We start from the raw sequence: 72,089 nt of genomic DNA on the forward strand, positions 1-72,089 counted from the left end.
GCATCTTTGATGTCCAGTGGCACCATGAAAGCTTGGGGAGTGAATGGCCCTGGAGGCGGGTAGCCACAGGCTACCAGGCTTAGCTTGGGACTGAAAGGACTGTTTCTGAACTGAAGTGGATGATGTAGATTTAGAAGAAGCTTGTTTCCTAGGGCCTGTCTTGCTTTTAGAAGGTGGAGGCATGACAGGCTTCCTAATAAAGTCAGTCTTAGTTGGATAGTTCCTTTGGAACTTGGGAACCAGGATATGCTTCAGGTCCTGTAGCTCCTTACCTTTCTCCTGTAAAGATTTAAATAGTTCTGTAGCCGAGCTACCAAATAAAGTTTTATTATCCAGGGAGCATCTGTGCGTTTGACCTTGAAGTCATCAGGTGAGGGTTGTAACCTGAGCCAAGAATATCTCCTTAAAACTGACCCAGAGGCCATTGCCCTAGAAGAGACATCTGCAGCATTAGAACTGCACTTGATGAAATGCATTGTAACCTGGGCAGAAGAGTTGAGAATGGCAGCCAGTTTTGCCTTGGTAGGAGAATCTGGAAGCTCAGAAAGGAGTTTCCCTGCATCAGCAAGGAGACCCAGAGAGTATTTGGCCATGTGAGTCTGGTAATTAATTGTTCCAAAGGCCAGGGTAGTTGAGATGTAGACCTTTTTCCCCAGTCTCTCTATAACCTTGCTTTTGTTATCAGAGGGCACTAAGGAAGACAAAGGCAATAACATGAAGGCCTTGTCAGCTGAGATAGAAATGTTAGCTGGCTCTGCAGATGGAGATTTAAACAGGAACTTGGCATCCTCAGGTACCTTGTAGGACCTGTCTGGGCAATTGGGAGCAGGGGGTTGAGAATCTGGGCACTTGGAAGCAGTAGTAAATGCATCCAGGAAGGCTGACAGAACTTGGGGAATAGCAGATGCTGATGGAGAATCCATCTGCAAGAGGTCATAATACCTCTTTTGAATATCTGAAATTTGGCAGCAGTCCCATTTGAAAAATTCTTTCATTTTTTTAAATAGAGTCTCCAAAGGAAGTATCCTCTTCAGGGGAATCTGTACCATTAGATTCCTTTTCTGGGGGGGGGGGCATACCCCAGGGGGGAAACTATCTGGGTGGAATAGGCCAATGACGCCTCTTCAGAGGATTCCTTCTCATCTGAAGAGGAGTCTGCAGCTGTCCACTTGAATGCATTGGTGGGAGAAAAGGACTGCAAAGGGACAGAGGAAGGTGAAAATTGGTGCAGGGCCATGAAGGCATTAAAAAGGCTTTGGGAGAAAGACTGCCAATCAGAGGTGTGCTCTGGTGGAGCAGGAGCAACATGATCAGTCTTCATTTTTTTTCTTTCTGGGGGTTTCAATGTGATGGAATGTGAAAGGGCCTGATGTCAGCCTACATTTGACCAAGTCTGCAAGCAAAAAAAAAAAACTGTTCCTCTTTATACTTCATTTATGTTTGCCGTATTTATTACTTGCTTGTTGGTAGCCTCATTAAATTGATGACAGTATTCTACTGAATCACTGCTTTATTTGTGATGTCTGTTACTGTTGTGATTTTGAGCTACTGTTTCAAAGCAGTCTACTGATTAACTATATTTCATTGCTATCTACTGCAATTCATTACTATTTAACTGCATTTTACTGCATTTCATTGCTGTTTAACTGTATTTTTTCATACTGTGAGTTCTATTCTTTGAAATATAAGTGATTAATCTGTGCTTCATTGTGAGTTTTTTTTTACTGAGTTCTTAACCTTAAAATTGAATAGCATTGTCTAGATACAGGTCTGCTGCATTCAAAGCTTCAGTTGCATGGATTTTAACCCTTTTTGAGATAATCCAGCTACAGGTTTTCCCTTAGTAGCGCTTGTGTTATCATCTAGTAGTACTACTCTTACACCTTCCTCCCTTTACCCTCTTAGCTCTTTCACTTTTTGACAAATATGGATGGACAGTTTCCTACATTTTCTCCTGTCAGTCTGGTCTATATGGGCATCCTGAGACAGTGTAGCAACTGCCTCATGTACACGGATAACCCTCTACTACTACCACCTAGAAACACAATTTGTGAGAGATGCAATTACATCAAGCACCTAGTGTCATTGCTCTCTCTCCCCACAAACCAATATATCTGGCACTGAGAAGATTGGCAACATGAACATCACACCTCAAGCACCACCCACACCTACACAACACACTCCCATATATGCGGAGGTCCTCAACAAAAGCATACCCAAACAAAAGAGACCTCCGAGGCATAAACCCACACAAACTGCACTGCCCACCACACCACACACTACACATAGTCCACACACCTATGTCTCACAGCCACTAAGGCCTAAACATAAACCCAATATATTAGTCATAGGAGACTCCATTATGAGACACACAGATGTGCCCCTCACCAGGCTGGATAAGTAGAAAGTCACGGTGTGTTGTTTGTCAGGTGTCAGAATCCACCATATCACCAATGCACTCAAGTCTTTCAACAGGTACTGTTATGACTCTGTCCTAGTCCATGTTGGAGTGAATGACTTGAGATGTACCTCCCTGGTCTACATGAAGAGAGACATGATCGAGCTCACTGAGTATGTGCCCCAGGCAGGTATGTTCCTAGCCTTAAGCAGCATTCTACCATTACCCAGAATGATGCCTCAGTACAAACAAAAAATGATTGACTTTAACAATTGGCTTAGTTTCTGGTGTCATTCCAAGGGGATCTAGTACCTGACAGCCTGGGATGACATGATTGACACGCCTCGATGCTTTGCCAGAGATGGCTTGCATTTGTTTCCCTTGGGCTTCAGGCTCTTGGCAAAGGCTCTTGCCTCCCCCATAATGCCTTTTTAGGCAATGCAATGAAGTCAAAAAACTACTAACATGGAAATGTCATCAAAATGTTAATTAAAGGTCATGCTGCGAAACTCTAGGAGTCTAAACATAAAACTGCACTAATTCATAGGTTCATAGATAGGTACTAGGCTATCGACCCAAGGGCCTATGCAAGCCTAGCCAACAAGGTTCCCTGGCTTACGCCACCCAAGAAAGTTATTTTCCCGTGCCACTGCAAGCATTCTTAACCCTGGAAGAAGCTGACATTTGTGCAGTCCCAGAAATTTGGTTCAAAGCTATGGAGAACATCCCAGCCATACCAGGTTACTCATGCTATCATTCATTTAGACTCCAAACCATGGGCAGCAAAACAAAAGGAGATGGAGTTGCAATATATATAAAAGACATACACACCTCTAGGCTGGTCAGGCAGTATGATGGCACAGGAAATACTCCAGGAGCAGTTAACAATTGACAAGGCCTTTATTCAAATCATAGCTAGCTACAGGCCTCCAACTTTGACTCAAGATGCCCACTCAACCTACCTGACTTCTTTGAATATATCAAGATTCAACCCTTTACCCCGATCCTGGGCAACTTTAACAAGTCAACCATATATTGAAGAAATACTCATGCCAAAACACAAATGCCCAGAGATTCCTTGATTTCATCAATGCAAATGCCTTGGACCAATTGGTTGACACCTCCACAAAAACTTGGACTTCGTATTAACCAACGTGAGTAACCACTGCAGCATCCCTACAATGTCATTATCCCTGGTAAGATCCAACCACAAACCAGTCATCTTTGAAATAAACATCTCCCCCGACCCCCCCTAGCTAGGGTAAAAAACTTCTCCAAAGCTGATTACAACCTCCTTAGTGAAGGTATAAACAGCTTCACAGCCCCCTCCCCCTCCACATGAACTGGCACATATGTTCAAACCTACACCAAAGTAATATATTAGCATTTATATAGCTGCATGGATTCAGGAATAACAGACAGGATGAAATCCTCCTCCTCAAGGAAGAGTAAACCTGTCTGGTGGACATCTACAATAAATAAACTCTATAATAAAATGAAAAAAATGCTGTCCAGGACCAAGAAGGAGCAGGCGTCTAATTGGAAGCAATCTTTCCTTAGCCTGAACAAGCAAATAAGAGCACTAGTGAAATCCTCCAAAGCAAACTTCGAGTCCAAACTGGCCACATCTACTAAAGGCAATCATAAGGATTTCTCCACATATGTCCACAATCTCAAAGGAAACACACAGATCTGCTCAGAACTGGTTGTCAAGGACACTGAATACACAAACCCTGTAGATATAGCCAACCTGCTGGCAGACAGGTTTAGTGAAAAAGTCACTCCTCTGCCCCCTCATCAGTAAAACAGGACATCCCCAGTACCTGCCCCCTCCCGTTTCTCTAGGGAGCAAGTCATCACTGCCCTCTCAAAGGCAAAAAATGCACCCTCCATGGGACCTGATAATATACCAGACTGCATCCTACATGAACTCAAGCAGGAACTTGGAGCACCATTAGGCACCCTACTCAACCAAAGCCTGAGTGCTTGCTTTGTCCCAGCAGAGTGGAGGACAGCTACTGTCATCTCTTTGCACAAAGGTGGAGCATCCACAGATCCAGGAAATTATTGACACATCAGCCTAACTAGCCTGATCTGCAAGGCCATCAAGCGGATTATCATGGACCTTAATAACAAGGACACTGGCAACCTCCAAACACTTGATCCCACACAGTTTGGTTTTGTCAAGGGGAGGTCATGCCTGTTAAATTTGTTCGACTTCTTTGAGACAGTCACCAAGGCCATAGATGAGGGGAAGATGGTGTACACTGCCTACCTTGACCTGGCCAAGGCCTTCAATACTATTCCTCATTCAGGTATAATAAATAAACTCTCTCAAGTAGGCATCAATCCATATGTTAACAGATGGGTAGCAAACTGGCTGACTGATAGAACCCGCCTAGTCAAAATAGGGGAAGCCACCTCAAGTAGTAGACCCGTAACAAGCGATGTATCCCAGGGATCGGTCTTGGGGCCTCTGCTGTTTGGGATATACTTTTCAGAGGTGCAGGCCAAATCTATTGGGCTAAGGCTGACCACATTTGCAGATGACTGCAAGCTGGATGCTGTCATCAATTCCCCTAGCGATGTGGACATCGTCCAAGAGGGTCTCACCCAAACAAATGACTGGCGCCAGAAACATAGCCTCAAACTAAATGCCAAAAACTGCATCATCATCCCTTTTGGGAACAATGAAGTCCCCACAAATTATCACAGTGATAATAAGGCACTAAGCACACAATCAGTCGTGAAGGACTTGGGCACCCAGGTTGATAGAAAACTGACTTTTGACCACCATATTGCCTCCATTGCATGGGAAGCTTTCTACATAGCCCACCTCATTAGTAGGGGTATCTCATCCAGGGACAAGGTGTCATAACATCCCTGTATTCTTACCTTATAAGACCCATTATTGAGTACAGTACTCTTTTTGGCATGTACCTCACAAAGCACATGCAGCAGCTGGAGAGGCCACAGAGGTTCCTCACCTGGAGAATCCAGGGCCTCAAACATCTACCCTACTCAGATAGGCAAAATGCCCTATCCCTCTACTCAGTCTCTTACAGATTCCTCAGAGGTGACCTCTGTCTGGCATACAAAGCAATCTCAGACCCCACCCTGATGGGACTGCTGCATATCCACAAGTCAAGCTCCACTCAAGTAACCTGCATGCGCTACCTCAACCCGGCCTGGGACATCAATAGGACTTGTTGGTGGGACAGATTTGTGTCCCAGAGACTCCCCCTTTTGTGGAATAGGCTTCCTCTCCACGTAAAGCAGAGTACCTCATTAAACTTTTTTAAGCGCAACATGGATAACTGAATGGGGAACAGAAAATACACCCCTGGTATTCCACCTGTGTCCCTGCTTGACAGTGGCATAGGGTGCTGACTTGTTGGGACATGGGCTAAATTCTTGGTTATGCTTGTAAGGGCCTCAGGGCCAATAGCCTAGTAACTTCCTATGATCCTATGATCCTCTGCACAGTGATTTGAGTGATGCCCCGAGGACCTTTGGAAATAACAAGCGATGGTTCCCCCTTTCACCCGAGTCAGATGCCTGCACTTCCCTCTTGGACATGCTGGTAGCCTCTGAAGGGACATCCACCGACTCCAGAATGACCTCTGGGCTTATATTGGCCTTGGGAGGGATGCCTGAGAAAGAGGGCACAGCTGGTAGATTAGGCCAAGATTTCTCGGCCTTCTTAGTTTATGGCTCGCCCGAAGGACCCGACGTCACCTCCATCTCCCATGCCAGGTGCTTAAGTCACTGGTTCTCAAGAACAATTTAAGCAAAATAGAAAATGCATCAAACAAGCCTGTATACAAACTCCATTTATTGCAGTAAAAACACACCAAGATTAAGTGCTTTCATCTTTCACATAGAAAACATCATCAGACTAAAGCACACTGATTTGAGAACCATCTTTATACCAGTGCATGTTACATAATACATACAACTGAGCTAATGATATGGTAAAAAAAAATCACATGAACAATATTAATGCAAATATTCAAACTGACTTATCTTGCTACAACTAGAAAACTATTATATCTTAACTACCTTTGGCATATGTCTAAAAAAACAGGCACAGATATGCATATAAAAATGTTAAAATACTTAAAGTTTCATATATTTTTCTTTCAGGGCTGGAAGAATAGTCAAGGAGCTGCTAGTCTGAGTTGCCACACCAGCTCTTTTTTGCTTAATAAATTCTTCCAGTCACCCCCCACACACACACACAAATCTATGTCCACTGTATCCAGAATACCAAATTTAAAAACCTATAAAATTCTGCTTTTCAACTACTTCTCCATTTTCCTAACATAAACAACCAAACCAAAAAAAACTCCTCCAGAGGAAGCCTTAATAGGCAAAAATAGTAAAATGAAAAAAGGCTTCCACCACAACGAAAAGTTCACTGAGAAATTCTGTTAAAATATAGGCTTTAATAAAATGAAGAAATAAAAAGCACAAATTGTGCTGTTCAAGTTGCAGGTCAAACAGGATAAGTGCTTTCAGTTAAAAAAACTTCTTCAGATCCTAGTGTGTAGACCTGACTTACTGCTGTTAAATAAAGATCCTTAATTGCTCAACCAATCACATACAGCAATCAGATGCCCGCCTTCCTTAAACCTCCATTTCATTTCTTAATTAGGTTCTCTCTTTCAAAACAGGTTTAATCGGAATTACTCTGTTGAGGAGAGTGTGTTGAGTAGATGGAAAGAATACTTTGAAGGGCCGATGAATGAAGAGAATGAGAGAGAGAGAGAAGGCTGGATGATGTGGGGATAGTGAATCAGGAAGTGAAACAGATTAGCAAAGAGGAAGTAAGGACAGCTATGAAGAGGATGAAGAATGGAAAGGTTGTTGGCCCAGATGACATACCAGTGGAAGCATGGAGGTGCTAAGGAGAAATGGTAGTGGAATTTTTAACCAGATTGTTTAATGACATTTTGGAAAGTCAGAGGATGCCTGAGGAGTGGAGAAAAAGTGTTTTGGTACTTATCTTTAAGAATAAGTGTGATGTGCAGAGCTGCAGTAACTACAGAGGGATAAAATTGACCAGTCACAGCTTGAAGTTATGGGAAAGAGTAGTGGACGCTAGGTTAAGAAGGGAGATGATGATTAGTGATCAGCAGTATGGTTTCATGCCAGGAAAGAGCACTACAGATGCAATGTTTGCTCTGAGAGTGTTGTTGGAGAAATACAGAGAAGGTCAGAAGAAGTTGCATTGTCTCTTTGTGGACTTAGAGAAAGCATATGACAGGGTGCCTAGAGAGGAGTTGTGGTATTGTATGAGGAAGTGGGGAGTGGCAGACAAGTATGTAAGAGTGGTACAGGATATTACGAGGGTAGTGTGACATTGGTGAGGACTGCGGTGTTAGTGACAGATACGTTTAAGGTGGATGTGGGATTACATCAAGGATCATCTCTGAGCCCTTTCTTATTTAAAGTGGTGATGGACAGGTTGACAGATGAGATCAGACAGGAGGCCCCGTGGACTATGATGTTTGCAGATGACATTGTGATATGTAGTGAGAGTAGGGATCAGGTTGAAGAGACCCTGGAGAAGTGGAGATATGCTTTAGAGAGGAGAGGAATGAAGGTCAGAGGGGCTTAAACAGAATATATGTGTGTAAATGAGAGGGAGGGTAGAGGAATGGTGAGGATGCAGGGAGTAGAGTTGGTAAAGGTGGATAAGTTTAAGTACTTGGGATCAACAGTTCAGAATAATGGTGAGTGTGGAAGAGAGGTGAAGAAGAGAGTACAGGCAGGGTGGAATGGGTGGAGAAGAGTGTCAGGAGTGATTTGTGACAGACGGGTACCAGTAAGAGTGAAAGGGAAGGTCTACAAGAGGTTAGTGAGACCAGCTATGTTATATGGGTTGGACGTAGCGGCATTGACAAAAAGGCAGGAGTCAGAGCTGGATGTGGCAGAGTTAAAGATGTTAAGATTTGCACTGGGTGTGACTAGGATGGACAGGATTAGGAATCAGTATATCAGAGGATCAGCTCAAGTTGGACAGTTTGGAGACAAAGCAAGAGAGGCGAGATTGCATTGGTTTGGACATGTGCTGAGGAGGGATACTGGGTATATTGGGAAAAGGATGCTAAGGATGGAGCTGCCAGGTAAGAGGAAAAGAGGAAGGCCTAAGATAAAGTTTATGGATGTGGTGAGAGAGGACATGCAGGCGGTTGGTGTGAAAGAGCATGATGCAGAGGACAAGAAGAAATGGAAGCAGATGACCCCTAACAGGAACAGACGAAAAAAGATGATGACTCTGTTGAGCCCTGGAAATAAATTAGCTCTGAGGTTCATGATCCATTTGCTTTCTTCCTTTTCAGTTTTGTTGACAATGTCTCCTCCACGGAAGTTAGTAGTCACATTCCAGATAACCATAAAGCTAAATGAATGCCCTGGATTTTCAGACACATGTCCAAATAGGGCATTGGTTATCACTTTATTCTTGATATCTAACAGGTGGCGAAGTATCCATTCCTTAAACTTTCTATTGGTCTTTCCTACATAATAGGCTTGGCACAAATTACAAGTGCCAACGTATATAACATTCTTGGTGTTGCAGTTAGCAAAACCAGAGAACTTATAGCATTCGTTAGTTACCGGGTGAACAAAACTGTTGGAACATTTAATGTGGCTGCAAGCTTTGCAAACAGCCACATTTCCAAGTTCCTAACCTATTTCTTCCTTCTGTACTCTGCTTGTTAGGTATTCCATCATAGTTGCACAGTAAATCCTTTAAGTTCTTCTTGTTTTTATAACCAAACTTGGGTGTTTCTCCTACAATTCTCTTAATTTTACTGTCAGAAGTTAAGACTGGCCAAAATTTCTTGATGATTTCACGGACATCAAAGGAGTCAGTGCTGTAGGTTACCATGCATCTGAGACTGTTGCTGTTCCCACCTTTCTTCACATCACTCTGCTTCCGTTTCGAGTAGTATGGTTGCCCTTTGCTGTATCGAATGGACATTGCTTTGCCTTTACTCATGACTAATTGTTTTTCATTATAGCCTCTTGAAGCAAAATTCTGTAAGAGTTTGTCTTGTTCCTGCAGAAAATCATCATCGTCAGTACAGAGCTTGGATATCCTGGTCACTTGAGTTTCAACAATATTCTGAAAAACATGTCTCGGGTGCGTGCTATTGTAGTATAGCATATGGTTCCTCCAATTTGGTTTCCTGAATATAGTCGTGCCAATTCCTTTCCTATTATTCATTGACATTCTCATATCTAAGTACTCAATCTCACTTGCTGATGTTTTCACTTTGAATCTTAAAAAGCTAGTCGTACTTGTTAAATAGTTGACAAAATCATTTAGGCGTTGCATACTGCCCTTCCATAGGAATATAACATCATCCACAAACCTATTGTAAAAGATGATGCATTCCTTCCATTCATTTTTCATATCCATTCCCTATTGCCTTTCCTATCCAGCTAGGACTATATTGGCATAGCTGTTAGCACAGGGGGTGCCCATGGCTACCCCACATTTCTGCCAATAGTAGCTCTCACCATAGAAGAACACATTGCTCTCCAGGACCAATTCCAGGAAGCTGCAGACTAGATTCACATCCATGATTACTTCAAAATGAGAGGCAAAATCCCTTACTGCTTCTATTCCTAGATTGTTGGGTATGCAAGTGAATAAATTGTTGACGTTCATCATCACCAAAATGAGGTTATCTACAGTGCTTTCTTGCTCCATTCTTTCATACAGTCTTTCCAGCAACTGACCAGTGTCCCTCAGTACAGTATGTGTGAAAGGCAACAACTTCTTGAGTTCAGTTTCCACATAGATTGAAAAGGGCTCAGTGACCCAACCTCTCCCCGAAACTATTGGTGTCAGAGGGGGGGTCAACACTGTTCTTATGAATCTTATGCAACTCTTTGATAACAGGTATAGTTGAATATACCACTTCAAGAAAGTCATACAGATTTTTATCAATTGCTCTAGTCATTAATTCGTCATATAAGACATTCTTTACTGAGGAAATCAATCTGTCTACTTGATATTTCTCGATTTTGTGTTATGTATCACTATGGCTTAACATATCCTGCATTTTCTGGGCATACTGTATTGAATTCATCACTATTAAAGCTCCTCCTTTGTCAGCTGGCCTGAAAATAATTTCTTTCATTGTTTGCAATTCTTTTAATGCCTGAAACTCATCCTGTGTTAAATTGTAATAGTGTTTACTTTTTCCTCTTGACCTCTGTTCAAACACCTCATTCTCACATAACCGTAAGAACATCTCCACAGTGGGATGATTACTGGGGACAAAGAAACTTGTTTTTTTCAACACAGACGATATATAGTTTGTACCAGTATTTTCATTGTCAAAAAGACACTTCAACGTAACGTTCCTACCAAAGCACCTTAAGTCTGTCACCACCTCACTCAGGTCAGAACGTATTGAGGGAATAAAGCTCAAGCCTCTTTGCAGAACACTCTTTTGGGTAGCTGTCAATCCATAATCAGATATATTAATTACCAACGAAATTGATTCATCTAAGCTCATTGAGGTTCCTAAGTTACCTTTCTCTTTTTCCTCTCTCTGCTTTCCGACCTGGATCTCCCGACATTTTTCTGTGTTAATAAAAAAGGGAGTTGTTGTAACAAAGGTGCATGGACAGATCCCTTCTTTGGTATCACGCTCGGAACTATTTCACTTGAAGTCTGAATGCTTCCTGCCGACGCAGTGTCTACATTCGCTGCATTATCATTTTCCATTAGCGATGTAATGACCTCTAGCATACCAGAGTCATTGTTAACTATACTACCATTAGTCCTATTATTAGGAGTATTGTGAGAGGCTAAGTCAGGATGTTGCCCATTAGTGTGTATATTACTATGTACTTCCGCGTGTATATTCACACTAGAAAAAGTCCTGCATGTCACAGGTACATTTCCCATGTTGTCAGAGCGTTCTTTTCTATCAGGTGCTTTCTTATCCCTCGGCCACTCAAACAGGCGACTGTTAGTAAAATCATAATAATCTCTCTTCAGTCTGTTAATTTTTATATTTTTCAATTTGTTCTCATAGGTTTCCAATTTATCTTGCAGGGTTTCTAGCTTAAACAAGCAGCTATCGGGTAGTTGCATAGTTTCCATTTGCTTTTGCTTACATTCAATAAGGGCAGAAACCTCATCTTCATGTGGCTTAAAGTAGTCTATTAGCAGCTGCATGTAACGGAAGCTTGTCTCTAGCAGTGTCAGACCACAGACTAGGATCTGAAGAAGGTTTCTTAACTGAAAGCGCTTATCCCGTTTGACCTGCAACTTTAACAGCACAATTTGTGCTTTTTATTTCTTCGTTTTATTAAAGCCTACATTTTAACAGAATTTCTCAGTGAACTTTTCGTTGTGGTGGAAAACTTTTTTTCATTTTACTAGTTTACCCAACATAGAGGGAAAATGGAGAGGGGGTTGAAAAGCAGAATCTATGAGCATGTAAATGACATCAAAAACAAGAAGGATACAAATGCATTATATAGGCATTCCCTCGCTTGTTCTAACTTTATAGGTTTTAAATTTGGTATTCTGAATACAGTGGACATAGATTTAAGGGGGGGGGGGGTGACTGGAAGAATTTATTAAGCAAAAAAGAGCTGATGTGGCAACTCAGACTACCAGCTAATTTCCCTCCAGGTATAAATGATTCCTTGACTATTCTTCCAGCCCTGAAAGAAAAATCTATGAAACTTTAAAAGTATTTTAACATTTTATATGCATTACTGTGCCTGTTTTTTTTAGAAATATGCTGAAAGTATTTAATATATAATAGTTTTCTATTTGTAGCAAGCTAGGTCAGTTTGAATATTAACATTTTGTCTAATTAATATTGTTCATGTGATTTTTTTTGACCATATCATTGGCTCAGTTTTATGTATTATGTAACATGTACTGGTATAAAGATGGTTCTCAAATCAGTGTGTTTTATTCTGCTGAAGGTTTCTATGTGAAAGACGAAAGCACTTAATCTTGATGTGTTTTTACTGCAATAAATGGAGTTCGTATACAGGCTTGTTTGGTGCATTTTCTATTTGGTTCATGGTCTTCTGTTATTCACACTACACCACATATTTGGATTTTAACAGTTTAAGTGAGCTAGACAGCTCCTTAGAGATTTGGGGTCGAATGATTTATAAATATCACAGGCAGTTTGGTCGTGGTCTGAGCCTAGACAGAACAAACAAAGGTCATGGGTGTCTTTATGTGTAATCTGCCGTCCATACTAACACTTGCCCTTCTTAGCTGACATGAAATCACCCCACAAATAAGCAGTAGCAAAAGCAAGAAAATTAGAAAGGAAAAAAACCCCAATGAAGTACTTATCTGAACCACAGTTCAACACTAATCTGATGAGTGAACATTTGAAGCAGGTGATCTGACAGGCAGCAGAAAAGTTCTGGGGTTGGTGATTGCTGATGTCTGCTTTTTACCCTACATTCCTTTATGACTGATGTATATGAGAGGATGTGCGGTGTCGCACATATCTAGCAGTAGGATGTAGACTTTTCTATACTGGTTGGATGAACGAGTTGGCTGTAGGCGAACTCCCATATGTGATGAATATTGCAGTATATGAATAGAAGGACATAAAATGTTCTCAGTTGCTTACACTAAAGTATGGTTGGCTACACCGTTTGGTGTACTATAGCTCTGAACAGAAGGAGTCAAACATGTATCATAGTAAAAAGAGGCAGGATTTAATTTTTTTAGACAAACAGTGGACTTCAGTCTATGAAGCCCTGATGTTTGCTCACTACTAAGCCTAGCAGCATCAGACTCCTTCTCTTCAGGCTAAGTATGTGGTTGAAAAGCAGCTATGTCTTCCACTACAGCTCATCTTTGCATCTGTGGTTATTGTGTATATGCAGGTAAGTGAGAAGATAAGCCTGATAATGTCAGCATCTCTGCATACTCCACATACTAGGACTACAGGGAACATCAAACAAAGCAACATCTGGAGAGTTAATGAAATATAGAAACTGCTCTTGCTTGAACCATACGCACCAGAACCATAGAGCAAGGGGGAGGGTGTGCCCCCCCCCACACTTTTACAGCTGCAAGACCTGTTTTTCTTTAAGGAGGACTCATGAGTGCATCACACGCTAATGTGAATTTTAAAACTCAAAAGTGCACGGAAAATATATTTCCCAATCTTATTGCTGCAAGCGCTAAGCCTGCTGCCAGAGTCACCCATGGTAAGGAGTGCTCCATTTATTATTTATATGGCTGGTGCTCCATTTATTACTTAAATGGCTGGTGCTCCATTTATTATTTATATGGCTAGTGCAGTGGTGCTCCGTTTACTATTTATATGGTGTGTGTGTGTGTGTGTGTGTGTGTGTGTGTGTGTGTGTGTGTGTGTGTGTGTGTGTGTGTGTGTGTGTGTGTATGTATGTGTGTGTGTGTCCTGCAAATTGTTCTATGAGCTCAAGCAAACCAGTCAGAATAATTTATTTCTCATGCCTGTCTCCCATCCTTAGCATTAGGAACAGAAGCAAGGAAAAGCACTGGTAAACTGATGAAGGTCTCACTCGTACGAGCTCAAAATCTGCAGACCTTTAACAGAATCCGATATTTCATGTGTTCTGTAAAATATTATATATTTAGAGCATGAAGTCACTATTATGTTCTACATGAGACTAGTCTGCTCAAGAGACATGGGTGGAACAACTACAGTCACGCGCACCAACAAACAAATCACATAGTCGCTTGAACACGGAGGGTATCTGCTTGTTCTAGGCTAAGTGGAACTGGATTATTCAAATGTGGACTGGTATTGGCAGAGGTGCTAATGTTTTTCATTAGGAGTCGCTCAGTAATCTAAGGTCAGTCAAATGACTTTTGAGAATACCGTGCTTTAATATTGTCAAACAGATTCAGTGCATACAATATATACAGCAGCAATGCAGTCATGATTTGCTTAATTTGTGGGTGCAAGGTATCTATGGTTACTACTTCAGTTTTGTGCTTTTGCTTCACTTTGTGTCAAACTAGTTTACACCCTATCTAATTGTTTAATTGTTTTTTTTTCCTTGTTAAAGTGGTTCAAGATTTGTAAACATGATCACTTCATTACCACGAAGTAGTGCTAAGGTGTGGTATGTTAAAAGTAAAAAGATGACGTCAGTGCATTTCTACTGAGTTTCTTTTGGCAGTAAATTCAGTCTGAATAGGGCATATCTTTCCATTTAATATGGCTTTGAATTAACAGGCATGGGATTGTTAACAAACAAAACATGTGTCAGCACTCAGCACCACTAACTGCCTTTGTCCAGGCACACAGTAGGATATACAAAAAGTCTGATTAAGTTAATATTGTATGGCAACTTACCTGTGCCATTAATATGACTTGCAAGTAAAAAAGCTTAATGCAATTTGTGGTTTGTTTTTAGCTAATTTATTGTAATGTATGTTTCTGTATAAATCTTAACATAATTGGGTATTATTCGGTGGTGCAGATGCTGTGCTGTGATCAGAAGTCTGAATGTGAGGAAGTTACCTCTGCAGCCTGTGATATGAGAGGAACAGAAGGTCGTGACAGTCATTTATGAAGTAAAATAGCTACCTATCTGCCTGCACCATTGCTTGTGTACATTTACAGTATCACTTTTGAGTTCACTCCTTCCCTCTCTATGTCATTTATTCCTTCAGGAGCAATACCCTTTCTGTGTTCAAGCTGGAAGATTGTTTATGCTGCTTATTTTGTATCAATTCCTGATAAAAGTCAGTTTCATTTTCTGTTTTGTACTAGCCAGAACAAGTCACGTTTAGTACCTGAATGATTATACTGGTTAATCGGTGAAAGCATGGCATTCATTCATTCTCCGATTAGCCATTTAATCCTATTTAGGGTTACTGGGGAGCCAAAGCCTAACTTGCTATCACACAAGGTGTAAGCTATAGAAACTAATCCTGCACAGATTACCAAACCCTCACAAGATGCGGTCACCAGTCTTTCATATTTATGAGCTATTTGGAGAGATGCTACGCCCCCGATGACATTCATTATAAAAACTGGTGGAGCTGAAAGTAGTGCATTCAGTTTATCATCTGCAGTGCATTTTCCTGTATATAGTTGCACTCCTGTACTTGTGATAAAACAAGCTGTGTGGTTCTACAGAGGTGTGATTCATGCTGGCACAGAGTGGCCACCATGCATTAGATATCCTGTACAGGCAAATTGCTTTTTTTTTCTAACGTGTTTATCATTATTGCTTTTGCTGTATGGTGGAGTACCTAATGTATCTGATAACCATTACTTATGTAGAGGTCAGATATGGCTTGTGTTGTTGTATATACCAGCTATTTCATTGATCTGATGAGCTGGTGCAAACATTTACTTAGGACATTATTGAGCAGCTTAAAAACTTGAGTGAATGCCTGAATAACATTCTACCATACACTAAATATAGTGTTTGGCTACAAAGACCACTTGACCCACCAGTTTCTCCACTTTTCATTGTGCTGGATAAGATATGCATCTCCTTATAAGTATACCTTATAAGGTATAGTGTATAAGGTAACAAAATCATTGCATCACTGTGATGATGTGAGGCATTGCCACTTATGCCAGGACAGGTAAGGCAGTGGTTGTGTAACATATGCAAGCAGAGCTAGCTGGAATTTTTAAAAGAATTATATGTAATTTGTATATCAAACTGATTTGTACAGATGCTTGTGTTGAAAAATGTATTTGTAAAGCTGCTTGTGTAAAAAAATGTACCAACAGTATGCCCTGCTGGGCAGAAAAAGAAATATACAGGTATCATTGTAAATGTTTAAATGTATATGTTTTAACAGAGAATACTGGAAGTAAAGAGGTTAATCTCAAACTCTGAAAGTAATTTGAAATTAAATTACTTGGCTTAGGCAATAAAAATTGTATCTTACAGTTCTCAATGCAGCCAGAGACAAAATGTCTGTACTAGGAAGCTTTCTGCATTGTCATTGGGGTGAACTAATTGCTACTCTGGATAGGTGGAGGTTTTAAATTGTTTAATGGCTTCCAGGAGCTGCAGCAGACCTTAGCAAGGCTGAGTGTAAGTGTGTGTGTGTGTGTGTGTGTGTGTGTGTGTGTGTATTGTTGATATGTACGTGATAAATCCTGACAGCTTCTAGCCAAGGGGGGTAAGCATGGAAACCAGAAGTCAGATGACCAGATATATGTGATGTCATCCTGTAATCCATCACTAAAAATATTGGTTAATACTAGGTAAGACTGAAGTCTGAGAACAGTCTGTTTTTTTAACTTGACAAGGAAGGACCCCTCACCTACTTTATCTTGCCTTGCTGCAGTAAGTAACCAGAGAGTAATAATTTTTTAGATCGGTCATGAAAATGTAGTGAGATTAGTTAAATATTGTCTTTTTCTGTAACTGTGTGAACCTGTCCATCTGTGTCATTTTTAATATTTCCTGTGATTGAAACTATGGTGTTTGTTGTAAATAGATATTTAGCATTTTCATGTTCTTTTATTATTTATTATTAAATATATTTAAATTTTTCATTGTGGCTTGTCTTTCAGAGAATATTTTAATCTCTGAGAGTACTTATATATGTTTGGTGGTAACTCTGGTCACTCCTGAAAGCCTTACCACATTGGCCAAACAATATCATTTGTATTAATATTAATTTCACTCAGCATAATTGGGTACCATTGTGAGAGCCTTAGAGTAGCTGGCTTTGAAATGTCTGGTGGCAGTGTAACTACTTTATAGTCTGGTCAGAAGGGGGCATAGCTAGTAAATCTGTGGTAACCTTTGATGGGCAGGTGCCTCATCAAGGATTATTTCTCTGCTTCATACCTACTCCCTCTGCATTTCTGAACATGATTACAGTGCTATCAAGAAATGAATCAAACAAACTTATTTCTGCTTGGTTAACATCTGCTATGTAAATTAATTTCTTTGCATGAGCAGGACTAATCTATGCATGCATATGCATGCTTGCATGTGTGTGTGTGTGTGTGTGTGTGTGTGTGTGTGTGTGTGTGTGTGTGTGTGTGTGTGTGTGTGTGTGTGTATGTGTGTGTGTGTGTGTGTCTGTGTGTGTGTCTGTGTGTGTGTCTGTGTGTGTCTGTATAGGTGAGTTCAGGGATTCTCTTTTGTTGCTGACACTATCCTTTCTTCTCATCTACTGGTGGCCATTGATCATATATCAGAGTGTGTAGAAGTAAATAAGTTACACCAGTTCTCTCAGTCAGCAGTTTGTTCTTGTTAAGGAAAGACACAAAACTTAGATTTTAGCCAAGCAAAAAATCTCTTTATTTAGAAACATGATCACAGGTGACCAAGTAAAATAAAACTGTGCCTTTCCAAGCTAATGGAGAGCTCATATTTTTATAGTAAAATTACACAGTATAAATGAAATTATTATTTAATTTCAGCTGTCTGACCAGGAAGAACAATGTATGCTTTTATAAGATCCTGCTGGCAGTCATCCTCATGCTTTCTTATCATAACCTTGACCATACTGAATAACTATTCGTAATATAGTATTGAAGTTGCTGAAAAACACTGAAACATGAGCCACAGAGCATTATAGAAAATGATTAAGTTAATATCTCGCTGGATCACCCATTACCAACAGTTAAAAAAGTAGATACGAGAAAAACAGATATAGTAGTCCATGAAAAGAAGACAAAAGTAGCATTGATCATTAAAATAACCGCACCCAGTGACTACAGCCTCTTATGTACAGAGAGACACACAGAAATGAGGGCACTGTGGAAGAAGGATTCCCAGACAGTCCCATTAGTAGTAGTAGTAGTAGTAGGGGCAATGGGTTTAAAAAAAAAAAAAAATTACAATCACACTTACATATGTTACCTGTACATGCAACTCCATATGAATTGCAGGAGTCATTACTGGGCATACTGTGGCTGCTGCAAAGTTACTTATAACTAGTGGTTAGCATTACCCAGGCTCAAACCCTGTACCTTAGGTACACTAGCCTGCATTTTCTACCTACACCACCACTTGTGATTCAGATATTTCAGTCCATAGCTCTCAACTGTCTAGATTTTTACAGAATATTTGGCTCATACTTTTGGTCTGTGCCTCTTAAAATGTGTGGTTTTCTGGCAGATCTTTGGAAACACCTGGTAACACAAAACACTATTTTAGCAACTTTCTAAGATTATACAAGCAATATTTAAAATGTGTCCTTGGTTTTGGGCCTTTGCCACCCCCCTCCCAAAATAAATGTTGGCTTTTTCCAGATTTCTTCTGCTGTGAAACTAAGAACTTTAGTTGTGTCAAGTGGATGGTGAAGTGGCAGTGTTGTTGCCTCACAGCAAGAGGCTCTCTGGTTTGATTCTTGGCCGTGGGGCCTTCTGTTTAGAGTCTGTATGTCCTCCCTGTGTTTGTGTGGGTTTTGCTGTGGTTTCCACCCATGGTGCAAAGACATTCATCTGGAAAATTTCTCCCTGGGCCTCTGCTAAAAATTGACTTTGTTCCAAGTTTGGATTTCCCAGTAAAAAAATGTTAAATAAATAAAAACTTTTACAGGGAGCTGAGAGCTTCAGGGGAAGAGAAGTTTAGTGCTGCTTATTCCAAATCTGATTGTATTGTTAGTAGCACAACAGGTAATAGCCTTACTTTTGATGCAGAAGGCTGTGGGTTCTACTCCCACAGTATGCAAATGGATTGATGATACTCTACTGTATTGTACTTTAAAGGAAGCAGATGCTACAGTCCTGTGAATGTCCTCCTTTAGAGGAGTTACCTAGTAACTATGAACCTGTTATCATTTTGCCAACCATTCCCTATTGCAATATTACTAGCTTATCATTTTTAATGTAACATAGGCAATTTATTCTTCAAGGGCAACAGCCACTTTATTTGTAGATGAAACAATGAAATATGAAGTTGCTTCCTAGTAGCAACCTTTTCTTTAGTTAGATATCCCTTTAATTTGTAATTATTTAGATGACTTCTGCAGACATTTTGCATATATATTGATATTGGTGGATTGTAATGACAGAAGTTTGAGTGGCCTTTTATGGTTGAATTTTTCTGAAATGGGTAGTTTGGGCATTATTGGTTCATACATTTTGTTTCATTGCTTACTAGAACACTGTTTAAAACTACAAATTTAAAACACATTCTAACAAAAGGTGCTGTATTATACAAGGAATATAATTTAATACATCAGGAAGGTGAATCAAAGAATGCATACATGTATGCATGGTCCTAAAAATGTGTTTGAAAATAGCTCAGAGGAAAGTGTAAAAGGCTCAAAATGAAGGACCAATTTTAAGCTTTACTCTTGTTACCAAAGCAATGGACGAAGGTAAAACAGTTCACACCACATTACCTTGACATGGCCAAGCCTTTTGAAACAATCACTTACTCAGGTGTAATATAAAAGATAAATAATGTAGGAGCAAACACTTGCATCACTAGCTGGACTGCCAACTTGCCCACAGGATGCAAGAAATCAAAACAGGGGAAGAGACTAGTCACCAATGGAGTCCACCAAGATTCAGTGCTGAGACTTTTTCTGTTTGGCATATACATCTCTAAAGTAAAAGGGAATACCAAAGGGCTTTGGCCAGCTAAGACTGAGATGACTGCGAGCTAAGAGCAGTTATTGAATCCACAAATGACCTAAACATCATGCAGGAAGGTTTGCCCCAAATAATAACTGATGTCAAAATCATTACAATGTCCTCTGAGAAATGATCCAATTGTTTGGCATTTGGGAACTTGTGTGGACAGCGACCAAACTTTTAACCAACATGTGCCCAGAGTCATATGAAAGCCTTTCTATATTGTACAGCTTATAAACAAATTGATTATGACTAAATCTAGAGATGCTGTTGTCCTCCTTTACAAAGCTCTCATTAGGTCAGTCATTTTGTATAATACCCACTTTGGCATGTATCTGTCCAGCCCGATGCAACAATCGGAATACCCTCAGAGATACCTTACTAATAGCATACAAGTTCAAAACAATAAGCCTAGCATGGACCACCTCAAAGATTTATTACTATACTCAATATCTTACAGAGTGCTTAGAGGTGACATGTCTGGCATACAAGGCATCCTCTGACCTAATGCAGATGGACCTACTGAACATCGGCAAGTCAAATGCTATCCGAAATACTCACTCCAGGTATCTAATCTGAATGTTGTGGAGAGATGGATATATATCACAGAGGCTACCACTGTTCAGAATAGACTATCCATAAAAATAAAACAAAGCTCATCCGTCAATATTGAAATGCAGCTTGGATCTAAGGATTGGTAAAAGAAAATGTACTCCAGGATTGCCCCTCATGCCACTAATGTATAGAAGCAGTTCCTAGATGCTGCATCCCTTACATGGGTTCCCTCAAATTATCTATGGTATGATCACAGTTATTCTCACTAGGGCTAATATACAATTATCAGCCATGGGATAGGTAAGACCAATCAGAAAATGTTAATTCAAGCACCAAAAGGGAATTGGCTAAGCTTAAAATGTCCTCCAACTGAACCTATGTTGTGGTAGTAAATAGTTATAAAAAAGTTCCCTTTTTAGATCACTAAGTGCCCCTCTCACCCTCCGTCCCACGAGTCTTCAACAGCCTATGGCTTGAACAGCTGAATGGAAAACACTTCTGCATCAGTATTTTTTTAAGTCAGAAGTGAATGGATCAAATTGAATTAGCATATTCCTACATGACCTTCTCATGCTACATGCTCTTGACTACAATGCCAAGTGCAGGAATAGAAATACTCGCAGTGAAGGACTAGACAAGAGTTTTATTCTGTACCAGAGAGGAATAGTATGCTTAATGTAAACCAGCTGCCTTTCCTTGATAGTGGCACTTATTATACAGAATGGGCTGTATTTGCTGAATGCACCTGTCAGTGAAAGGGCAGAAAGTCACTTTTAGTAAAAGAAAATATTTGGATCGTAATCAGTTTTGTGTTTGGAGTTAGTTTTTTCCTTGAGGCTGTGCAACATACGTCTCAGCTCTCCAGTACTTTGCATAATGAAACTTTTTTTGCCCTGTCCCCTCATAAAATTTTTGATTTTCTGGTAAATCCCTGAGGATTACAGTCTGCCAATAATGTCAGAACTTAGTTTCATACTTCTTAGTGATAAGGAAATGCATGCTGATTCAAAACCCATAGTTTTATTAACTTTTAAATAAATCAGAGTAATATTCAAAACTGTCCCTGATTTTCGAACTTTGTTTCCCCATTATTTTGTGTCTTGTCCAGAAATTCTTTTTTAGTTATTAAATTATGACTTAAGACATAGGCAGATGTGCATTAAAAGAAAAGAAAACAAACCACAGTAATGTTTTTTCATGCATTATACATTGCATCCATGTTTTTTCTTTACAACTGTCATTCACTCCATCATTAAACACATTGATCAATTTCTGCCTTCCATTAAATTCACTCCTTCTGAACATTTTTCTGCATGTAGTTTACTCACAAATTTCATTTATTTATGTGTAATTTGCTCCTCCCCTTATCTAAAAATCCCATCTCCTCTTAATTTATATATTTAACAATATTCAGTATGTCAGTTACAGTTCGTTTAGACTTTGATTTCCATTTTCTAGTAAGGACTTTTCTTTTTTTTTTTCAAAACAGGTTTATTGTTTTAACATATAAGAGAAATATCTTTACAATTTTATACAAGTAATTAAAAATAGGTATTATTATAATATTCAACAAAACAACTAAAGTATTTACAAAGACATCCACTACAATCAGATCAATTAATTAAACTAAAATACCATGCTATTGAAATTAAAATTTTTTTAACAAATTTTGTAAATTATCCCATACAATAAAATAAGATGTTTTTCTATTTGTTCTAGTCCTAATTGTGTTTATTTCCATATGGCACACTATATTCATAACATTTTTAAATTCATTGAACGAAGGAGGTGTATCTGAAATCCAATTTCTAGTTATTATTTTCCTAGCCACTGCTAGAATAGACCATAACAAGGGAAGCTTAACCTTTTTAACACTTTGAGGTACAGGTGTGTTGAATAATATAAGAGATTTAGAAATAATGAAATTATCTGTAAAAAGAGCCTGCAAAAATTCATTAATTGACTTCCAGTATTCTTTCAGTTTTATACAATCATAAAACATATGAGCCCAGTCAGCATTAATTTCTACATTACATCTCTTATATAGATTATCTTTATTATTTATTTTATTCATCATCAAAGGTGTATAAAAAGATCTATGTAAAAATTTCCATGTATAAAGTCTCCAGACAATGGAAGACGTAGTTCTATAAGCAGATTCCAATATATATTGTTTATCTTGTTGATTTGGTGGGTCCCCATTAATAGAAGTGAAATAATTCCAGTATGAATCTACACTGTAAAAAGTTTCTTGTCTGATAACTTTATGTATGTATGAAAGTTTACCTTTATCAGAAACTTTATGTTGTAAATTTAATATCAAGTAATCAATCAGTGTTGGAATAGATTCTTTAACAGTTATAGACATTAAATCTATTTTATTAATGAGATGTTGTCTAAAGATCTGAACCTCTAACCAGCAAGTTTCTCTTAGATCAAATTCTTGTTTTAAGAAATCTAGATTTTTAACTTTATTATCAGATATCAACTGATACCAGTACTTTAGATCATTATCTATAGCTAAATGAGTTCCTTCAGAAGTAGATGACAAAAGCATACCCTGAGTATACATTATAGGAAATACAATAAAATTCCATTCCCTATACTTAGGGTGCATGAATATAAAGTTACGATAACTAATAATAATATTTAATGAGTAACAAACCATATGTTTAGGTATAATAGGTGAAGTACAAAATTCCTTTAGTAACCATAACATGGAGTTATTTACAATCATATTTTTATGTGTTAAGGAGATTTTCATGAAGTGTATACTAATTAGCTCCCAATAATCTTTCCATTTTGTGACATATGACTGATCTATTAATAAAGTAATAACTTTTACAATAGAAGAGATAGTATATAAATTAAAGTCTGGAAAAGAAATACCCCCTTGAGACCAGCTATTAGTATGTTTCTTTAATGCAATCCTAGGTCTATTAGGTGCCCATAAGAAATTTAACATTAGTGTGTTCAGTTTCTTGATAATTATTTTTGTAGGTGGAAGTATTATTGATTGTATTAAGTATAAAATCTTGGGGAATATTATCATTTTAATAATTATAAGTCTCTCCTCCATAGTAAAAAACATATTATTCCAGGTATTAAAAAGATTTTGTATATTAAGAAAACAGGTATTATAATTATTATATATAATAGATTTAATATCTTTAGATAGTATTATACCTAAATAAGTTATCTGACCTGAATTGAGTACATATTTAGTAAAATCACTAATGAGAATATTTTTTCGTGTATATATAGGTAGTATTTTAGTTTTTTCTTCATTGAATATTAAACCAGAAATAATTCATCATGTTATCATATACAGACTGTATAGAAGAATTAGATCCTGCTGATGTAATTAGAACATCATCTGCAAAAAGTTGAATTTTGGATGTTGTATTTTCATCTATTTCAAAACCTTCTATGTCAGTACTGTTTCTGATCAAATTAGCCCAAGGCTCCATTACTAAAGTGAATAATAGTGGAGAAAGTGGACATCCTTGTTTTGTACCTTTAAGAATGGGTATTTTTTGTGAAACATATGTTCCTACCTTAATATAAGCCAACGTTCCTTTGTATAGATGTTCAATTAGATTTACAAATGCATCCGAGAAGTTTGTGCACTTCATTAAGGTAAACAGATAGTCCCAACTTACTGAATCAAATGCTGAACTTATATCAAGACTAATAAGTGTTAAATCTTTCTTTTTCCTATTTGCAAAATCTATTAATGTTAAAGTTCTTCTTATATTATCAAAAGTATTTCTATTTACAATGAAGCCTGTCTGATCTATATCTATAATGCCGGGAATGATTGTCTTCTATCTATCAGCAAAGATATTCATAAACATTTTATAATCAACATTAAGTAATGAGATGGGCTGATATGAAGAACATCTAGTTGGATCTTTATTAGGTTTTAAAATTGGCGAAATAAATGTATATTGCCAAGATGGGGGGGTTATTAACTCAGTTTGGGCCAAAATAAAAACCTTATGTATTAATGAATATGTATTTTTAGAAAGGATTTTATATATCTCTGGTATAATACCATCATTACCCAGTGCTTTGTTTGATTTAAGCTTATTTATTTGTGTAATATCTTCTGTATATGAAATACTCTTGTCCAATAGTTTAATCTGTTGTTTATTAAGCTTTTTATTCATATTTGTGGTTATAAACTCCTTTATTTTATCTTTAGGTTCCATGTTAATATTATTATGGTTAATTTTGTGAAAGTGATTTCTAAATTCAACTAGTATTTCTGGTATACTAGAAACATTCTTCTTTTTCCTTAGAGAAAAGATTTCTTTGATATGGTTTTGTTTATTCAACCTTTTTGTTTTATTTTTAAGTCTATGTAAGTATTTGGGGCTTATTGAATAAGACAAAACTTGTATTCTCTAAAGTTATTTTAACTTTATGAGTTAAAATTTCTTTGTATTTCTCATTTAGTTTGTTTATTTCTTCAATAACTTTCTTGTCCATAATATTTTCTTTATTATTATGTTTATAAGAGTCGAATTTACTTTGAATATCTAACAATTCCTTATCCCAAGATTTCCTTTTATTATTATACCATCTGATACTTTGTCCATATAGTTATGATTTTAAGGCATCCCAAACATAAACAATGGAGACTTCAGGAGTGTTATTTATGTCTAAAAAATGTTTTACTTCTGAAAGTATATATTCTTTATAGTCTTTTAGTTGAGTTAAGTATGCTGGTATCCTTTTGATCTGAACATTATGAGTATTTTTATCATGAATTCAAAACAATTGAATTATGATCAGATATAGGACATGAAATGATTTTGGAATTAATTAAATCTGTTACCATCTGGTTAGAAATAAAGACCCTATCTATTTTTGAATAAGTTTTGTATCTGTTAGAAAAAAAGGTGTATGGTAATGATTTTGAATCTATCTGATTATTAATATCATTCAAATGATAAGAATTAGCAAAATACTTTAAATGTTTTGCATTAGATGTAATTCTTCTCTTTCCTATAGTGGTAGTATCACTTTCATGTAGTATACAATTAAAGTCACCAGCTAAAATAATATCTCCTATAGAGAATGATATGATCTTATCAAGATGATGTTTCACTGTATTAATACCAATTCCAGGTATCCAATATACATTAATTAAAGTGTAAGTCTTCCCATTCATTTGTATTGTAACCATACAAAACATTCCTTTGTCATCCTGATAAGACTTAATGGTTTTAGGAATGGGCATACTTTTATTCCATAAAATAGCCACTCCTCTTTTTTTCTGAGTGTGCTCTGAACTAACCAATACTGTATATTTGTTTGTGGCTAGTTTATCAATATCTTTTTTCAAGAGATGGGTTTCTTGTAGGAAGACTAAGTTGGCCTTATGTAAATTAATGTATCTTATTAGGCTTGCCCTTTTACATGGATTATTCAATCCATTAATGTGGGCGGCCACGGTGGTGCAGTGGTTAGCATTGCCACCTCACAGCAAGAGGTTCTCCGGTTCGATCCTCGGCTGGGGTGCCTTCTGTGCGGAGTCTGCATGTCCTCCCTGTGGTCGCGTGGGTTTCCTCCGGGTGCTCCGGTTTCCTCCCACATCCCAAAGACATGCTGCAGGTGGATTGGACACTCTAAATTGGCCCTAGGTGTGCATGTGAGTGTGCCTTCTGTGGAAGGTTGGGCGCCGGGCTGGCAACTCGACACTGTAAAACTCCCCTGCCAATTACTGTGCGGACAAGGTGCTCCGCTGTGGCGACCCCTAACTGGGAAAAGCCGAAAGAAGAAGAAGAAGAAGAAGAAGATTCAATCCATTAATGTTTAAAGAAATTCATTTTAAAGATGTCATTTGGCATTTTTAAAACTTAAGAATCTTATGATCAAAATAACAAATAACAAGATAAGTAATGTTACATCTCCTCCTTTTGGTGTACCTTTAAACATAGCTGTATTTATTGAATCTCTTATGGGATTTCGTATAGGATTCAATTTTGTTTGTAGTGACAATGAATATACAAAATATATTGTGGATGTCAAAACTATATACAAATAACAATGAACAAGTGAAAATAATGTAAGGATTAAACCTTGCATCCAGCCTGGAGTTATAAACTCCAACTTAGAGTAGTATTTACCACTCAAGTTAACCCCCTACCCTAAGCAGCAGTACGTCAGCTACCACCTTATCAATTTAATACTAGTTATATTTAACTGAAGTTAACAGTTTTCAATTCAATTATCTAGCAAGACAAGACTACACATTTGGTAAAACAGCATCATATAAACTAAAATAAACCTTTTTTTTTTTTTTTTTTTTTTAAACTGTTCATACTACTATATACATCCATGTAATATAAAACACTTGTATTCAAATAGCATTCAAATAATCTTGATGTTAGAAATCAAGAGGAGAGAAAATAAGTTCTAACATTCATTTAAATCAAAAACCTTGGCTAATATGATTCAGACATTACATATATTAGGATGCATCTATTTTCTGTCATGTAAATACAGTTAACAGCTTCCAAAAAAACCTTGAATTGCTTGTATATGAGCATTTACTCAAACTCATTATTGCCAATAGAATAAAATATTGTATTCATAGAAATTGTTATAAATCATACTTCATAGTTAAGCAGATTCTCAGAAACATTTATATACATATCTACATACACACACATACACACACACACACACACACACACACATATATATATATATATATATATATATATATATATATATATATATATATATATATATATACATACATACACACATACACACACATATACACATATACATATATATACATATATATACACATGCATACACACACACACACACACATACACATACACACAAAGAAACACACACACACACACACACACACACACACACACACACACACACACACACACACACACATACACACACACACACACACACACACACACACACACACACACACATACATATATATATATATATATATCTGATCTCACTGAGTTGTATCTTTACTGAGCACCATCTTACATTGCTGTCCCTTCAATAAATCTGTCTGCTTTATACAAAATAATGCACAGCAAACACATTTTAGTATCCAGATTTTACAAACATGCTATACTACTGCTTTAAAATATATCACATGACAATTTCTTCCAGTATAGAGTTATAAAATTATTTATGCTTGTCAATCAGATGAATTAAATGAGTTATAGTAATGTATATGTTTGGGACATAGGACACATATTATTAATCTGCTATTCCTGTATCTGTGATGTGTCAGTGTGATATCTAGGTCAAAGGTGAGACCAGCTGCTTTCAGCTTCTCTGTGAGAATTCTGAGAGTTGAAGCTTTTGAAGTAGCTCATGGACACTGTGCATGAGACAGCCCACATCCCAGATTGTCTCTCTTAACATTTTGGCGGGAGACTTATTAAAAACTAGTGACAAACATTAATTTAGCAGTGTAAATGCATCTAAACATGACAAAACCTTCACAATGCATTCTACAGGTTATTACAGACTCTATGTAAGTGAAATCAAGCCCAAAATTATTAATAAGTAACAAAACTCAACATTTTTGTCCCAACTCAACTCCTATGTGAATCTTATTATTTACTGTGTCTATATGATCAAAAGTATTTCTATATATTAATAAAGAAAAGAAAAGAGAGTAGAAAGTAAAAGGGTGTAAGGCAGAAATAAAAAAAAATGTAAGAGAAAGCTATAAGAAGTATATACAATAGAATATTACTTACTGTTTATATTAATAGAGTTAAAAATAAAACATATTATTTACTATTATTTAGTTCTAATTATTATTAGTTAAAGCATGACAGATTATTTACAAACAAGCATAAGCAGTGTAATCAAGAAAGTATAATTAGGTAGTGTCATTCCTGTATCTGTGATGTGTCAGTGTGATATCTAGGTCAAATGTGAGACTAGCTGCTTTCAGCTTCTCTGTGAGAATTCTGAGAGTTGAAGCTTTTGAAGTAGCTCATGGACACTGTGCATGAGACAGCCCACATCCCAGATTGTCTCTCTTAACATTTTGGTGGGAAACTTATTAAAAACTAGTGACAAACATTCATTTAGCAGTGTAAATGCATCTAAACATGACAAAACCTTCACAATGCATTCTACAGGTTATTACAGACTCTATGTAAGTGAAATCAAGCCCAAAATTATTAATAAGTAACAAAACTCAACATTTTTGTCCCAACTCAACTCCTATGCAAATCTTATTATTTACTGTGTCTATATGATCAAAAGCATTTCTATATATTAATAAAGAAAAGAAAAGAGAGTAGAAAGTAAAAGGGTGTAAGGCAAAAATAAAAAAAAATGTAAGAGAAAGCTATAAGAAGTATATACAATATAATGTTACTTACTGTTTATATTAATAGAGTTAAAAATAAAACATATTATTTACTATTATTTAGTTCTAATTATTATTAGTTAAAGCATGACAGATTATTTACAAACAAGCATAAGCAGTGTAATCAAGAAAGTATAATTAGGAATAGCATTTGAAGAACATATAAACTTTTAAAGGAAAAAAAAATGTATCAAATTACTGACCTTATTTTTCCTCTTCAGAAAGAGAAACAAGTTAAATCACAGCTTGCCATTAAATCTCCAGATATTTTGACTAGTTATGAAACTAAACATTTCTTTGCACACAGAGAATAACTTTGATTAAATCTTTTTCAAAATATTTGTTGCTTCTTGGAAATGCAGGAACTATATTTAAAAAGGTTAATAATAAAATAAAATGATGAGAGAGAAAAAAAAACATAGTACAAATCATTTGTTCATTAGTCTCTTCTCCCACTCTGAAGTCTGCCAAGAATTTTCAGTTGCCAGTCTCTTTAACGCAGAACTAGCCCATTCCATTTCTACTATTTTTCCAAAATCTTATTTTTTTTGATAAACAGTAAAGCAGAGTCTAAGTCATCGAAAATTTTAGGACCATCAGGAAGAAAGATTTTAAGCTTGGCAGGAAACAGAAGGTATGTCTTAAACTGTGTTTTTTAAGCTCCCTTATTAGTGGCAGAAAAACTTTTCTTTTAGCTAATACCATGTAAGAATAGTCATTGTCAAAACGCACAGTTGTTTCATTAATCTTAACAGGAGCTTTAGCCCAAGCAGATTTAAGAACCATCTCTTTATCAAAGATGATAGAAATCTAACTATAACTGATCTAGGATAGTTTTGTTAGAGTTAGTATTAGCTATAGATCTATGTGCTCTTCGATACCAAAAGAGAATGCTTCTGGTAAATCTAAAGTTTTAGAGAGCCATGTTGTTAAAAAAGAAGTAATATTGTTACCTTCAATATTTTCTGGCAGTCCAAAAATCCTAATGTTATTGCGCCTAGATCTATTTTCCAGGTCATCCAGCTTTGTTTGTAAATGTGTATTTTGTTTCAGCAGAAACTCAATGTTGATTTCCTCTTCTTGTATTCTATTTTCCATGTCATTCACAGCTTCTTCTATGCCTGTCATCTGGATCTTCTGTTGTTGCAGGTCCATATGTAACAAGTATATTTGTTTTGTAGTTTTTTTCTATGAAAGTGTCTATTTTAGTATAGCAATAACCCATGCCTGGGTGTGGGTAATGCTAAATTTACCCACGGTTGGCGTGGTTTGGTCCCGAGGGCGAAGCCCGAGGACCAAACAGCCAACCGTGGGTAAATTTAGCATTACCCACACCCAGAAGTGGGTTATTGCTATTATACCATGACATTATTTAAGAAAAGAAACTGTTACTTTTCTTAAATAATGGCATAGTATAATGCCTGTTTACTGCCCTTCCGCAGATGTCTGGCATCCGCGTAGTTCTGATGTACTGCACCTGCGCAGTACATCAGAGTTGGCAAAGCAACGGAGAAAGCAAGATCTCCATTGCTTTTTTAGTGTCTCGCTATGTTAAATGAGTTTAACATAGCGAGACAGTTTTAAAATAAGCAACAGACATCTCCGTTACTTATTTTAAAACTGTCTCACTATGTTAAACTCATTTAACATAGAGAGACACTAAAAAAAGCAACGGAGATCTTGCTTTCTCCGTTTTAACTGTCTCGCTATGTTAAATGGGTTTAACATGCGAGACAGCTTTAAAATAAGCAATGGAGATCTCCGTTGCTTATTTTTAAAGTTGTCTCGCCATGTTAAACCCATTTAACATAGCGAGACAGTGTTTAAAACGAGTTATACTAATGGAAAAAGTCCGGCGACGGACCTTTTTCCATTAGTATAACTCGATTTACAACGGGCACGCTGGCCAATCAGCGTGCACGTTTTGGGGGGATCATGGTATAATATCCATTTTATCCATCTTAGCTGTAAGTTGCTGGACTATAATTATCAGAGAGTGAAGTTCTTTCTTGATGCTGGAGTCTTGAGAATTTGTCTTACTGGAACTCATTTCAGACTGATAAACTGACAGGAAAATTTCCAAAGTAATTTCTGACAGGAATATTATTAAGATTTCCTTTCTTTTTTAGATATAGTTCAAGAACTATATAAAACAAACATATTTAGAAAGAAAATTACTTCAAAAATTAATTTTTTAAGTAATTAATTCCTGTCAATGTAATGAAATTGGTGGAGCTGAAGAAATCTGCTGCTATCCTGTGTTCATCCTTGGCCACGCCCCCCTAGTAAGGACTTTTCTGACAGCCAATATATTAAACTTAATAAAGCCTTATAGTGATGAGCTTTGTCAAGAATGCTTGAGTGAAGTATTTTAGAGGTATCCTGTGCAACTATGGAGTTAGTATATGTGAGCAAGAGAAGTATGAGGAGCAGATTCACCCACATGGCAGGAGCATGATGATTATGGATTTTCCCTTATTTGGGATTTTGATTATGATAATTTCATTCTTTGTGGATTCTGTTAAATGACAGGAATTGTTAAATTTGCACATACCATAGCTGCATTGGCATGGCAAGAATGTTGTCACAGACGTTCATCAATGAGGAACTGAAGGCACCCAAAGAAAACAGGAGAGTAACCCCCCGGCTTTCCTGAATTAGATCCAGCAACAATGAAAACAAGTTCATAGGTTCATAGGAGGTTACTAGGCTAATGGCCCTAGGGCCTTTACAAGTCTAGCCATGTTATACCTGTGTTCCCTAACTGACCTTGGTTAGATGGTCGTTATTCGCAGAATGTGTCTATGATCAGCACTGACTGCCCCTGTCCATGAGGGACATTGGTGCCACCCCGGAGTGAATTTACAGTCTCCAATTCAGTTGTCTAGGTATCACTTGAATAGGGTTATTGAGGACTTTGTTTCATTTGAAGTGGGAGTTTATTCTAGAAAAGCTGCAATCTCTGGGAGATGTATCTGTCTCTCCAGTATGCTCTGTTAATGTCACCGTCTAGGTTGAGATTCCTGGAGCAATTACCTCTTGTCCCATTAATTTTCCGATATGCAGCATTTCCATTAGGTCAAGGTCAGAGACTGCTCTGTAGGCCAGGCACAAGTTGTTTCTCTGCAACCTGTAGGATACAGAATACAGTGACAGGTCTTTCAGTCTTTCCATGTAGGTTATGTCTTGGAAGCACTGAATTTTCTTGGTGAAAAACCTTTGTAGTTTCTCCAGCTACTGCAGGTGTCTGGTGAGGTACATGCAAAAGGGAGCATAGTACTCTTTTAGTGGTCTGATGAGGATCACATACAATGGAGTTATAACATTCTTAGTCTTGGATGCAATGCACTTATGAGATGTGTAACATAAAAGACTTTCCTTACCACTGTGGACAGATGGTGATCGAAGTTTAGATTGCTATCAAACTGTTATCCCAAATCTCACACCACTGGGCTTGAGCTTGGGAGGTTCTGTAAATACTGTGATTTGCAGGGAATTTGTAATTTGCAGGGAAGTTTGCGAAAAGAATGGACATGGCTGTGGTGAATACATATTTTAACAAGAGGGAGGAGCATAGGGTGACACACAAGACGGGAGGAAGATGCACACAGGTGGATTATATCTTATGTAGAAGGGCCAGTCTGAAGGAGATTCTAGACTGTAAAGTGGTGTCAGGGGAGAAGAGGAGGAGGAGTGTGAGGTCAGCATCAAGGATCAAATGGTGGAAATTGAAAAAAGGGTAATTGTGAGGTAGAGTTCAGGGAAGAGTTAAGACAGGCACTGGGTGGCAGTGAAGAGTTACTGAATAACTGGGTAACTACAGCAGAGCTAGTAAGGGAGATGGCTAGAAAGGTGCTTGGTGTGACATCTGGAAAGAGGAAGGAGGACAAGGAGACCTGGTGGTGGAATGAGGAAATACAGGAGAGTATACAGAGAAAGAGGTTGGCGAAGAAGAAGTGGGATTGTCAGAGAGATGAAGAAAGTAGACAGGAGTATAAGGAGATGAGGTGCATGGCAAAGTGAGAGGTGGTGAAGGCTAAGGATAAGGCGTATGAAGAGTTGTATGAAAGGTTGGACACTAAGGAGGGAGAAAAGGACCTGTACCAATTGGCTAGACAGAGGGACTGAGCTAATAAAGATGTGCAGCAGATAAGGGTGATAAAGAATAATGAGGGAAACGTAGTCACAAGTGAGGAGAGTGTGTTGAGCAGATGGAAAGAGTACTTTGAGGAGTTGGTGAATGAAGAGAATGAGAGGGAGAGAAGGTTGGATGATGTGCGAATAATGAATCATGAAGTGCAGTGGATTAGCAAGGAGGAAGTAAGGATAATTATGAAAAGGATGAAGAATGGAAATGCTGTTCGTCCAGATGACATACCTGTGGAAGCATGGAGGTGTTTAGGTGAAATGACTGTGGAGTTTTTAACTAGATTGTTTTATGAAATCTTGGAAAGTGAGAGGATGCCTGAGGAATGGAGAAAAAGTGTTTTGGTACTGATTTTTAAGAATAACGATGATGTGCAGAGCTGTAGTAACTACAGAGGGATTAAACTGATCAGTCACAGCATGAAGTTATGGGAAAGAGTAGTGGAAGCTAGGTTAAGAAGGGAGGTGATGATTAGTGATCAGCAGTATGGTTTCATGCCAGGAAAGAGCACTACAGATGCGATGTTTGCTCTGAAAGTGTTGATGGAGAAGTACAGAGAAGTTCAGAAGGAGTTGCATTGTGTCTTTTTGGACATAGACAAAGCATATGACAGGGTGCCTAGAGACGAGTTGTGGTATTGTATGAGGAAGTCGGAAGTGTCAGGGAAGTATGTAAGAGTGGTACAGGATATGTACGAGGGTAATGTGACAGTGGTGAGGTCTGAGGTGGGAGTGACGGATGCATTTAAGGTGGAGGTGGGATTACATCAAGGATCAGCTCTGAGCCCTTTCTTATTTGCAATGGTGATGGACAGGTTGACAGACGAGATCAGACAGGAGTCCTTGGTGACTATGATGTTTGCAGATGACATTGTGATCTGTAGTGAGAGTACAAAACAGGTGGAGGAGACCCTGGAGAGGTGGAGATATGCTCTAGAGAGAAGAGGAATGAAGGTCAGCAGGATTAAGACAGAATATATGTGTGTGAATGAGAGGGAGGCTAGAGGAATTGTGAGGATGCAGGGAGTAGAGGTGGTGAAGGTGGATGAGTTTAAATACTTGGGATCAACAGTTCAGAGTAATGGTGAGTGTGGAAGAGAGGTGAAGAAGTGAGTACAGGCAGGATGGAGTGGGTGGAGAAGAGTGTCAGGAGTGATTTGTGACAGACGAGTACCAGTAAGAATGAAAGGGAAGGTCTACAAGAGGGTAGTGAGACCAGCTATGTTATATGGGTTGGAGACAGTGGCATTGACAAAAAGGCAGGAGTCAGAGCTGGACGTGGCAGAGTTAAAGATGTTAAGATTTGTACTGGGTATGACTAGGGTGGACAGGATTAGGAATAAGTATATTAGAGGGTCAGCCCAAGTTGGAAGGTTTGGAGATAAAGCCAGAGAGGCAAGATTACATTGGTTTGGACATGTGCTGAGGAGGGATGCAGAGTATATTGGGAAAAAGATGCTAAGGATGAAGCTGCCAGGTAACAGGAAAAGAGGAAGGCCTAAGATAAGGTTTATGGATGTGATGAGAGAGGACATGCAGGTGGTTGGTGTGACAGAGCAAGATGCAGAGGACAGGAAGAAATGGAAACAGATGATCTGCTGTGGCGAGCCCTAATGGGAGCAGCTGAAAGAAGAAGAAGAAGGGAATTCCGCTTTGCCAAAGGCATAATAATTCACTTTTTTGCATTTAGTTTTAGTCCATGGCTTTGGCACCAATCATTTCTCTGTGTTAGTCACTTTTGTAATATGATAATATCATTTGTAGACTCAATGACTGTGCCCAGTTTTCAATCATCAATGAACTTCGTAAGCTACAGGCCATCTACCTTCACCTGGACTTCATAGAAATAGATTCCAAACAGTAGTGAGCCCAGCACAAATCTTTGTGGTACGCCACTGGTAACTGGTCTTCTGGTAGAGGTGGAATCCTCAACTTTGACAGTATTTGTTCTGTTGTTGAGCAGGTTGGTTATCCATCTAGTGGCTTATGGGTTAATCCTCAGCTGGGAGAGTTTCTCAATGATACATTTTCGAAGAAGTCCACCAGGATTAATAAGCATGATCTACCCTTAAAGCCAAACTGGGTCAGGTCAAGAGTTTGAAGGACATCTATGTCCTTGTTGATAAGGTCCATAATGATTCTTTCCATGGCCTTTCAGATAAGGGTGGTTAGGCTTTTGGGTCTCTAGGCCCTAGGGTCAGTTGATGGACTCCCTTTGTGCAAGGGAATTACTGTTGCTGTTTTCCACTCAGTTGGAACTAAGCCAGTGGTCAGGCTGAAGTTAAAGACAGTGTCAAGTGGTTCCATTAGGTCTTGTTTTAGATTGTTTAGTAAGCAGCCTGGGATGTTTTTGGCCTTGGAGACTGTGAATATGACCTGTTCTTTGGAGATACTAGGTAGTAGACTGGTGTCAGGTATGCTTTGGGGTATGGCTGGTGGGATGGGGGGGGGGGTTGAAGTTTGCACCAAATCTGTCAGCTAGCATTTTGGCAATTTCCTCAGGTTCAGTATGAGAAGTACCGTCCAGTATAAGTTCAGCACATAGTTGGGCATTCCCTTTTAGATTTCAGACATAGCTAAAGAATGCCTTATGATTACCCTTAGCTAGGGATGATAATTTAGCTTCATAACTAGCTTTAGAGGACTTTACAAGATATCTGATTTGCTTGTTCAAGCTGTGGAGGATATTTTTCTTCTCTGAGTAACTTCCCTCTTGTTCTTAGACATCAGTTTCTTTCTTTTGTTATACAACCTATTTATACTTGATGTCCACCAGGGTGGCCTGTTTTCTCTGGAGGACCTGGTTTGAGCCAGTCAAGTACAGCCAAGTCTATGCAGTTGTTTAGATGGTTATACAGGGCATTTGTGTACTTCTCTGCATAGGAGTTATTGTCGGTTGTGTTAGCACGGGGTTTGAAATTTTTTATATCATCACCTAGTAGACTGTAGCTTGTTTTGGAGAAAGTTTTCATTTTTATCTCCTGTGAGTTTGTCAAGTCTGACTGTTATTTCAAACAAGACAGATTTATGGTCTGACTTTACCAGGGGAGGGCAACGCACAGGGGTTAGTGCAGTGACCTCCCATGTTGAAATCACCCAAGACCAAAGTGTTTGGCTGTATAGTGCGTGACTCTAGTAGGTCCAGGTAGGTATTGTGCTTTTCTTGGTTCATAGTGGGGGACCTGTAGCAAGCAATGATGTGGTAGGGTGCTTTACCTATAGTTAATTGGTGCTGGAGTGGCTCAAGAAAGTCATACTGCTTAATCAGTCTCGAAGTGTATTTGACTTTAAATAAGATGGATACACCTCCACCTTTGGTCTTTCACCTTGTTTTGGGGTCTGAATGTGTGGAAGATGTTGTAGCCTTGCATGATCAGGGTGCTGTCTGCAGCCTTGAACTATGTCTCAGTGACTGCACAGATATCAGCATCTTCCAATGTGAGGAGTGCTTCCAGGTAGTGCAGTTTCCTGTTTAGGCTCCTAGCATTAAGCAGCAGAACCTTGAGTTTATCTCGAGTGGATTTTTTTATGGTAGAGATTTTGTTGTTTTTGTCATTGTCTAAATAAGGCACTATGGGGGAAGCAAGTGCCTTTTCCAGTATCTGAAAGCCTAGAGGAGATGGGTGAATACCATCACTGGAAAAGCAGTGTGGTCTATTAACCATGTCTTCTCAGGCTGACAGGTACTGGATCCCCCTGAACTGACTCCATCATTTTTTGTCTATATTGTGGCATCATCTTGGTTGAAGGTAGAATGCTGCTTAGGGCTAGGGACATACCTGCCTGGGACACATAATCTGAGAGTTCAGTCATGTCTGTCTTCATATAGTCCAAAGGGGTACATCTCAGGTCATTCACTCCAGGATGAACTATGACAGAGTCAAAGTGGTAATTGTTGAGTGACTTGAGTGCATGCATGATTTGACGATCCTGGCACCTGACAGTCAGCTGACTGTGACCTTCTCCTTGTCCTGTCAGGTGAGGGGGATATTTGTGTGTCTCAATATGGAGTTGCCTATGACCAAAACATTTGGTTTTGAGGTGTTTTGCCTTACAGGCTTATTTGCTGAGACACTGGTGTGTGTGTGTGTTGTAATGAGTAGTGGATTCTATTTGGTTTACAGTGTTTGCAAGTGGTTTGCACTTGGGAGGTCTGTAATCCTTTGGTAGGATTCTATTGAGTTCATAGGTTTATAGGTGTTTACTAGGCTAATAACCACAGGGGTCTTTTTAAGTCTAGCCATGCATCCCAAATGTCTGACCAGTTCTGATACCCTTGATAAGTGTAAGCATGGGCCTGGGAAATGAACCATTTACAGATTACCTGTTTGCATCAGAGACGTAGGTGCCAAACCAGGGATGAATTTCCAGTATCCCATCCAATTGTCCAAGTTGCACTTGAATAGGACTGGGGAGGAACTCTGCTTCACATGGATGGGGAGCCTGTTCCATAGATGGAGTAGTCGCTGGGATACATACCTGTTTCTCCAGTAGGTCCTATTTATATCACAGGCAAGGTTAAGTCTTTAGAATGGGTAATCCTGTACTGTTTGTTTTGAGGATATGCAGGAGGTCCATCAGAGTGGGGTCTGACAATTCCCTGTATTCCAGGCATAGATCTCCCCTCAAAAGCCTGTAGGAGACAGAATACAGGAATAGGGGCTTGAGGCGATCTGCATAGGACATATTACTTATGCCCTGTATTCTTTTAGTGAGGAACCTCTGTGGATGTTCCAGTTGTTGGATATGCCTGGTTAGGTACATATCAAAGGGGACATTGTACTGCATATGTGGATTTATGTATTGTATCCTTGTTTTGGGTGAGGAGTGATGTGTGCATGCTGACAACCTGTTTGATGTCTGATTTGTTATGTGAGAGAATTGATTCCAAGTTCATAGTGTAATTACATCTCTCACATAGTATTGTATTTGTTTGTTTTGGGTATAAGTGGTTGTCAGTATACATGAGGCAATTACTACATTTCCTCAGGATGCTATGTCAATCAGGCTGGTCGGACATATGGTTGGAAACTGACCATCCATTATGCCAGGTTTTTACCATAACTACAATTGGGGAGTGGTCTTGTTTGACAAGATTTTGATCTAGGATTAACAAAGTGGCTTATTCTATTGAAGGATAGGGGTGAGAACTATGGCAACTCTTCTCAGTGTGCAACTGAGTTTCCCTCAATGCAGTAGGGAAGCTTGGAAGGGTTTACTAACAGATGTCAAGCAGAAAATTGTCTTTCAAGGTGTTTGTGTCTATACAGGGCACCACTGAACCCTGTTGAGTGGTGCATAACTACGCACAAATATGAGGCTTAAATAGAGGTGAAATTAAACACTTTTAAGCTAAACTTCCAATGGGAAAACAAACAATGAGCTTTCCTCCAATAATTTCCAACTCAGATGAGGCTCAGACTGCACACTTCTGCCACAAGGATGCAGACTGGGCCCTCATAATGTAAAATGGCTGGAATAGTGCTTAAGTGTAACAATACAGTCTAGATTCGGCAGATCTGAATGTAGTCTATGCTATGTACTAGCTACTTAAAGCAACAGGACAGCTTTTTTAAAGTGCAGAAAAATACAGTAAAAATCAGCAAAATGATGCAGTAAAATGATAAAATACAGTCATCCAAGTGCAAAGAAAACTCAAAACTCTGGTGTCAGTCTTACCTGCATTTCTTCAGTTTGTGTGAACCCCATATTAAGTCTCTCTCCCAGCTTACAACAGTCAGAGATGCCCACCTGTAGTTGTTTAATGAATTTATCTGATCAAAACAAGTTGGAGAAGATGTGTCATAAAAGCCAAGCAACTCGTGATATTTTTGTTCACAGACTCTGAGTTGGTGTTTTTTTTTAATTTTTGAAATGTGTCCACCCTCACTGGAAGGGTAAACATTATCAGAATGTAGTCATATTCCTGCCCCTCTGGAAGTTTATTATTTGAAGCTGTAGTGATACTTTTAATTTTGTCAAAGTCATTATCAGCGTTTCACCACTTACTGAGGATTAAAGATTGCAGCAGTTTGTTTACATTACTGGTGGCAGTGTGCAGATAAGAGGAAAGCAAAAGTACACCAGTCGCTGTACATTACTAGACATCTGACATGAAAGAATTTTATGGGATCTGGTCTTGCACTGTTTATATTGTGGACCATTTGCTTTGATGTTTCAGAAATTAGCATTTGGTCCTCATTTCATGTGTGTAATAATTTGTAGTGCTACAGGTTTCATGGTTTGGGTCTAATGTAAAACAAAGCACTGTTTTTATGTTTAAAAGTCATTGGAAGAAAAAACCTGTGTACTGAGTAAAAACAAAAAAATAATTTTCAAACCATCAGAAAATCAAAATGATGTCACTGAAGTTACACAGAGTATAGATAAGCAGTGTTTTATATATTACCTCTCAGTTACTGTTGATTTTTGTTAAGACAGGTATTACATGAGATAAACTGATGGGCCTAAATATCTTATGTTTTTGACATAATTTAGTTTTACATGACTGATAAAGCAAAATGAAAAGTGTTATGTCACTAAATGATCACAAGACCATCATTTATAAAGTAATATATTAAGTGGCTCAACCATTTGCATATTCACCTTTGAAGTTTAGCAGATAGAAGGATGTGAGATCTTGACCTGTACCATGTGCTCAGATTCATAGTCCAGTACTGACAATGCAGTGCAGCATTACAGGGATGCTGCACTCCAAAGGTCCCATCTGCATATGTTGGTGGTAGTGCAGGTGGGGCCTACATTTCACAGCAATTCAAATGACATAGATGGACAAAGCCTTGGCTAAAACACAGTTGACTCAAGCTTGCTTAGCAGCTCAGGCATGTAATTGGAAGGATGGGCATACTGAGGAGAGAGCAGAAAGGATCAAGATATGCACTGTCACAATCACACAGAAGAATGGCAGTTATGTAGGCATCCATGGGCAAGCTTTTCGTTTGGCCCACCCAGCCACCATCTCAGGGTAGCCCTCATTAGCAAGTCTTCTTCTTTCAGCTGCTCCTGTTAGGGGTCGCCACAATGGATCATCTGTTTCCATTTCTTCCTGTCCTCTGCATCTTGCTCTGTCACACTAACCACCTGCATGTCCTCTCTCACCACATCCATAAATCTTATCTTAGGCCTTCCTCTTTTCCTGTTACATGGCAACTTCACCCTTAGCATCTTTTTCCCAATATACTCTGCATCCCTCCTCAGCACATGTCCAAACCAAAGTAATCTTGCCTCTCTGGCTTTGTCTCCAAACCTCCCAACCTGGGCTGACCCTCTAATATACTTATTCCTAATCCTGTCCACCCTCATCACACCAAGTGCAAATCTTAACATCTTTAACTCTTCCACGTCCAGCTCTGACTCCTGCCTTTTTGTCAATGCCACTGTCTCCAACCCATATAACATAGCTGGTCTCACTACCCTCTTGTAGAACTTCCCTTTCACTCTTACTGGTACCCGTCTGTCACAAATCACTCCTGACACTCTTCTCCACCTACTCCATCTTGCCTGTACTCTCTTCTTTACCTCTCTGCCACACTCACCATTACTCTGAACGGTTGATCCCAAGTATTTAAACTCATCCACCTTCGCCACCTCTACTCCATGCACCCTCACCATTCCTCTAGCCTCCCTCTCACTCACACAAATATATTCTGTCTTAGTCCTGCTGACCTTCATTCCTCTTCTCTGTAGAGCATATATCCACCTCTCCAGGATCTCCTCCACCTGTTCCCTACTCTCACTACAGATCACAATGTCATCTGCAAACATCATAGTCCATGAGGACTGCTGTCTGATCTCGTCTGTCAATCTGACTATCACCATTGCAAATAAGAAAGGGCTCAGAGCTGATCCTTGATGTAATCCCACCTCCACCTTAAACAGATCCAACACTCCCACCGCAGACCTCACCGCTGTTACACTACCCTCGTACATATCCTGTACCACTCTCACATACTTCTCTGACACTCCCGACTTCCTCATACAATACCACAACTCCTCTCTAGGCACCCTGTCATATGCTTTCTCTAAGTTCACAAAGACACAATGCATCTCCTTCTGACCTTCTCTGTACTTCTCCATCAACACTCTCAGAGCAAACATCGCATCTGTAGTGCTCTTTCCTGGCATGAAACCATACTGCTTATCAATAATCATCACCTCCCTTTTTAACCTAGCGTCCACTACTCTTTCCCATAACTTCATGCTGTGACTGATCAATTGAATCCCTCTGTAGTTACTACAGCTCTGCACATCACCCTTATTCTTAAAAAAATGGTACCAAAACAGTTTTTCTCCATTCCTCAGGCATCCTCTCACTTTCCAAGATTTCATTAAACAATCTAGTTAAAAACTCCACTGCCATTTCACCTAAATGCCTCTATGCTTCCACAGTTATGACATCTGGACCAACAGCCTTGTCATTCTTCATCCTCTTCATAGCTATCCTTACTTCCTCCTTGCTAATCCATTGCACTTCATTATTCACTATCCGCACATCATCTAACTTTCTCTCCCTCTCATTCTCTTCATTCATCAACCTCTCAAAGTACTCTTTCCATCTGCTCAACACACTCTCCTCATTCGTGAGTATGTTTCCCTCATTATCCTTTATCACCCTTACCTGCTGCACATCGTTACAAGCTCGGTCTCTCTGCCTAGCCAATTTTCACAGGTCCTTTTCTCCCTCCTTAGTGTCCAACCTTTCATACACCACTTCATATGCCTTATCCTTAGCCTTTGCCACCTCTCTCTTTGCCATGTACCTCATCTCCTTATACTCCTGTCTACTTTCTTCATCTCTCTGACAATCCCACTTCTTCACCAACCTCTTTCTCTGTATACTCTCCTGTACTTCCTCATTCCACCACCAGGTCTCCTTGTCCTCCTTCCTCTTTCTAAATGTCACACCAAGCACCTTTCTGGCCATCTCCTTTACTAGCTCTGCTGTAGTTACCCAGCTATTTGGTAACTCTGCACTGCAACCCAGTGCCTGTCTTAACTCTTCCCTGAACTCAACCTCACAATTACCCTTTTTCAATTTCCACCATTTGATCCTTGGTGCTTTCCTTACACTCCTCCCCTTGATCACCAATATCATCCTGCAAACCAGCATCCTATGCTGCCTAACTACACTTTCCCCTGCAACCACTTTACAGTCTCCAATCTCCTTCAGACTGGCCTTTCTACATAAGATATAATTTACCTGTGTGCACCTTCCTCCACTTTTGTATGTCACCCTACGCTCCTCCCTCTTGTTAAAATACGTATTCACCATAGCCATATCCTTCCTTTTCACAAAATTCACTACCATCTGACCTTCTGCATTCCTTTGCTTAACACCATACCTACCCATCACTTCCTCATCCCCTGTCTTCCCTTCACCAACATGCCCCTTGAAATCTGCTCCAATCAACACTCTCTCACCCTTGGGTACAGTCATCACTACTTCATCCAACTCACTCCAAAATTTTTCTTTCTCATCCATCACACACCCAACTTGTGGCGCATATGCACTAACAACATTCATCATTACACCATCGATTTCCAGCTTCATAAACATCACTCTAACACTCTTTTCACCTCCAAAACACCCTTAGCATACTCTTCCTTCAGGATAACCCCTACGCCATTTCTCCTTCTATCCACACCATGATAAAACAATTTGAACCCACGTCCGATGCACCTAGCCTTGCTCCCCTTCTATCTGGTCTCTTGCACACACAATATACCAACCTTCCTTCTGTCCATCATATCAGCTAACTCCCTCCCTATACCAGTCATACTGCCAACATTCAAAGTTCCGACCCTCACTACCACAGTCCTAGCCTTTACCTGCCTTCGGGCATGCCTTCCCCCTCTTCTCCTCCTTCGGCCAACAGTAGCCCAATTTCCACCAGCACCCTGTTGGCCAACAGCACTGGTGGCAGTCATTGTTAACCCGGGCCTCAACCAATCCGGTATGGATATCTGTACTGTTGTCCGCATGTATGATTTGGAAAAATTTTATGCCGGATGCCCTTCCTGATGCAACCCTCTGCATTTATCCGGGCTTGGGACCGGCACAAAGAAATGCACTGGCGTGTGCATCCTCAGCCCTCATTAGCAAGTACACCGAGAAAACAAGAGAGGTCCCTGTGCATCCCTGTGGTGATACAGGTTGCTCACCATCCCAAAGAGCAGAGTTAGGCATTCAAATGCTCTCATAGTGAAAATACCAAGAAGACAGGAAAGCCTCTTTAGATGTCTCTTGCCTTTGTGGCTCAGCAGATTTCCCACCATGGAAGAACAAATAGGTTTGAATCTGGCCGGGTGGCACTTGAGAGCTGGCAAACATGGGGCAAAAAGAATAGAGTAGAAAAAGGGAAAGAAACATCCCAATCAACCTTGTAAGAGTAATCTGTTCAAGAAGAGTAAATAATTGCAATGAAAATACCAAATGGGGGAAGGGGCTGCATGCAACATGATAGCTGCTTGATTCTGAAGCTCAGATGTGGGTGAATGTTAATGCTCATTTCAATTATGTAGACATACTAAGGGTTTAATCTGTAAGTAAGCAACAATCATATAGCCTTACTAGGTGGTTTAGCTTTTCTACATTGAGTTTCTATCTATTTAGCAGTCAGATTGGCTCTAGCCTTTCCATCAATGGATTGGTTTCCCCAGTGGAATTTGGAAGGCACAGTTAATAACACTTCAGTTTTCCTGAGTTCAAAAAAATCTAATTTGGCTGTTTTTCTGACTCAAATATTAGAGGACCCTGCTCAGTTGAAAAGCTTGGTATGTACCTCTCAACTGTCCAGAATTTTGCAGAATGTCCAGATTTTGGTCTGTTACTCATAGAATTTGTGGTTTTCTATCAAATCACTGAGGATTGAAGTAAGTGTGTATTGACACTCTTTTGAATGTTGGGCTTCATATTCTTCAAAAACTGCATGCTAATGCAAACCCTGTCATTCTTGCAGCTTTCCAAGTTTTTAAGAGCAATATTTAAAATCTGTCCCTGACTGTGAGCCTTTGTCTCAGCATTACTTTTGGCTTTGTCCAAATTTTCTGTGCAGAGAGGTTGTTTGGTAGTTCAGAATAAGGAGGACATACAACATCAGTTAAAACTAATTTTTTGGTACCCGCATCCTTCCTGTTTTCTAGCCAACTTAGTAATGTAAAGATTGTTTGTGTGTCTGTGGTCAAAATGCAGGATTCTCCAGCTTTAGTCCAAACTGAACAAACTTGAAAATCAGCAAAGGTGCAACAACTTTGCATTTAGCTGGACTTCATGAGGGATCCAGAGGGACCGACACTGTCATATATCCAGAAAAGTATTTGTCATATCTGCTGGGCATAAAATCTCACACTGTCATCAAGAAAGTGCACCACTCCCTAAATCCCCTTTGAGGTAGTGACCAGCCACTTAGATAATTATACAACTTTTACATTTTACTGACAAATAGAAACTTCTGGCAAAGGTCAAAGAAACTAAAGAATTCACTTTATATGTGCAGAAAGTGCAACTCTTTTAGGACTTTTCTAAGACACCAACTGATAAGAGAAAGGCATATGGGGAGGTGTGTAACTTGTGCCTTTAGCACTTAAGTATCCTGTAAACTTGTGCATTAAATTGGAGGGGAAGTGGAAAGCTTTTGAAATGTCTGCTGCAGTTCCTTTATTCAACAGACCTTCCTAGAAGAATATCTTCCCAGCCTGTACACATCTTGATCATCCTTGCAGTCTTCAGGAAACTCCATGCAGTCACTCTCACAAAGTCATCCAAGGAAGCCTATATCAATGGGCCCTGGCAACTTTCCCATCCTCAAAATAGATCTTTGCAAGATAGCCTTACTAGTGTTGTATGCCACAGGAGAACTAAGTCCTGGCATTTGTCCCAGGAAAAGATTGAACAAGTAATTGTTTTGGCCCTAGCTGCTAATTCATATGAACTGTTAGTAACAGATAAGTCCTGCAGATGGACACTCATATAGAGATGGAGAAGGAAACATGAAGACACCTAAACTAGCTGTGTTCCCTTCTAAGACTAAATCAGTACATTTATTCTTTGGCAATAAAGAAGACAGATTAAAAGGGGCCACTTTTAACTGCAGGCAAGGGAAAGCAAGGGATTATAGCTTAGCAATGCCCTTTATCTGTGCCTATATGAATATATTTTCATTTTCCTTTAATGTTCCACCCAAGCATAGCCATAAATTTAGCACTTGTTTTTGGTAAGTTTTTCCCAGAGTGAAGTGGGCAAGTATTTACTTTTCTCAGTATTTTTTTCCAGGAAACTGCATATAGCAACAACTTTCTTTATTTTTCTATTTTTTTCTTTGCACTATAAGGCTTTCTTTTAACCTAACTGACTTGCATACTTTCAGGTGGCCAGACAAAGCTCCTTCTCCAGATTTAATAAAATCCATGTAGAAATAGTGTAGAGCCAACACAGAAGGTACCATGGCCATGTACGTGGTTCCCCCTTGGTAGCATGCTATGCATATTAATGACGACGCATTACTGAAGGTAGCCATGGAACACAGTCATTGAATCAGTGTAGGGAGTGTGTCACTGTGTCTGCAGACGAGTAACACACACCCTGCCCTGTCAAAGTGCATTATGTCAATGTAGTTACATTTATTTATTTATTTTTAAGGTTGTGCGGCACAGTGTGGCACAGCATGAAGCAATTGATACATGCCAGACATCTAAAAATAGAAACTGGATACATTTAATTGTTAATGCAATCATCAAGTTTAAGCATAGCTGAGCAGGTTTGCGTGGTGTGGCACAGTGCTCTACAATGCTTAAACATAACTGAGAGGTATGTTTAAATGTTTAGCAGCATTCTACACATCCACGTAGCCAGATGGTTAAAGTGACAGCCTTATGTGCAGTAGGTGCAGGGTTTGAATACACAGAAAAGTCATTAAGCATTTATTTTCCAAATACAAATGATGCCAATTATTTTTAAATCCTGATGTGCTGTGCTCAGCTAAGCTCCACTAAGCCCTGCTAAGCCATGCCTAGCACTGCTTAAACAAGATCCGTTTTAGCACTGCTTGGCTCCGTGCAGCTCTGGTAAGCTGGTATGCACACTGCTAAGCACTGCTAAGCATTTGCCAGTTTAAACATTGCTCAGCTTTGCTGTGCTAGTTTGCACAGTGTTAAGTGATGCGCCACATTTTTTTAAAATTGCCAAATGGTGTGGGAGGGCAGAAAAACAGGTGATATTAAGCGCAATAGGTGGGAATACTGCAGAATCTGTTGGAGTTCAACCTTTGAGGATACTATGGCAGGTGTTGGAGAGGGTTCACACTTTCAAGCACAGTGGTGGGGCATTGAGAAATCCAGGGTCATAGTCAGAATCTTAGTGAAAAATCATAAAGACCAGCTCATATAGGGTGGTTACCATGGCTCTGAGTGCAAAACAGAGGCCTGGGACCAGCTGGCAAGGGACCTCACCAGTGCAACTGGCACACCTGTAGAGGTGAGCAGTGTCATCACCACCATGATGACCTGAAAAGACAAAAGGGAGCTCTCTTGGATTCCTGGAGACAAGAATTCTGGGCAAGCAATGTTCCACAAATGTGTAAGTATGTTTACCTGTGTTTCACCAATATTTAATCTTGAATGTCTGCTAAACTGGTATGCATAATGGTGTGCTTTTCTCCCAACATCTGCAGAGGTGAGAGCTTGCAACGTCAAGGAGCATGCAGGGCTCTTGGCCAGGTTGCACCATTAGTGTGGTGAGTATGGATGTATTTTCCAATCTATAGTCATAAAAGCAAGAAAGAGTAAAGCATTAACTGCCATTAGGTATATACAATTTTGATTGTATTGCAATGAATGTTGTCATAGACCTGGACTGCAATAAGTGACTACTGCCAAATGTACTGCAATAAGCAGGAAAGAGTAAAGCATTAACCATGATAAAGTAAATTAAATAAAGTTTCTTTCATGATAACTATGGAATTATAGCTGTAGTGCAACACATGCATTACATTAACCGTTGTTCAATAAAAACTTGAGACTATTCCAGTAAATGCATGAAGGTATCTGTACTAAACTGCTGTGCAATACTTGTGGAATGAGAGCTGATATTTCAACCCAGTGACAACATATTGTGTACACCTGGATTTTATTTAGTAATGTATAGGTTACCTACTATCTCTGCCATGATTGCATTTCATGCAGGTGTGTCCAACTGTTACTGCAGTGTATTATAACACTGTAGTAGTAGTAGTACCAGGTCATATTTTGTTTCCAGGTGAGCTCTAGGAAGAAATCAGTCAGTCAGATATCAAAAGTGACTCAGTAGCTCAGTTTGAAAATGCTGTGTATGAAGTACGTTTTTCTACACACAGACCAGGGTACAAATCCAGTTCCATGGAGTAATAACTATTACTGAATGAGATATGTTATGATGACAGATATTCTCTCCACAGAGACTACTGGTAAATGGGTGAGGTAGCCCATAGTATGTGTAAATAATTGTTTGTTCAGATGTCACAGACTGTTAAAATCATTATCACAAATGTGCTATTTATGCAAAAAATAAAGGAAACAGGTTCAATAATAACAATATATATAAGATGTGTAATTACAACTATTATTCTCTCCACAGGGACACAGCTAAATGGGTAAGATGGCTCATAGTGTATGTAAATCGTTCAGATGTCATAGACTGCTAAATCATATCACGAATGTGCTATTTATGCAAACAATAAAGGAAACAGGTTCAATAATAACAAAATATAATAAAATAAAAGAAATAAAATATGTAATCAAGGTATGGTTGTATTCCTGGAGTGTCTTGTAAAGGTTGGTGCACTCAATTACTACATGTGATGCACATGTCCCCAGCAGTCACTGGTATTAGGTATGATCCCCATGCCTGCAAGAAAGAAATTATAGTTATGTACTCTCGTGTCACGCTGTCATGGAATGTAATTACTGTTGCATAATCCCTCTGTCACAGATGCATTATCGACATGAGTATATGTCAATATCAAATTAAGAGTACATTAGCCCACAGTACTCCTTGGTAGTTATATAGGCCCATTTGATATGCAAGTGTACTTTGCAGTTGTGTACCTGCATGTGTTACTGCTTGACCCATACATAATGTCCCATGAGGATAGCTTGAGAGGAGTGTATGTGCTACAGCAGCTATAGGGCATATTTGCACATAAAGAAAGGACAGACCTGTAGAGTGGATAGCATTACTGTTGTCAACTATATAGCCTATGATGGCATGAATGGACTGGATTTCTCTCTCTTCCCACCCCTTAGCTTCATATATTTATTATTGTTATATATTGGTTATGTTTTACTATTAACATATGTTGTTCTATAAACTTTATTTTGGGCATGTGTTTTATTAATGTTATGTATTACAGTGCTAGCATATTAACATAGCTTGGTGAATTATCTATTCTATTGGCCTTATGCCATAACTGTTACTGGCATGCTGTTAATATACTGACTGTTCTGTTATTTATTGTTGTGTTTCCCATAATATGCATTTAACTCTAATGGGGGTATTTACAATGTTCTGGCATGCTGATATTACTAACAATGGTTTTGTTCATAAATCACCTATGTTTATTGCTTTACCTCCATACCCAGAGCACGTCTGGGTAGACCAGTTCCCGGTGATCCACCTACCCTACCTCAGCCAGCTGTGGCACCAGGCACCAGCTCATCCAGGACCCAAGCAGGTAGTGCCCCCCCTCTAGCCCTGCACCACCTTCAGGTGGAACCGCCTAAGGTGGCAGGGCCCATCCTCCCTTGGAAAGGGGGCAGAAGGGGCAGTTGTCACCCAAGATCTACTATCAGCCATGGTGCACAGGATTGTTCATAGAAGCTATGAACATTGCCTGTGCCGGAATGAGGGCAGACTGGACTACTGGTGGGGCCTGAGGGCCCCACTACCCAGCTTCCAGCACAGCCACCTTTGGGGCAGTGAAAGAGCAGTTTTGACTGCCTATTGGTAGTGATCTCAGTCATGCTGCTGCTATCTGGAGGTGCATGCTCCTCTGATTCCACAGCACTCTTCCCATCCAAGGTGTTTGCCCCTTCATGTGTCACACACTGCCCATGTATGCTGTCTTGTCTGTCTTGTCTGTCTACAAATGCAACCTCTCCTACCCAACTTACCTCCCCACATGTACCTACATCCCTTCCCCAACATTCCACTCTCTCCTTAAAAAAATGTGCAACTGTCCCACAAAAAAAAAAAATCTCCCCATACATAGGTCTCCATTTTGCACACATGTCCACTGGACACAACGAATTAGGTCTTATTGTCTTGACAACACATTTCTATTGTCCTAACCCCTCACTCTGGGGTTAGAGGATCCAAATTCATGTAAAAAAAATCTGTAAATAATGCACAGCTGTTGCTGTACAAGACATGGAGAGCTATGTTCCTTTCCTAAATCCATCCTACACATCCCTACCTACCTTTCGGTATGTCCCCCCCCCCTGCTTGCCACTTTTCACCACTTTCCTATCACCACTTTTGCTTTTTCTATTTTTAGTGCGGGTTTGCACAGAACTAAGTGGTGCTCCTCACCACACAAAAAGGTGCAAACCTGTTTAAAGGTGCTTAAAAATGCCTTAATGATCTTAAGTGTTTCTCACAGTGTTATGCACATCTGCAAAATAATCACCCCTGCCACATCTTGAACATAGGCCCCTGTCAAATACAGCATAGTGCATTAGCCCACTAGGCAACTCAGCTCTGAATTAAAAATAGGTGTTTCCAGCCACATATACTGATTGCCACTGACAGACTGCAAGTACATACAATGGGAAAAATGGCAGTGTACTTGAGACTGTGATGCAAACACTACACCAGTACACAGCCAAATAAATAATAACGGATCTAAGTGAGGCCTGGGATAGCAGGTATACTCATCAACTGTACAGACTGTTGTTCACCCAGCAAAATACCTTGTGAAAGAGTGTAAATCTGCTTCAGTTACCTGCCTGAAGCAGCTCCAAAACCAAACTAAAGAGCACAGCTTTCTAAACTCTTCTCCCGATGGATTAAACAATCTGTGGTCATCCCCTGCCCAACAGACTCACACAGCAAAATACCTTGTGAAAGAGTGTAAATCTGCTTCAGTTACCTGCCTGAAGCAGCTCAAAAACCAAACTAAAGAGCACAGCTTTCTAAACTGTAGGTGTTCCTTCTATTGCAATTTATGCACACTCCGAATCTGTTTTTAAAACTATCTGCTTTTAAAAAAGTAAACTGCTCCTTATTTAAAGTATTACTACAGGGCAGATGAGCATACACACAAAATAGTTTTTTTCTGGCTGTAGTAACTTACTTTGTCCACCAGGCAGCAACACACTGCAGCAGTCTACCACTGCACTACAGGAAAGCAGATATACTGAACTTACCCCAATTTGGCTGTTTTTTTTTCCTGCTATCCCTGATTAGAGTTCATGGATTGTCTCTATAATCTCGTGGTGGCTGAGCCCCTCTCCGTTCGCCTTGCTAGGCTTGGCTCACTTCGCTCCCCTACCTTGCCCCCAATTCCCAACCACCCCTACTACTTCCACATTTATTCTAACCCCCAATCACCTGACCACTCCCTACATCCAGTCACCTGTGACCACCCTAACCACACTTCTAATTTGCCGCTTGCATCCAAATATTACAAACCCAAACTATGCAGGCCTTACTTTCATCTCTCCTACTAACCTTCACAACTCCTACATTAAATCCTTACACACAAACACACCACTACCTCACACCACCAACCATACAACAAATACCTTCACACCTGTTATTATACACATAAGCTTTCCTATAGCCCCTTTCTTTAGTGACAACACAATACTATTGTAGCATAACAAGTATTTTTCACTATTCTACACTAGAAAAACATCAAGTAAACTCCACATAGATATTCTACAAACTAGCAAGCTTCAACTTTCATTAAAGAAACACCTCCTTACCTCGGGGGAAATTCACCCAAATCCAGGGTCAAGCAGCATTATACCTCCAAACAAACACACTGCAGATCTACTCATCATCAAGCTTAACTCTTACAGTATATCAAACAAACTCCCTCACTTACACACATTCATAACTCACTACTCCCCGGCATCCTTACCATAACAGAGACTTGGCTAAAACCCAGCAAACAGAATGAAGAAATTCTCCCTCCAGGATATAATATCCTATGACTAGATAGAACAGGAAAGAAGGGTGGGGCATTGCAATTATCTATAAAAATACAATTTCTTTACAACCTCTACTAACTCCTCTACCTAAATTTAATACTGCTGAGATTGTAGGCTCTGTTCTACTGTTAAATAAGAAAAAGAGTATCAATATTCTCTGTGCATTTATCCCTCCAGGTAACAATGCTCCAATAATTGAGGAGATTCTACAATAGTCAAAACATAATCTCCCACAGGAAACTATTTTATTAGGTGACCTAAACACTGACTGCCTAGCCTGTAACTCTAAAAACCCCACTAACCACATCAACCTATATGGATTTTCTCAACTCATTCAAGAACCAACTAGAGTAGACAAAAAATCCCATAAGGAATCTATACTAGATTGGACATTAGTAAATTACCAAGAACATAATTACCAAGTAGGTAGTCTACATGACGGACTTAGTGACCATCTCTCTGCTTTCCTCCTACGAGAACGTACTAACTTACCCAAACCTACAGTCTATAGACAAGTTAGAAATGATCGCAATGTTAACCCTCTAGAACTCAACACTATATTAAAAAATGTAACTGGAAACCACTACACAGCCTTGCCCTAGACCAAGCAGTGGACTATTTTAACAGTACTCTTATTAATATCCTTGATTCAGTTGCTGCAGTAAGAAAAATTAGAGCTAAGCAACACTATGATCCTTGGCTTACGAAATCCACTAGAGCCCTATTAAAAACCAGAGACAAGGCATGGAAAATCTGGAAGAAAGATAACACTAGTCTATTCAAATAAAACTATCAACAACTTAGGAATCAGGTCAAAAAACAAACAAAGCTTGATAAACAGAACTACTTTCTAGATATACAAAATAAACACTCCAATAACCCCCAAAAATTCTGACATGCAATAAACTCCCTACTAAAACCTGGTAAAACCTCCACACCAGCTCCCACCTCCACCTCAACAAAAACAGATAGCGATATATCCTCCCAATTTAATCAACACTTTACTGAATCCATTAAATCACTATCAACTCAACTTTCCAAAAATAGCTACTCATCCATACCAACAATTCCTAACAACTCACCTCCCTTTACATTTTCTCCTGTCCCAACCTCAACAATAAAAAAATACCTCTTAAAACTTAAACCCACTACTCTTGCAGCAGATGGTATACCTCCTCATTTCCTAAAAATGGCTGCCGACTCTCTATCCTACCCAGTCTCGATCTTAATCAACTGCTCCATACAGGAATCCTACATCCCTCAACTATGAAAATCTCTTATATTATTCCCCTTCATAAGTGTGGGAATTCCTATGATGTCTCTAACTATCGCCCCTTAGCCATTCTATCTCCTTTATCAAAGATACTTGAGAAATGCATACACTGTCAGGTCATGCATTTCCTAGACTCTAACAATCTCTTCTCCTCTACACAACATGGTTTCTGCCCACACCAACTTCAGCCCTTCTTTCGTTCACAAACCTGGTTAACCAACATAGAAATAACAACAGATTTGTATCTGCTATATTCCTGGACTTCTCCAAAGCATTTGACATGGTTTCCCACTCCATTCTAATAGATACTCTTGCCGCTCTATCCTTTGCCCCTAACACTTTTGTATGGTTTAAAAACTATCAGACCGACAACACGCTTCCAGTAGCAAGGAGTTATATCATCTTTATTCCCAACTACCATTGGTGTACCTCTAGGTTCCATACTTGGTCCACTCCTCTTTTCTATCTTTACCAATAAACTACATGCCTCTACCCTATAGGCTTCACTCATACAGTATGCAGACAATTCCACCCTGATCTGCTCTGCCCCAAATCTCACCACCCTATAACATCTGGCCCAGGAATCTTTTACCTCAGTAGAAAGGTGGATCACAGATATTCAACTTATCTTAAATCCCAACAAAACAAAACTACTTCTATTTACCCCAAACAAATAAAAAAACACTCCACTCTCCTTCTCTATCTCACCAATAATGGAACTGTCATTTCACCCTCTCTCCACACCAAGCTGCTTGGCATTGAAATAGATAATAACCTGCACTTTGACATCCATATCGTTCAAACTATTAAAAGGGTACACAAAAATGGGGTCCCTATAAAGACAAAAAGACTTTCTATCTGATCAAGCTCAGGTCAGCCTACCTCAAACCCACCTTCTTTTCACACTCATGTATGCAGCACCTATTCATAGGTTCATAGGAAGGTACTAGGCTATTAGCCCTAGGGCCTATATAAGCCTAGCCAAACAGTAACCTGGCTTTTGCCACCCAAGAAAATTATTTTCCTGTGCCCCTGTCAAGCAGAGCAATAGAAGTGATCCCTGGGGTGAATTTCCTATCTCCCATCCAATCATAAAGATTTTTCTTGAAGAGTGCTAATGAGGAGCTTTGTCTGATATAGATAGGTAGTTTGTTCCAGAGTATGGGAAGTCTCTGGGACAGGAATCTATCCTTCCAGCATGTTCTGTTTATTGTGGTGACAAGGTATAGGTCCCTAGAGCATGTAGCTCAAAGGGATTGGGATTTCTTTACGTGGAGCATGTCCAACAGCTCTGGGTTTGACATAGCTTTGCATGTTAGGCAAGAGATCGCCTCTGAGTAGGCGATATGCGACAGAGTAAAGCTATAGTTTTTTGAGATGGTCTACGTAGGGCATCTGTTTGAGGCTGGTAATCCTATTTGTGAGGTATTTTCTGTGGCCTTTCCAGTTGTTGTAGATGTCTTGTGAGGTACATACCAAAAGGGGCATTGTACTCTATAATGGGACTAATGAGTAATGAGTAGAGGGGAACAATGACCTCTTTCTTCCTGGATGAGAAACCTTTTGTGATTGTGCCACGTAGAAGGATTTCCTGACTACTGTGGCAATGTGATTATCAAAGGAGAGACTACTGTCCACCTGTGTCCCAAGGTCTCTTATTACACTTTCGGTGTTAAGTAGACTATCACCTATGTGGTAGTTCATGCGTACAGAGTTTTTACCAAAAGGGATGACAATGTACTTTTTGGCATTGAGCTTGAGGCCATGGCTTTGACATCAGGCTTCTGTCTCAGTGAGCCCCTTTTGTAGGATGTCCACATCATTAGGAGTTTTGATTATGGCTCCTAGTTTGCAGTCATCTGCGAACTTTGTTAGCCAAAGACCTTCTGTGTTAGCCTGTACTTCACAGAAGTAGATACCAAACAGGAGAGGCCCAATGACTGAACCCTGTGGTACTCCACTTGTCACTGGTCTGAAGTTGGATTTAGAGTCTGCTACTTTCACAGTGTGGGTTCTGTCAGTGAGCCAGTTGGCAACCCATCTTGTGACATAGGAATATATACCTAATTAAGTGAGTTTGTCTATAATTCCAGATAGGGGGATGGTGTCAAAAGCCTTGGCGAGAGCTAGATAGGTTGTGTGAACCACCTTACCCTCATCTACGGCTTTGGTGACCACTTCAAAGAAGTCTATCAGGTTTAGGAGACATGATCTGCCTTTTAAAAACCCGAACTGGGTAGGGTCCAGAGTTTGGAGATTACCAATGTCATTGTTTATAAGCTCCATAGCCTTGCAGACCAGGCTCGTCAGGCTAATGGGGCGGTAGTTCCCGGGGTCCGTGGTGGCTCCCCCCTCATGGAGTAAGATAACCATTGCTGTGCACCATTCAGTGGGTACAAAGCCTGAGGTGAGGTTATGATTGAACACGGTACTTAGGTGGGGTGCCAGCTTGTTCTGTAGTTCATGTAGAACGCAGCCTGGGATGTTGTCAGGTCCCATGGATGCTGTGTTTTTTACCTGTGCAGCCATGATTACAGGTACTTTGTATTCTTCCGGTATAGAGATGGGCCCTTTAGGGGATGAGAGAGGGGTAAAAGTAGCACAAAACCTATCTGCCAGGATGTTGGCAATATCAGTTGGTTCTGTATATTTAGTGCCATTGTGCTGTAACTCAGAGCAGATCTGAGTGTTGCCATTGAGATTCTTGACATAGCTATAGAATGCTTTGTGGTTGTCTTTAGAATCAGTGGCAATTTTGTTTTCATAACTAGCTTTGGAGGATTTTATGAGGGATCTCAGCTTCTTACTGAGGCCATGGAGTTCCTCCACTCATGGGATTTTACTCTTTTTTGCAGCAGTTTCTTTCTTCTGTTGTAGAGTTTGCTTATATTAGGGGACCACTGGATTGGCTTCCTTTTTTTGGAGGAAAGCATCTTGGTTCTGTTAGGGATTGCATGATCCATGCACTCGTGTAAGTGCTTATAAAGTGCAATTGTATAGGATTCAGCTATGTAAGAAAATCTGACCTGGAGAAACTTGAGTCGTGTTATAACAAAATCACCAAGTTTGCAAAAAAATTCCCTCTTTACAACACACCATTGTATACCTCTTAGGCAACTTCAGTGGCTTGAGCTCCCACAGTTATTAACCTACCACCAACTAGTCATGGCTTATAACAACCTAAAATATCCTGAAAAAACTCCAACCTTTGGGGAACTACTGACTAACTACATTCCAAATCGACCACTCTGCTCTGCCAACAAATCACTCCTATCTCCACAGCCAACAACACAGTATGTAAAGCTCTGTTTTCTCACAGTATAGCAAAAAGTTGGAATAATCTCCCTCCTCTATGACTTCTGCACCTAATACCAAACAATTCAAAAACTCCCTTAAGGCTCATCTTATTAGCTCTTGGCTATGTCCATGTGTTACTTAATCCTAGTGTATGCTACCACCATCTTTCTCTCCTCTCCAATTATCAGACCCTCGGTAAAAATGGAAGTAACAAATGGTATCCCTTGACATTTGGAAATGTTGTTGTGATCTCTGTCTGTATATATTGATAACTAACTTAATGTTCACTTGTATATATTGCCAATATGATCTTTCTTTGCATACTGTTCTATTATGCACAAAATACTGCTCAATAACAAAGTCTTTACTTTACATTATATGTTATTATCATTGTCTGTTGTATTAATTAAGTGGAGCATTCCTCCCGGGCCGCCGCTGTAAATGGACCTTGTCCAGTCGGACCATCCCAGTTAACAAATGTAAAATAAATAAATAAAAAATAAATAAGAATGTCCACAGTTTTTCCCCCTATGTTTGGTTTGGTTTTCATAAAAATATATGTTTCTGGCAAAGTAGTGGCAAGTCATTAAAGACTGAGGTTAGGAAATCATGACAGACATTTGAGTGTCACACTTCATACCCTTTAGAAAACACGTGCTAACGGCAATCCTGTTATTTATCAACATTCTACATTTGTAAGAGCAATATGTAAAGATTGTCCCTAGTTCTGGGCCTTTGTCCCACTTGTACATATGACTTTATCCAGAGTCCTTGCTCTAAAAGATTGACAGGTATGATAGCAGGTAACCATCTGCTTTCATCAGCAACATCTTTAAACATACCTGCTAAGGCAGCATAGGCAAAGTACATATGTCTACAACTGGGATCTTGCTGCACAACTGCCTTTGAAAGCCATCCTCATAATGATGGATGCAGACAATATGTGTTACAGACTGTATGCATGCATGTATATCTTGCAAATACACCTACTGCAGTATTGACTCAGTAGTTCAGTCTGTTAAATGCCTTGCATGCAATGCATTTAGCCATCCACAGCCCTGGGTTCAAATCCACTGTGTTGCACTTTGATTACATTCTTGTGAATACAGCAAATAATGACTGAGTCATGCAGTTTTAGCCCACACAGATTGCTGCTACTGAATTAACTGCTACCCATGTTTGCAAGTCAAAGACCTGTAGGTAGGGACACACTGCACACATTCATGTAGCCTAACTATATGTCGCCTACTACTCTGTGATTGGCACTGTTATATAACAGATGTACCTTAAGGACATCCCTCAAGTGGACTGTAAAGGGAACCCTGACCCTGGCTCTGCTGTAATGACAGAGCTGACACTGCTGCCTCAGTTACATGTACAGCTTGCTGTCCTCCAAAGTGTTCACACTTCCCCCTATATGTCCTAGTCTTGCAACATATTTAGCTGTATATTAAGCTACTTGCTATAGACCTACCATACCTCACACCCCCAGAACAAGTGTTCCAGACAAAACCATACATAAAGGGGGGGGGGGGCAAAGGTCCAGTGACAGGGACATGTTTCACGGTTTGTCCCAACAAAGATTGTGAGCTGATAGAATAGCAGCTACTGCATCAGCGTGCATATTCTGATGGGTATGACTTCTGACACTCATATGTCTCTCCCCCTTACTAACCTTAACCCACAATGTTTAACACTGAACTGCCAGATAATCACAATCTCATGGGACAATGGCCAAACATAGCATGCAAAACTGTTGACATACCTCATAAATCTAAATACAGTGGACAGCATTTGTACCTACCATCTGTGATGCTGTAGTCTCCACACCTCACTAATGTCCATCTCAAATACTAGGAAAGGGGCCAAGGGCTACATGAAGGTCTTGAATATTGCACTGTGGAGCCATGTCATTAGATATTGAAAGTGCAACCCATCTGTTTTGGATGCAACTAGCAAGTCCGAGCCACAAATTGGTGCATATATAATTACCTGTTAACTCATTCACTCCAATTGAGGTCAGAAAGTTTTCACTGTAACTTCCAATGGACAGAGCCTAAGACTTTTGACAGAATCAAATGATGTCCTTATATTTCAAACAAATGTTTGTATCTCTGGAACCATAGGGGTTATGAAACAAGTATCAGTGGCAAACCCTTCAGCACAAATTATTTTTGTAGTGGTAGTATTCTTTAGGTTCTAGGTCTTAAACTAAATTTTATAAGTGACAATAAACACCATAACTATAGCATTTGTAATATTTTGTAAACAACTTAATATCTCAGCAACCACGCAAGTTACATACATACTACCAGAAACATTTTATTCATCTAGCTGAAAGCTTTCATATGAGGCTAAGGAGTTCTGTCTGTGTTACTTGGTTGTTGAGATATTTAGAAAAATGTGAAAGTTATACCTGTATAAATTAATATCATAGAAAACAACAGTTAAACAGAGGTCAAATATTAATGCAGTTGAGTTTGCCATTGTGCAAGTTTTAAGATGAAATCTTTTAAAACCCTGTATATAGCATGGTTTTGGAATTATTGATGCAAATATGAACATGCTTTGAATCAAATCATAGCTGTGGCCCTCTTACTTCCTCCTACAATGGTCGGCTCCTGTATGAAAGCTAGTGGATTATGAGTTAGACATATTGACAGAAAGTAAGGGTGGACATAGCTATAATATCACATGATGTACTGTTATTCAGCTCCTCTCAGTCTGCGAATGTCACACAGGAATAGTTCAGATGTTGTAAAGGTGTCCTTAACTGTCTCTGATTGTACTCTGGCTAGGTCACTGTTTTGTTGACATTTCTACCTCATCACTTGAGAACTATGACTAACATACCTGGCAAACCCCTACAGCAGGAATTCGGGTCATAGCCATTACTAGTGGGGGGACACAGGCCCATACCCAGTGACAGAGCATACATATTGGCCATACAAAGTAATACTATGAATAAACTAACAGATATTACTGTAGCATAAGTGTATTCTGATGGGTCTAGCATACGACAGCCAGATTCTCTATATTCTGACAACAACCATCAATTATTGGCCAACCGTTTGCCAGACATACACATGTGTGTGCCAAATGCACCACATATATCAGGCACACATACACATTATGCATACATCCATGTACTGGAGAGGTATGGTGCCTACAGGGAAGATATACTACAGCATGTTTGCATTGCTATATGCCATTGTGGCACACTGGTGTTGCTGGACTGCTCCATATAGTTGTAATAACACACACCTATTTGCCTGACAGTGGCTGTATGACATAGTAGTGGGACTTTGCCCATAGGGGACACACCACAGTAGACAGCCTTGATGGGTGTGGAGACATAGAGCAGACTCTGTCACTGTACACAGGGACATAACCAGTATTGCTACTATGTTGGTGATAGACAGACATGCAGTGTGTTGATAAACTGTGGGGTATGACATGAGAGGTAGCAGTGGATAGTGCAGAGATTTTGGTTGTGCAAGGTCTGTTCATAGTGGATGTCCATGTATCTGGTCCTGCAATGTGTTCCCTCTTGTTGCCTTTCAGGATGAATGTATCGAAGGAGGCAGCCACCATTTTCAGCTGCTAAAAATAATGTTATCCTGGATGGCCTCAGACTGCATCATAACATTCACTACTGTCCAGGGGTCACCAGCATAGTGAACAACGTGCAGCACTGTGGACTGACCTCATCATGGCAGTCAACCAAATAGGCCAACAGGACAGGACTTACGAGCAGGTCCAACACTGGGCCACAGATATGGTCAATGCTGCATGGAAAAAGGCAGTCACTGTGGTCAGGGACTGCGCTGCCACTGGTGGAGAGCCTGCAGCAAAACAACCACTTTCAGCCACAGAGGGATTTGTGGTGAACCTGGGAACAACCACCAGCTCACAAGCATCCATCACCACATACATCCTGGAGGTGGATGCCACAGCATCCAAATCAGAGGAGCATCCAGGTAAACTTCTTGTGTTCATCCCTGTAATACTGTATCAGTCATTGTGGCAGCCTCTGTATACCAGTACATGGGTGTCAGGTCTATCTGCATTGGGGGGGGGGTTAGTTTTAACACACAGTAGTGCACACATACGCAGAATGTCAGCAATGTTGGCAGTATCACGTTAGCTACTTCACATGTGGATATCCACATATATTATTTATTTATTTATTTATTTATTTATTTTAAATTTGTTGATCGGGTTAGTCCATCTGAGCTGATAGCCCTTTTTCAGCAGAGACCCAAGGAGAAAAGCTGCAAACACATATTAATTTTAATATTGGAATTAACAGTTATAATACATTTGTGATATATACAGAAGAAATATATTTATCATATGTACAGAAAAATACATTATTGGTAATAAGGTACAGTTGTAGTTTTGTATAATATGAAACAAAACTTCTAAGATTTCAATAGTTGATAAAAGACAAAGACAGTAAAGAGAGTATTACTGTGCATAAGTTAAATATGGCCAAAGTATTTGTTTAGAAGATGGACAGTTTAGAGATATTATAGCTCAAGAATTTCTAGTAAAAGACAGGCTAGTGGGTTGTCCTAGGATAGGTATTACTCTGTAACAATGCCACATTTGATATTGCTTACAATACCCCTCCTTCACATTTCCATAGATCCATCAGATGTGGCCGGAGTCCAAGGTCCTGTACCTTGTAAGTGTGATACTGCTGTTTTACTGATGATATATACCCTAAGAATGCTAAGGGCTGCCATTTTGACCTATAACTGTTATGCTTAGCCAGAGTAGACTAGGTTGTATGTTCAATTGTGGATCAGTTAACTTGTGTGCAATGAATGGGGAATCAAAGTCATGTATTTACAGGGACATTAACACATTTGCACTTAATTTTCTGAAGGACTATGCAGCCTGCTATACAGGAGGCAATCACTCACAGATGCCTGTTCACACACAATATGGAGATGGTACTTACCTGAAGAAGTGATACTATAACTGGCATAGTATGGTCAGGAAGGATGCATTGTGTTTTAGGGGTAGGTCTGTCAGATGCACTGACATATTGCTTATCTCACAAGTGTATTGTACTGGCAAAATTAACCAGATGTGGCTGCAATGCATGTCATAAATGGCCTGTCTTGTATGTGTATGTTGTTGTTGTGTTTGTGTGTTGTGCATGGGATCAGAAATAAGATGTGTGATGTGTAATGCAGTTGTGGCTCCTCACCTGTATGTGTCTGTGTGGATTACCATACATAATTGTGCAAGTAGTAATGTACTTATCTTGTCTTCCTCTTCATAGGTGAATGTGGCGGTTGGAGTCTGTCCCCCTCACAACCTGATGTCAGTGTCCCATTGGACTCTAATGATGATGGTGGCCATAGTGAGGGACAGGTGGGTTTGTTGGGGGCTGTATCTGTCTCATGGGTTGACATCCCATTTCCTCCTCCATTGTCTCTGCACATAGTCAGTATGCCCACACGTACTCAGTCACCTGAGGCCACAGATATTGGATAGTCAGAGTGTGGCGACATTGAACAGGACAGTGTGGCAACTATGGCATCAGTGAGTGCAGATGCTGGCTATAACCAGACAGCTGGTGAGGTCCCAGGCAGATTGACAGGGGTGCTTGGAGGAGGACTCCTGCCCATCCATCACCTGTCACTGATGTCACATCATGGGTCACCCACCGCATGTTTTGGTCTGTCATGGAAGCACATGCACATTCTGAATACAACACCAGATGGGTGTTCAGGATTATGGATGCAACACAGTCTGACATCCATGACTGCTTCCACCACATTGGTGATGCCATGGTTCATTTCACTAATATAGTGGACAGACGGTTGGCTGAGACAGTGTCAGTGTTTCACTGCACATTGTCTATGCTGGAACATCTGGTTGGAGTAGGACATCGGACATGTAAATGTAGGTCAGCAACACCATCTGCTGAGAGTCCACATCACTGTGCACAGTGACAATCCCATAGTGGCAGTACCTCCAGCAAAACAGAAGGGAATATGCTGTCCACACCATGATGTGGCAGGCCATGGGCATGTGGTCCTGGATTGTCCCATGGGGAACACAGACAACAGTTACTGTCAGCTACTAGCACTGCATCTGACCCAGGGCATGATGGTGCCAGTACCACTCCTAGCAGAGCCAGTTCACGTGTTTGTGGCCAGAAGTCTCCACTGTGCCATGTACAGTACACAGCTGTCCAACATACACATGTGTAGGGATAGCACTGGGCTTGACTATGTGCATGCACACATTCAAACATCACTGTCACATGCAGGTCACCAGCTGACACAGACGGCACCCACCACTTCCTGACTCACACACATGCTGTCAACTGTTTGGCACAGCCTAAGCCTCTGGCACCCCCACACCACATCCTGTGCATGTGATGATACCTGTGCCACATCCCTGCCATCCGTGCCATCTAGGCAGGGACAAGAAAATATGTGTCTGATGCACAGGGCAAATATATTATTTTACATGTAAGTTTTGTAGGGGGGTAGTGTTTTGCCATGTGAGCTATTGTGGGCATGACAAGTGCTGAATGCTGGCATGTGTCATGCATACACATCAGAGTTTGTGTATCTTTGTTGCATGGTGTTAGACTGCTGGAAGTGTTGCAGACTGACAGGTGTCTCATATAACTGTGTATGTTTCTGTCCCAAGGGTCTCAGTGGCTGAGCTATAGAGACTTTTCAGCAATACAGCGGCACAGGATGGCATGACAGCACAGCAGAAGTATGACATCAGCAAGGTACGGCTGTATACATGCATGGTTACCTGGGTGCATATGTGTAGAACAGTGTGTCAAGGACAATGGGGGCAGTCAGGGTAATCATACATGCATACATATGCTGTATCAAGGCCTGCTACCCTTAATATGTGTCACCTGGGTGTTCTGCATACAAATGTAGGTGGTGGCAGATAGCATTTATACCTAGAGAAATGTGGGCTAGTTAGGGCCAGCAGCTAGTCAAAGGGCAGTCACAGGGCAGTAAAATGCATGACCACTGCACACCCATAGGGCCACATGTGTACTGCTGCATGGAAATATATTTGCACACACACAGAGTTGCCTGTTGTGAGATTAGACGCCCTACCTATCAAGTAATATACACTATAGTACTAAGTACTTATTGCATGCACCACAGAGCTTATCGGTTACTGGACTGTCAACCAGTGCTGTTAAGGTCAATGACATCAGCAGGCCTTGTAAAGGAGGCCAATGGGAAGGTTGACAGTCACATGGCCTTAAAACATATAACCATTGCACAAAGATAAGTGATACAGGCATGTGCACACTGCTACAAAGTGATATATTTATACACACACAGAGTTGCCTCTTGCGAGGTTAGAAACCCTACTGATCTAGTAGTATAAACTATAGCACTAAGTACCTATTTCATGCACCAAAGAGCTTATTTGTAATTAGATTGTTAGTCAGTGCTGTTAAGGTGGATGACATCAGCGGGTGTTGACAGGGAGGTCAATCTTCAGGAGGACACTAGTCACAGGGCCATAAAATGGTTAACAATTGCACAGACATAGGCCACATGGGCATGTCTGTACTGCTGTAAGTGAAATATCTATACACACACAAGGTGGCTGAAGTGAGATTAGAACCCCTACCTAGCTATTATTACAAACTATAGCTCACAGTACTTATCGCATACACCACTGGTTAAATCTGTTGCAGACGTGGCTGCAGCCACAGTACTTGTGGACTACACAAAGTAGCTTTGTATTAAACATCATGTATGACCTGCATAGCGAGCCTGCTTTATGTTGTTAGTGTATCTAGTGTCCTAGCAGTGGGGTACCTGTTAATTCCCCTGCTATGTGTGTACAAGTACCAGTTTCTCCATGCCTGTCTGGTTGCAGTTTGCTAAGTGGACAAATGGCCAGTGATGATATGACCTGTCCAAGTCCTGTGTTGAAGCCATTGCACATTAAACTACCTGCTCACCATTGTCTGTCTACAGGGTAACATTCCACAGGTACATGGTTTTGTGTTTGGGCAGATTCTGTCGTGATGCAGCCTTGGTCTGTTGCCATCAAACAACTGTTGTGTGTGTGTAGGTGCAGATAACCCCAGCATTCTGCATGTAAGTGTGGACATTAAATTTACCTTTGAATAGTTGAAACGCAAATTGTTGAAAGACAATTGTGCGTAAGTATGTTTGCAAGTTTCTGGATAAGCGAAAAAAAAGGAATCAAATGTGCAATGAGCGAATGCACATTCACATTCGCTCATTGCAGATTCTGCATTTTGGCTGCCGAGTGCACTACAGTGCGGATTGGGAAATGGTCCCTTCCCCACTGTAGTGGGACCTTGGAGTTAGAATATTAAAGTAGGTGGGTGTGGGGGTGCAGGGGGGCTTTCCCCCTGCATTATGATATGTATTTGAACATGTAGTTCGAAAATCAGCAAATCTAGTTTTTGATTTGCTGATTTTCGAACTTTGATGCTGTTCGAAAAGACGGATTCGACATTTCGGTTCCCAAAAGGGACGTTCGGATAGTTTATTTTCAACTATTCAAAGGTAAACCAGACATTCATACATTCACACACACACACACACACACACATATATATATATATATATATATATATATATATATATATATATATATATATATATATATATATCAGAATATATCAGGAATGTAACTACAGGTGTGTGTGTGTGTGTGTGTGTGTGTGTGTGTGTGTGTGTGTGTGTGTGTGTGTGTGTATGTGACTGTGTTATATACATATATGTGGAGGGTGTAAATCACTCTGCACATTTATGCAACTTTCTATATATTTATATACACACACACGCACGCACATATATATATATATATATATATATATATATATATATATATATATATATATATGTGTGTGTGTGTGTGTGTGTGTGTGTGTGTGTGTGTGTGTGCCACATACTGATAGATAGGGTAATCATGTGTGAGGGGGATAGGGAGAGACAGATACATATACATAGCTGTCTGTATGCACAGACATATTTTCACATGTCAGTTCCTTAGGCAGATCTATCGAGCAGTGGTGGTGCTGCGGTAGCATTGTCGCCTCATGGTAAGATGTTGTCCTGTTTGATTCTCAGCTAGAGCGTCTTCTGTGTGGAGACATGCATGAATGGGCGTACCTTCATTGAAGGCTGTGCATCAGGGCTGGCAACTTGGCACGTAAAAAATTTACTGCCAATCATTAGCGGACCAGAGTTCCACTGTGGCGACCCCTAACCGGGAAAAGCCGAAAGACACAAGTTCCTTAGGCAGATGAGGCATCAGACATGGGCTCAAGTTAGCTAAGTGTAGGAGCATGCCCACTGTGACTATCAGTACTTACAAGGTGACTCCAGGCCAGACCTACCTGCACTACAGTCCAGCTGCTTCAATACTCCAGCACCTCCATGATATTTTGTCCAAGGCATTGCCCGGCTGTGTGCTGAATGTAATATCATACCTATCATCTGTACAGATTGTAATATAATGTACAGAGTTTTGCATCATATGTATGTTACATTGTACATAGCATTGTGATTTTCTGGCACATTATTTGCAAAGCATTATAGACTGACACTAGGAAATCCTGACAGACATTTGAGTTATTGACTCCATAAATGTCAGGAAACCCATGCTAATGCATGACCTGTTATTCTCTGAACTTTCTACATTTGTCTGGCCAGTAGATAATCTTTCTCCTTATATTTAGGCATTTGTCCCACTACTGCTCATGTCTTTGTCCAGATATCCTGCTCTAAGCAGTTGTAGGTATGATGTGACTGGGGTACATGATGTAACACCACACACAAGGTGACAGTCTACAGGGATACATGATGTAACACCACACACAGGGTGACAGTCTACATACCTTTCACCTTACATGTTTTTGCAGGATGTCCAGCATTCCGCCCCATATGTCTGCTCTGTTCCTCATGCAGTTGTGTTTTTGGTAATATACTACTAAATGGAGCCCACTGAATTGTTGTAAGTACTGACACAGTTAAGTGATGGCCTTTAGATCTTGCTGCTAATCTGAACTGCTGCAACCTGCTGTTATACTAGCCAACTACTAGGTGACCCAGAACATGTATAATGACTGTAGGTTTGGTCCTCTGTCCCCCATTGTCTCTGGCTTTGTCTTACTTTCTTGCAGTAACATATTGTGGCACATTGACTGTCTATGGGACTTCTACCATACAAGTACCTCACATGCAAAAGTTGTAGGTGCAGCCAGCTTTGAACCATCAACACAATCAACCATGCTAATGCACTTAGCCCAGTGAGCCAAACCAGCCACCAGGAAGTGAGGTTTAGTTCCTAACAATATCAACAGCAGACAGGCATACACTGTGACCCCTGCATTTTGTGAAAAATAGAACATGTGGCCAGGTTCTTTGTGACAGCCCTGGGATTGTGTCATCTGCTTATATATACTTGCAAACATACAGTTACTGCAGTTGTATGGGAACACTGATGCATTGGGGGGAGGAGAGTCAGAGTGAGGTGTCAGTCCCTAGGACCCTAGGTTGTCAGTGCATGTGCTATGCATTGCCTCCTTGCCATGGCCAGGGCATACTGGGCATGCCTATGTCTGCCTACAGGGACAGCCTCAGGTGGTTCCTCCTCTGAGTCCCCCTGTGGGTGTGGCTGTGGGGATCTATGCACTGGTTGGGGGCTGCGTGTCCCTTCCCTGTGATGATCCTGCTGCAGCTGTTTCCACAGGATCATATTGTGTAGCATGGCACATACTGTGAACATCTGTCCACATGTGGCTGAAGAGTACTGTAGGTCTGCACCAGATATATCAAGGCACTGGAATCATGACTTGAGCAGCGCAACCACATGCTCTATGACGTTCCTAGTTTGTGCGTGTGCCTCATTATGGCATTCTTTTGTGGGTGTGTGTGCATTTCTGATGGATGTCTTCATCCACGGTTCCAGTGCCTAGCCAGCATCCCCCAGTAGATGGCCATACAGGATGTCCTCCCTAGCAAATATCTGGTACACCTGTGATGCATGCCAGATATGGGAGTCGTGCTAACTGCCAGGGCTGTCAGCACACACATTCATGATAATGCATGGGCATTGCACATGATCTGGCAGTTGATGAAGTTATACCACTTGCGGTTGACATAGACTCTACCTTCCTTACCAGGTGGTGCTTTGATGAGTGCATGAGTGCAGTCTATGACACCCAGTATCTCAGGGTTGTGTACATGGTAGAAGAGATGCATACAGTTGACCATCTCTTCAAGGATGCGAGGTAAATAAATGTGCTCACTGGCATGTGGTAGCATGGCATCCAGGAACTGGTGGAGTACTGGATACTGATGCCTGTGAGACCCCCATCATGTCCCCAGTTGGTCTTTGGAAAGTACCTGTAGTTAAGATACTAAGGGCTACACATACCTTTGTTTCCAATGGGATGGATTCCCCTCTGTTGGCTCTGGGTCTGATTTGAGGGCGGCAGAGCTCGGTGAGTTCTTGTATGCCCCTGTCCACCCTGTAGTGCTGTACAATCTTCAGCTCATGTAGCTCCTGGAAGGTTACCCTGGGCCTGAACACTGTTCTCCTTCTCAGTCAAGGCCTATTGTCAGCATCAGCATCAGCACTGACCTCAGCCTCTAGCACATAAAGATGTAGCAGAGCTGCAGCAGCCCCTAGCATTCTCTCAGTTAAAATTCCCAAGTCTGTACTTCAATGATGCAGAGTATGGGGGGAAATCAGATTGTAGGGTGTTTGCATACTTTATAGTGCTCTGCTGCAGATGCAGCCTGTGTGATTGGCTAACTATGATGCATTCCACCTGCAAAGTACATCACTGAGGGGTTTTAATGACTCAGTTTAAGTGGAACAGGGTCATCAGTAATTTATACATGATTGGCTTTCCCAGGCAATTTTCTATGTTTTTTTAAACAGCCTTCCCTGCTAAGAATTGTGGTGCAGAGAGCAAACTCACACTGCAGATATAAACAATGCTCAGCACTCAATTGACTCACCACCATTGACGGGCATGCTCAGCACAGTGGCGTGCCCTGCAAATACACTCAAATATGCTCAAACCAGCTAAAACACAAGCCTTGAAGCTAAACAAAGCTTAGCAGCAATGGCCAGGGCCTGCCTCCTTAGCAACCACAGAAATCTGCCATTGTACATACTCCACGCAAGCCCTATAATACATTATTGTCACATATTTATTATTTTCAGTTTTTACACTTTTCAATATTTGTTTTGCTTAACAACATGTTTGCACACTTCTGTGTGCCAAGCAAATGTAATACAAGTATTAAAAAATATTTATATTAAATTATTTTTCATTACTTTTTGGACACAGGGCATAGTTTTGCACCTAACTGTGCCTGCTATGTTATTCTGACCTTCTAACTGGGCTTTTACTGCCCCTGTTCAGTTTTTAATTTCTTGTACACAGAAATTTTCCATGTACACATTGGACACCAACACGGGGTCTGCAGGACTGCCTATCTGCATGCTGGACTGCTCTGGACTGCTCCAGCACCCTCGTTTGCATGCAGTTCAACTGCTTATGAGGTGATTTGCATGCCATGGACACTTCTGTGTTTGCAGGCTTGTGCATGCCCCTCTGCTCTGTTTACTGGATTGCACGGCTGCTTACTTCCATGTAAACCTCGTGCCACTATGTCTACATGGAAAATTACTCCATGTAGGCTTTATTGTACTCCCCCTCCTGTTTATTTTGTGTGGGCCTGATACAGCATCAGCTCTTTTTCAGCTTGTATTCTGAATGGGAGTCCAATTAACTATAAAGTGAAGCTGAGTACAGTAAGCCATTTTTATCGCCTTGAGCTGTCGGGGTTATGTTTTTGCAAGAAGTAAAGGTGGCTAAGAGGCATAACTGCTGAGTTAATAATGTGTATCAAGACTTATTATGTTGTGGCCTCTCTCCCAAGTTTATGCATGATGCTGCAACTTATGTTCATAAGAAATTGGGTTGGAAGTTTAAATAGATGAAACGTGATCATACTGGGCAATGGACCTGTGTCCTGGTTAATACAGGGTATGGTACTGCTGTGGTAGGCAATGTGTATGGGTCCATTCAGGATGAACCCTCTATACATTTTGATTTTTTTTATGGTAATAGATGTTTGGATCAAGACTGGTATGAGGGTCCTTCTCGGAGGAGATGAAAATACTGTGCTGCACCATGTATTAGATAAATCTTGCCCCTTTACTGAGAAAAAAATTAATATCACAGAGTATGAAGGCTGTGAGGGAGCTGTTCCTGTAGTTTGTGATACAGTGCTTGATTCCATCTACTTCCATTTGACTACAGTTTGACTTAATAAGACAGTTTGTTGATTTTCTTTGAAAAGGAGCATTTGTGTCCAGTGGGCTTGCCCCATTCACAAATAAAATAAAAAAATAAACTTACAATATCAAAAATCAGTCCTTAGTGCTTGTAAAAATCCAGGTCTGGTTGATTCCTGAATGTCATTTGCAAAGTAGATTAAAATGTTGGCTTACAGAAGGGCTTTATTGGAAGGTGTAAAGCTTCTTCAGGTGGATGACTGCCTGTTAGTTTATAATATATATTTTTTCTTGTTGGCATAGACACTCCTTTCAAGTTGGACAGTGTTCATTTTTGGAGGGCTGCCACACTCATTTATCAGGATCAGGCCTCTATCCTGTTTATTAGGCAGGCCCTCTTTTCTTTTGTTTATCAAAATCTCTTGGATTTCATGCCAGCTTTTATTTGGTAGAAATCCAATGAGGTCCACATGAATCTGCAATTTTGGTAGCAGCGTCTAAATAACCCAAGAAAGTTAACAACAGTATTTTGGATATGGAGAAGTAGGCGATGAGACTTCACAGCCACTGTGAGGAAACTAACTTTAAAACTCCATCTTCAAGTACTGATGTAGTATAGGAAAGCAAAAATAAGGCACAAGCAACATTTGAAAGATATGGCACTTATCCACCAACAAAAGGCCACATTGCAGGCTTGGGCTTTGGAAAGTAGGTGATGGAAATTTCTAGCTTCTAGACTAAGGAGTAGGCAGGTCAAGACAAAAATGTAGAGTAAGGTTATATATCTCACTGGGAGATATTAGCAATCTGAACAGTGTTAATATGACTTACTTTATCCCAGAGTCTGCACTTTCCTTTGATCAGAAGGGATTGTCTTCAGTTTCTGACAAGCTTGGATTTATCCACTTTATCTAGTCAAGATGTTTAGAGCCTGGTTATGTCCATCTCTGGAGCTTATGTAATGAAAGCTATTTCCCAGACACCTAGTAGAAAATTCTCAGATGGGTTCAGTACTGGATTTTGTAAGGCTCTTGGGAGTAATCACAGCACCCATTGTAGGTTACTCAAGTAAATACATGTATATCATCAGGAATTTCCCCAGTCTCAATCAATATTGTGGTCATCCCCAAACCTGTTAAAGATAGTTTAAAGACAAAGGTGAGCTATTCATTTATTAAACACTAAGGTTAGCATGCATGGTAGAATCATTGCATCACAATAGAAACTCATCATGCCTGTTGTTAGCCATTTAGCTCTGGCTGGTTTTGTTAAAGATCAAAAACTATGGATCATACCCCTTGCTTTTCCTCTAAATGCAAGCTTTGAAATCTTCTCCCTCACAGATGTTGCTGTCCTTGCTGATTTTGTAAAATCTTTTGATTCAGTAAGTTGGGAGTATTTGTAGACTATGCTGCATGTGACAGCCGTGCCCTGGCCCAGCAATCAAGGAGCCTCAATCCTCACCACTAACAACAGAGAGGGCATCTCATATATGAGGAAAGGATAACAAATACACACAGAAAAGTACAATTTCCCTTAACTGCACAAAGAGATTACAGTCAGTCTGGGGCTGGTTGTTCCCTTGCTCCCCAGGTCCTCAATAAGACTCCCCACTGACACAGCTATAGGGTCCAGATCTCAGCCTAGCTGGCAAGCAAACCTCCAGTACCCTCTCTGTCCAACCAGTGCTTTGTGTCCTTGCCCAAGTCACACACACGCACGTTGAGATAAGTATTTATACTTCACAGACACTCCTGGGAAAGGCTGACACAGATTATCCACCTGTGCCCCTTTACCCAGACTATATGGTAGTAATTACTGCCACTACCAGCTAATAATTATCAGCTACCCAAAGGCCCTTAAAAGGGTGTACAATTATTACTGTGCAATATTATTATCCAATAGTAGTGTAACTTAAGCAGTCTTAAGGCTTATTGGAAGGGCTTAGTCCAGGATCACATATAAGCATGCAATATACTCTGGAACTTAATTTATCTATACATAAACCAGCCACAGGTAAAATGTTTTAAAATATTTAATAATAAATAATTAAAACACAAGACAATACTACTACACCACAGTGCTATTCAAGAGTTCAGAGATCACACAGAAACTTAAAATAATTCTATAGTACAGTTCTGACATAACAGAAAAACACTTAGCTAGGACTATAAAGATTAGACTATTTCTACAAGAAAACACACTTCTAAAATAACTTACTTAAGACAACAGGCAGCGTGCTGATTTGATGGATGTCAAGACAAAAATGCTTAATAATCTCTGGTTCTCATTGTTTAAATTGCTATTGCAGTTCTGATAAAACATTACATCATCTTTTTACACTTCCTGGAGTTCCCAGGCTGACACATAAACTACATTTACATTCTTAACATCCCCCTTTTGTTATCTGGTCAGGAACAGAGCAATAAAAATACATTTGCATGTTTAAGTCTAGCAATTTAACTATTGGTTAAAACAATAGAAATAATTTCTTCATCTAGACTATTTGGCACCACTGTTCCCTTGAAAGGGTCACCACATGCTTTTACTGGGTCAGTAGAGAGCACTGTTGCCACATTTTTGTAACAGCATTTCCTTATATTTAAAACAACAAGCCTGTAGTTTACATTTATATTTACAAATTATAACATTATCTATAAAATTCTATTTGATTAGTCTGGCAGCCTTCACCCTTCTCTACCAGTCTTCACATCTCTCCTCCCCTGGAGAACTCAAGCTAGTTTTTTCAAGTGACCCTTGATAAACGCCACTTGAGAGGGTTAGGTCTATCTGGGTGTACCTCACCCCATTCCCTGTCTTGGGAGCCCATCTGCATTGGCATTGCTAATCCCACTGCAGTGCTGCACTGACATATCATATGCTTGCAACCCGAGGCTCCATCTTAGCAACTTGGCATTTTCTGGC

This window comes from Protopterus annectens, chromosome 2.part1 (genome assembly GCF_019279795.1).
Source record: "Protopterus annectens isolate FY-2018-M chromosome 2.part1, PAN1.0, whole genome shotgun sequence".
NCBI classification, from domain to species: Eukaryota; Metazoa; Chordata; order Ceratodontiformes; family Protopteridae; genus Protopterus; species Protopterus annectens.